This window comes from Harmonia axyridis, chromosome 5 (assembly GCF_914767665.1).
Source record: "Harmonia axyridis chromosome 5, icHarAxyr1.1, whole genome shotgun sequence".
Lineage (NCBI taxonomy): Eukaryota > Metazoa > Arthropoda > Insecta > Coleoptera > Coccinellidae > Harmonia > Harmonia axyridis.
Window position 1 is genome coordinate 13,503,374 of NC_059505.1, and position 72,089 is coordinate 13,575,462.

Genomic DNA, 72,089 nt, shown 5'->3' on the forward strand with positions numbered 1-72,089 from the left:
CCCGCCCTCGCTGGTCGAATACTGATCAACTATCAATCGATCAGTTATTCCCGCCAGGTGTCACCACTTATCCAGAGTAGGGATGAGGACGAAGCTGGTCTCCTGTCTTACTCACTATACATTTTTCAGCCATGTTTTTTTGGATTTATTTGTGTATCAATCGTAGCAGTGACTGTTATACTTATTATTTTAATTTTTCTGTACAACTCTTATGTGAATTTTACTGTCATCGTAAATTTATCATTAATTTCCAGTGCAATAATTATTTATTTACAATTTATTAATCTGACAACGACAGTTTTATCTCTCAGTTAATTAAGTGATCTTATGTAAATAAATACGTGTTGTAAGCTCCCGCCAACAATGGCCATTACCGTACCTGTATATATTGTACTTAACATTTTTTGGAAATAATTTCAAATTGAAACGAAAACGTGTACGTGGTTAATAAATATACCTGTATTATTATTGTGAAAGGTGAGTCAAATAATAAGCAAATGAATACAACACAATATTAAGTCCCCGCACACATATGGTAGATAATTATTTTTATTCACCTATAAAAATGTTTCCTAGAAATAACATACATGGCAAAACAACGTTTGCCGGGTCAGCTAGTGATATATAAGGTCCACCATATCGTACATTCTCATATCCTCATAGGAATACGATTCGTCCTTTTCCTCCCGTGTATATCCGAATTTCTAGAAGCGCTGATGTTATTCCAGGACTCAGCGGAGCTTTTTATATGCTCGATAAAAATTTTCTTATGTCCGCTTCCATTTCTATAAGTGAATCGTGGAAGGACAACGTCATCACGGTTTACTTTAACATCGAAGCCCGGATTAAGAATTCTAGCGCGCTTTTCTCTACGAAGTTCCTTGATTCTGGAAATAAGGGTAATCCTCAGCTTCGAGTCGTTCCGGCATATATCCCTAAACCTTTTGCAGGTCGCGTTAACGTTGAGTATAGAATCAGGATCCAAATATCTGAATATAGTAGACACCATTTCTGCTGGAAGAATTTTGAAAGGATTCATACCCCCAACGAAATATCTAGGCACAACAATGATTTCCATTTTATGATCAATTCGGCAGTTATTCGAAGAGATTATGACAGAAACTGGGAATTTCTGGGTTTATATACGGCCAAGCACTTCGCACGACCAATCGTAGAGAAGCGCCCCTCCATCGAACTTTCTCCTCATACGTGCGCAAGAGCAGATCTCGGAAAATAGGGAGGAATATAACTAAGTGATGAATTTGATCAATAATGATCCCTGAAACAACTTTGAATATGTTGAAAATCTGAATATGCAGAAGAAATTTTCAAGAAAATTATGGTATTGCTGAAGTCTCACTTTTATCAACACTTGTACAATTCACAATGAGAAGACGTACACAGGAGTACATAATGACGTACATTGTACGATGTTTTCATGATATAGAATATGTTTGTCCATGAAATGCATCCAATTTGAACACAATTCATTGTCACAGAGACTCAGAAGGAAATACAACAATTCATATCATTATTATAGTACCCCACACGGACCGATGTGATAATATGCAAGTAAATTGATTTTTTTTGCAGATCGAAAATAAGTGATTTAATGGAAGAGACAATATACAGGGTGTCCGGGGAATAACTGTACATACTCTTACCAGAGATAGAGTTGGACTAGCTGATTACTGATTGACTGTAAAAAATTAATTTCTGGATTTCCCTAGAAAGATACAGGGTGATTTTCCAACTTCATGGAAATACTTAGACCATCATAAAATCCAAACTTATTGACGAATAGTATTGAAACTTGGGAGATTATTGGTACATGCTAAGGTCGAGTCAGAACGATATCAATTATTTCATTATTCCAGGGCCGGACTCATTAATCTTCATTTAAAAAGTTCAGGGTAAAAAAAACACTTTGTATTTCGAATTACAAATAATTGATCCGCTTTTTAGAAAGAAGCTAAATTATGCTTCAATTTGCGGTATCGCTCAAAGTTGTCACATCAACAATTATTTTTTTATGAATTTTTGAATTTGGATGAAGTTCGAAAAATTGAATTTCTCACCATGAAGAGAACTGAAAATCTCATGTTTGAATATAAAATGCGAAAGTATTAGTATAAAATTTTCAAAAAAGTTCAGAGCTTTAAAAAGCACATTCGATAACGAAACAATAACAAATGAAACAAACTAAAATACATTGAAGAGTACCTAATAAAAACGAAAATAGGAACGAATGAATTGCAGGGTCAACGTTATTTCAGAAGTGGTTCGAAATGAAAACCATTAGCTTGTATACATTTCTCTTGCCGAATGTTCAAATTGGATACAGCCTTGCGAATCATATCGCCATTATTTCTTAAAATATCGCAACAGTTGATAATTCTGTTCATCAGTTGTTCTCTTGACTGGATTTCTTCAGAATATACCATATCCTTCAATTTTCCCCATAAAAAATAATCTAGCGGGTTGAAATCTGGAGATCGAGGAGGCCATGGAATAGGTCCTCCTCGACCTATCCACCTATTTGGATAGGTATTGTCGAGGTAACTTCTCACTTCCAAACCAAAATGAGGTCCAGCTCCATCATGCTGGAAATAAATTCCTCTAATATTTATTCCTTGTAGCATGCCGGGTAAAATATTTTGTAAAAAATCTAGATAAATCTCACTTGTGAGGCGACCGTCAAAAAGATGAGGCCTAATCAAATGTTTGTTTATCACAGCACACCAAACATTTACTGAAAATTCATGTTGTGAATTTCTCAGTCTTATACTGTGTGGATTATTTTCGGCCCAAATATGCGAGTTATGAATATTGAACCGTCTCTGTTGAATTGAGCCTCATCACTGAATATTGTTCTGTACAAAGTGACTCTGTGATTTGCTATCCAATGTGCAAAATTCAGTCTTAAGACATTATCGCCAGGTTCCAATCGTTGTACCTGTTGTATGTGGTATGGGTACATATTTTCCTCTTTGATTATTCTGCGCACCTTATGCTTCGGCAAATGTAATTGTGCACTTACTCTCCTTATACTAGTTGAAGGTTGTGCTTGAATTAATTGGAGTACTTCATCACTTCTTTCTAGATTCCTTTGGCGATCCTTCTTCCTATCTGGCACTCTACCATATTGCGCTATACAACTAAATACTGCAGAAAATGTTTGGTGATTGGGAATTCTGCGCGACGGAAATCTCAGACGATACTCTCTCACAGCAGCTCGACTATTTCCCTCACATTTACCATACACGAACATCATATCAGCATATTCTCTATTTGTGAAATTGGCCATTTTGATAATTTCACTATTTTATAATAATCAAAGCACAAGCAACAAACAACAATCTCAAATTTCAGTTGTCAAAATGTTTCGAGTTTATCACAGAATATTTTTTAGGAATTCATATTTTATCTTGTAGGAAATTTTATTTCTGTTCATTTTCGATCTTGAATCTTTGAATCTAGTAAGATGTTTTGTAACATTCTCCCAAACTGAAAATCATATATCCTCTTTCTCAGAGTACTTCTGGGGTGGCCACCCAGTATATCAATAAATTATTATAGTCTTCCTCACCTACAGTGACTTTTTAAGAAAATCTATTATTCATTTTCGAACTCCGCAAGATGAAAAATCCTGTTCAGGTAAATAAATTAAAATTTTCGAACTTTATCCAAATTCAAAAATTCATAAAAAAATAATTGTTGATGTGACAACTTTGAGCGATACCGCAAATTGAAGCATAATTTAGCTTCTTTCTAAAAAGCGAATCAATTATTTGTAATTCGAAATACAAAGTGTTTTTTTTACCCTGAACACTTTAAATGAAGATTAATGAGTCCGGCCCTGGAATAATGAAATAATTGATATCGTTCTGACTCGACCTTAGCATGTACCAATAATCTCCCAAGTTTCAATACTATTCGTCAATAAGTTTGGATTTTATGATGGTCTAAGTATTTCCATGAAGTTGGAAAATCACCCTGTATCTTTCTAGGGAAATCCAGAAATTAATTTTTTACAGTCAATCAGTAATCAGCTAGTCCAACTCTATCTCTGGTAAGAGTATGTACAGTTATTCCCCGGACACCCTGTATGTCCATTTATGATAAATACCGTCGAAACTATCGTCAAACATTCGCGCTCTGGAAATATCTTCTTCTAATATATAAAATTCTTCTGTCACGGGGTGCGTAATCGAACTCCTCCGAAACGGCTCGACCGATTTTCGTGATCGCGAGGATATTAGTCAAGGAGGAGAATCGAACAACATCTATTTTTCATCCCCCTAAATGTTAAGGGTGGTCCACCCCTTAATTTTTTTTTTTCATTTTTCAGACAAAATTTTTTGTTTTTATTTTTTTTTGATACATCATACAAAAATACATGCAACCCTGAATTTTCACTCGTCTACGATCAACCCTTATTTTTTATTTGGTAATTAAAAAGTTTTATTTTATTTGCAAGGATTTTTTTTTAATTTGTCATGACTTATAATGGAAAATCTGATATGACTCTCAATTTTTCACCCTTCTACGTTCAACCCTTATTTTTTATATGTTGATTATAAGCTCTAATTTTTTGGCAAAAATTTTTTTTTATTCTATCATGACTTTAAATGAAAAATCTCATATTACTCTCAATTTTCACCCCTCCACGATCAACCGCAATTTTTTTTTGTGAATTATAAACTTTAATTTTTTGGGAAAATTTTTTTTTTATTTTGTCGACTTAAAAAAAAAATCTGATTATACTCTTGATTTTCCATCCCTCTACGATTAACCACTTTTTTTTATTTGTTAATTCTAAACTTCATTTTTTAATTTGTCATGACAGAATAAAAAATTTCATATCTCTCTCAATTTTCACTCTTATACGATCAACTCCTATTTTAAAATCGCGATTTTTATCGTTTTTAATCTATCCCCAGATCCGCAATAAGGTTGCAAGATGGCAATCAAATATTATAATTGTAGTACGATAAATTTTTATTCAGAGTTTATAATTTCAAGTTCCTTTCATTATGATTTTTTTTTAAATTCAATTTGATCTCCCGCCCTCGCTGGTTGAATACTGATCAACTATCAATCGATCAGTTATTCCCGCCAGGTGTCACCACTTATCCAGAGTAGGGATGAGGACGAAGCTGGTCTCCTGTCTTACTCACTATACATTTTTCAGCCATGTTTTTTTGGATTTATTTGTGTATCAATCGTAGCAGTGACTGTTATACTTATTATTTTAATTTTTCTGTACAACTCTTATGTGAATTTTACTGTCATCGTAAATTTATCATTAATTTCCAGTGCAATAATTATTTATTTACAATTTATTAATCTGACAACGACAGTTTTATCTCTCAGTTAATTAAGTGATCTTATGTAAATAAATACGTGTTGTAAGCTCCCGCCAACAACGGCCATTACCGTACCTGTATATATTGTACTTAACATTTTCTGGAAATAATTTCAAATTGAAACGAAAACGTGTACGTGGTTAATAAATATACCTGTATTATTATTGTGAAAGGTAAGTCAAATAATAAGCAAATGAATACAACACAATATTAAGTCCCCGCACACATATGGTAGATAATTATTTTTATTCACCTATAAAAATGTTTCCTAGAAATAACATAATGGCAAAACAACGTTTGCCGGGTCAGCTAGTGATATATAAGGTCCACCATATCGTATATTCTCATATCCTCATAGGAATACGATTCGTCCTTTTCCTCCCGTGTATATCCGAATTTCTAGAAGCGCTGATGTTATTCCAGGACTCAGCGGAGCTTTTTATATGCTCGATAAAAATTTTCTTATGTCCGCTTCCATTTCTATAAGTGAATCGTGGAAGGACAACGTCATCACGGTTTACTTTAACATCGAAGCCCGGATTAAGAATTCTAGCGCGCTTTTCTCTACGAAGTTCCTTGATTCTGGAAATAAGGGTAATCCTCAGCTTCGAGTCGTTCCGGCATATATCCCTAAACCTTTTGCAGGTCGCGTTAACGTTGAGTATAGAATCAGGATCCAAATATCTGAATATAGTAGACACCATTTCTGGTGGAAGAATTTTGAAAGGATTCATACCCCCAACGAAATATCTAGACACAACAATGATTTCTATTTTATGATCAATTCGGCAGTTATTCGAAGAGATTATGACAGAAACTGGGAATGTCTGGGTTTATATACGGCCAAGCACTTCGCACGACCAATCGTAGAGAAGCGCCCCTCCATCGAACTTTCTCCTCAAACGTGAGCAAGAGCAGATCTCGGAAAATAGGGAGGAATATAAATAAGTGATGAATTTGATCAATACTGATCCCTGAAACAACTTTGAATATGTTAAAAATCTGAATATGCAGAAGAAATTTTCAAGAAAATTATGGTATTGCTAAAGTCTTACTTTTATCAACATTTGTACAATTCACAATGAGAAGACGTACACAGGAGTACATAATGACGTACATTGTACGATGTTTTCATGATATAGAATATGTTTGTCCATAAAATGCATCCAATTTGAACACAATTCATTGTCACAGAGACTCAGAAGGAAATACAACAATTCATATCATTATTATAGTACCCCAGACGAACCGATGTGATAATATGCAAGTAAATTGAATTTTTTTGCAGATCGAAAATAAGTGATTTAATGGAAGAGACAATATATGTCCATTTATGATAAATACCGTCGAAACTATCGTCAAACATTCGCGCTCTGGAAATATCTTCTTCTAATATATAAAATTCTTCTGTCACGGGGTGCGTAATCGAACTCCTCCGAAACGGCTCGACCGATTTTCGTGATCCTTAGCGAGGATATTAGTCAAGGGGGAGAATCGAACAACATCTATTTTTCATCCCCCTAAATGTTAAGGGTGGTCCACCCCTTAATTTTTTTTTTTTTATTTTTCAGACAAAATTTTTTGTTTTTATTTTTTTTTGATACATCATACAAAAATACATGCAACCCTGAATTTTCACTCGTCTACGATCAACCCTTATTTTTTATTTGGTAATTAAAAAGTTTTATTTTATTTGCAAGGATTTTTTTTTAATTTGTCATGACTTATAATGGAAAATCTGATATGACTGTCAATTTTTCACCCCTCTACGTTCAACCCTTATTTTTTATATGTTGATTATAAGCTCTAATTTTTTGGCAAAAAATTTTTTTTATTCTATCATGACTTTAAATGAAAAATCTCATATTACTCTCAATTTTCACCCCTCCACGATCAACCCCAATTTTTTTTGTGAATTATAAACTTTAATTTTTCGGGAAAATTTTTTTTTTATTTTGTCGACAAAAAAAAAAATCTGATTATACTCTTAATTATTCATCCCTCTACGATTAACCACTTTTTTTATTTGTTAATTCTAAACTTCATTTTTTAATTTGTCATGACAGAATAAAAAATTTCATATCTCTCTCAATTTTCACTCTTATACGATCAACTCCTATTTTAAAATCGCGATTTTTATCGTTTTTAATCTATCCACAGATCCGCAATAAGGTTGCAAGATGGCAATCAAATATTATAATTGTAGTACGATAAATTCTTATTCAGAGTTTATAATTTCAAGTTCCTTTCATTATGATTTTTTTTTAAATTCAATTTGATCTCCCGCCCTCGCTGGTCGAATACTGATCAACTATCAATCGATCAGTTATTCCCGCCAGGTGTCACCACTTATCCAGAGTAGGGATGAGGACGAAGCTGGTCTCCTGTCTTACTCACTATACATTTTTCAGCCATGTTCTTTTGGATTTATTTGTGTATCAATCGTAGCAGTGACTGTTATACTTATTATTTTAATTTTTCTGTACAACTCTTATGTGAATTTTACTGTCATCGTAAATTTATCATTAATTTCCAGTGCAATAATTATTTATTTACAATTTATTAATCTGACAACGACAGTTTTATCTCTCAGTTAATTAAGTGATCTTATGTAAATAAATACGTGTTGTAAGCTCCCGCCAACAACGGCCATTACCGTACCTGTATATATTGTACTTAACATTTTTTGGAAATAATTTCAAATTGAAACGAAAACGTGTACGTGGTTAATAAATATACCTGTATTATTATTGTGAAAGGTAAGTCAAATAATAAGCAAATGAATACAACACAATATTAAGTCCCCGCACACATATGGTAGATAATTATTTTTATTCACCTATAAAAATGTTTCCTAGAAATAACATACATGGCAAAACAACGTTTGCCGGGTCAGCTAGTGATATATAAGGTCCACCATATCGTACATTCTCATATCCTCATAGGAATACGATTCGTCCTTTTCCTCCCGTGTATATCCGAATTTCTAGAAGCGCTGATGTTATTCCAGGACTCAGCGGAGCTTTTAATATGCTCGATAAAAATTTTCTTATGTCCGCTTCCATTTCTATAAGTGAATCGTGGAAGGACAACGTCATCACGGTTTACTTTAACATCGAAGCCCGGATTAAGAATTCTAGCGCGCTTTTCTCTACGAAGTTCCTTGATTCTGGAAATAAGGGTAATCCTCAGCTTCGAGTCGTTCCGGCATATATCCCTAAACCTTTTGCAGGTCGCGTTAACGTTGAGTATAGAATCAGGATCCAAATATCTGAATATAGTAGACACCATTTCTGGTGGAAGAATTTTGAAAGGATTCATACCCCCAACGAAATATCTAGGCACAACAATGATTTCCATTTTATGATCAATTCGGCAGTTATTCGAAGAGATTATGACAGAAACTGGGAATTTCTGGGTTTATATACGGCCAAGCACTTCGCACGACCAATCGTAGAGAAGCGCCCCTCCATCGAACTTTCTCCTCATACGTGCGCAAGAGCAGATCTCGGAAAATAGGGAGGAATATAACTAAGTGATGAATTTGATCAATAATGATCCCTGAAACAACTTTGAATATGTTAAAAATCTGAATATGCAGAAGAAATTTTCAAGAAAATTATGGTATTGCTAAAGTCTCACTTTTATCAACACTTGTACAATTCACAATGAGAAGACGTACACAGGAGTACATAATGACGTACATTGTACGATGTTTTTATGATATAGAATATGTTTGTCCATGAAATGCATCCAATTTGAACACAATTCATTGTCACGACTCAGAAGGAAATACAACAATTCATATCATTATTATAGTACCCCAGACGGACCGATGTGATAATATGCAAGTAAATTGAATTTTTTTGCAGATCGAAAATAAGTGATTTAATGGAAGAGACAATATATGTCCATTTATGATAAATACCGTCGAAACTATCGTCAAACATTCGCGCTCTGGAAATATCTTCTTCTAATATATAAAATTCTTCTGTCACAGGGTGCGTAATCGAACTCCTCCGAAACGGCTCGACCGATTTTCGTGATCCTTAGCGAGGATATTAGTCACGGGGGAGAATCGAAAAACATCTAACTTCATCCCCCTAAATGTTAAGGGTGGTCCACCCCTTAATTTTTTTTTTTATTTTTCAGACAAAATTTGTTGTTTTTATTTTTTTATGATACATCATACAAAAATACATGCAACCCTAAATTTTCACTTCTTTACGATCAACCCTTATTTTTTATTTGGTAATTAAAAAGTTTTAGTTTTTTTGCAAGAATTTTTTTTTATTTTGTCATGACTTATAATGAAAAATCTTATATGACTCTCAATTTTTCACCCCTCTACGTTCAACCCTTATTTTTTATATGTTAATTATAAGCTCTAATTTTTTGGCAAAAATTTGTTTTTATTCTATCATGACTTTGAATGAAAAATCTCATATTACTCTCAATTTTCACCCCTCTACGATGAACCCCCATTTTTTTTTGTGAAATATAAACTTTAATTTTTTGGCAAAAATTTTTTTTTTATTCTGTCGACTAAAAAAAAAATCTGATTTTACTCTTGATTTTCCATCCCTCTACGATTAACCACTTTTTTTTATTTGTTAATTCTAAACTTCAATTTTCAATTTGTCATGACAGAACAAAAAATTTCATATCTCTCTCAATTTTCACTCTCATACGATCAACCCCTATTTTTAAATCGCGATTTTTATCGTTTTTAATCTATCCACAGATCCGCAATAAGGTTGCAAGATGGCAATCAAATATTATAATTGTAGTACGATAAATTCTTATTCAGAGTTTATAATTTCAAGTTCCTTTCATTATGATTTTTTTTTAATTCAATTTGATCTCCCGCCCTCGCTGGTCGAATACTGATCAACTATCAATCGATCAGTTATTCCCGCCAGGTGTCACCACTTATCCAGAGTAGGGATGAGGACGAAGCTGGTCTCCTGTCTTACTCACTATACATTTTTCAGCCATGTTGTTTTGGTTTTATTTGTGTATCAATCGTTGCAGTGACTGTTATACTTATTATTTTAATTTTTCTGTACAACTCTTATGTGAATTTTACTGTCATCGTAAATTTATCATTAATTTCCAGTGCAATAATTATTTATTTACAATTCATTAATCTGACAACGACAGTTTTATCTCTCAGTTAATTAAGTGATCTTATGTAAATAAATACGTGTTGTAAGCTCCCGCCAACAACGGCCATTACCGTACCTGTATATATTGTACTTAACATTTTTTGGAAATTATTTCAAATTGAAACGAAAACGTGTACGTGGTTAATAAATATACCTGTATTATTATTGTGAAAGGTAAGTCAAATAATAAGCAAATGAATACACCACAATATTAAGTCGCCGCACACATATGGTATATAATTATTTTTATTTACCTATAAAAATGTTTCCTAGAAATAACATACCTGGCAAAACAACGTTTGCCGGGTCAGCTAGTGATATTTATATATCACTAGCTAGATATGAGAATACGATTCGTCCTTTTCCTCCCGTGTATATCCGAATTTTTAGAATCGCTGATGATATTCCAGGACTCAGCGGAGCTTTTTATATGCTCGATAAAAATTTTCTTATGTACGCTTCCATTTCTATAAGTGAATCGTGGAAGGACAACGTCATCACGGTTTACTTTAACATCGAAGCCCGGATTAAGAATTCTAGCGCGCTGTTCTCTACGAAGTTCCTTGATTCTGGAAATAAGGGTAATCCTCAGCTTCGAGTCGTTTCGGCATATATCCCTAAACCTTTTGCAGGTCGCGTTAACGTTGAGTATAGAATCAGGATCCAAATATCTGAATATAGTAGACACCATTTCTGGTGGAAGAATTTTGAAAGGATTCATACCCCCAACGAAATATCTAGGCACAACAATGATTTCCATTTTATGATCAATTCGGCAGTTATTCGAAGAGATTATGACAGAAACTGGGAATGTCTGGGTTTATATACGGCCAAGCACTCCGCACGACCAATCGTAGAGAAGCGCCCCTCCATCGAACTTTCTCCTCATACGTGCGCAAGAGCAGATCTCGGAAAATAGGGAGGAATATAACTAAGTGATGAATTTGATCAATAATGATCCCTGGCACAACTTTGAATATGTTAAAAATCTGAATATGCAGAAGAAATTTTCAAGAAAATTATGGTATTGCTAAAGTCTCATTTTTATCAACATTTGTACAATTCACAATGAGAAGACGTACACAGGAGTACATAATGACGTACATTGTACGATGTTTTCATGATATAGAATATGTTCGTCCATAAAATGCATCCAATTTGAACACAATTCATTGTCACAGAGACTCAGAAGGAAATACAACAATTCATATCATTATTATAGTACCCCACACGGACCGATGTGATAATATGCAGGTAAATTGAATTTTTTTGCAGATCGAAAATAAGTGATTTAATGGAAGAGACAATATATGTCCTTTTATGATAAATACCGTCGAAACTATCGTCAAACATTCGCGCTCTGGAAATATCTTCTTCTTCTAATATATAAAATTCTTCTGTCACGGGGTGCGTAATCGAACTCCTCCGAAACGGCTCGACCGATTTTCGTGATCCTTAGCGAGGATATTAGTCAGGGGGGAGAATCGAACAACATCTATTTTTCATCCCCCTAAATGTTAAGGGTGGTCCACCCCTTAATTTTTTTTTTTATTTTTCAGACAAAATTTTTTGTTTTTATTTTTTTATGATACATCATACAAAAATACATGCATCTCTAAATTTTCACTCTTCTACGATCAACCCTTATTTTTTATTTAATTATTGAGCATGCGTCTGAGTTAGACGTGTATTTCCGTGCTCTTCAAAAATATATATATTTTGAATATTATTGAAGTCAAATTTGCTGTAAACTGTTTCTGTTGACCAGTTTGCTGTGAAGATTTGTGGAAATCGTGAATTTGTTGGTGAGTCTGCAGAATTGTTTGTTTGACGGCCATCAATATGACTGCTACCAGGAACAAAACACTGGCTGACCTTGAAAAGCACTTTCAAATTCAAATGAAGAATTTCGAGGAAAAACTGAAAAGTTTTCAGGAGCCGGCAGCCTCAGTTTCTACTGCCGGTGCCGATACGATTGAATCATTAAAATTGGAATTTAAGGTATTTAAATCAGAAATTACAAAAAAGTTAAAAAAATATTATAAATGAAATATCGCAGAAAAATCTTTCCAAAAATGTCCTTATTTACGGCATCAATGAAAATCCGGACGAAGATCTTTTTAAAATTGTCGTTAATTTGTTCAAGAATCACCTTAACATAGAATTAAATAAGAACCAGCTGAATAATTGTTATCGGCTAGGCAAGAAACTCGAGGACAAGGAACCAGGGATAAATAAACGTCCGATCGTTGTAGAATTTGTGTGTCAGTGGATGCGAGATGCTGTTTATTTCAGTAAATCGAAGTTTAAGGGGAAGAAAATTGTGTTGGTGGAGATGCTAGTGAAAGATAAGTTGGAACTCTTCAAAAAAGTGAGAGAAAAGTACAATCGCAGTTGTTGGACTGTCAAAGGTAACATTGAAGTGTTTGTAAACAATAAGATTTTTCAAGTTGACACTTATGATCAGTTCAATCAGCTTAAAATTAATAAAGTTAATTAAAATCATCGTCCATATATTTGATGTAAAATTTTGAGATTTACTCATATTATACTGGTTTCTTCTTTGGAATTTGTGACTTAAAATTTGTTGTTTATTTTGGGGAGATACGGGGATGTAACGTTGGTTGCCAGGCTTGGTTGATTCATTGAGATATTCATACTTTATTTATTTATTATTTATACTTTGCCGTGTATATAGTCTGTCTTAGTTGGGAGCAAATAATTTCCTTACAGCCAGGCCGAAGTTTTCTTTCTATTCTGTCCTGTTATTATCTGAATTACTGGTTATATAATTATATCATTTATATGTTTTATTATTTTTGATGATTAATGTGAAGGTAGCTCATTTCAGATAGCCCATATGTAAGGAACTCGCGTGATTTGAATGAATAAACTAAAGTTGGCTCATTTAAACATAAGAACGTTAGTTGGGAATTTTGCAGATTTTCGGAGTGTGATCTTGTCGAATTCGTTGGATTTTTGTTGCACTTAATGAAACTAGATTAGACAATACTATTGCAAATAATGCAATTGGTGTGCAGGGGTACAGGTTCATTCGCTGTGATCGTAATAGACGGGGCGGCGGTGTTGGGGCATACGTTAGGTCGGGATTAGGTTACAGTATTCTCAAGATTGGAGGACCTATAGAACAAATCTGGTTGAAGCTTGATGGTTTAGAAGGTGAATTGGTGATAGGGGTCATTTATAGACCTCCTGATTTGAATTATAAACTGTTCTGGGACTTGTTCAGCGGAGAGTATGTGAGTATTGTGACGCAGGGAAGCAAGGTGGTTTGTATGGGGGATTTTAACACTAATTTGTTGTCCTCAAACAGCGAGGGTGAACATGTAGTGAAAAATATTAATAATCTCGGGTTATATCAAATGGTGGATTCGCCAACAAGAATTACGGATCAGTCGTCGACGTTGATTGATTTCGTTCTGTGTTCTGATGTTGAAGTTGTTTCTGATGTCAAGGTTGTACCAACCGATATTAATAGTGATCATGAGTTGGTGCTTTTGAAATTGAATATTGGAATTAATAAGAGGTCTTCCAAATTCAAAACTACCAGGGATTTCAGTAACTTTGATTATGAGCAATTCCAGTCTCACTTAAAATCTATCCCTTGGAAAAATATCTTCGATGTTAACGATGTTGACCGAAAGATTGAATTCATTAATAAAAATTTAATTATTTTAATGGATTTGCACGTGCCCTTGCGAACTATGAGAATTACAAAAAAATATGCACCTTGGCTCACGGCAACCTTGAGGAAGATGATGGACTTGAGGGATGGGACGCTTAGTGTCTATAAAAAATACAAAAGAGAAAATGATTGGACTCTTTATAAACAACTTCTTAATCTAGTTTCCTTGGCTGTGAAGAGAGAAAAGAAAGCCTATTATAATACTATGCTTAATTGTAAAGATGTAAAGAAATTTTGGTCAACTGTAAAGTATCTCAATGTGAGAAATCAAATATCCAATAATATCCCGGAAAAATTGAAGGATGCTGAGAAGATGAATGAACATTTCATTGAGTCCATTCCAAAGATAGCAATGGACGATGAACTTCTTGCATTTTATTCCAACAATATTAGTAGCCTGAATGTTTCGCAGTTCTCATTTCGCGAGGTTGAAGAAGAGGAAATATCTAAAATAATCCGAAAAATCGAAACTAGGGCAGTGAGTCATGACGGTATCAATATAAAAACAATTCAACTCTGTGTTCCATTCATTTTGCCCTATTTAACACATGTCGTTAATTACTGCATCAGGCATTCCGTTTTTCCTTCCTCGTGGAAGAAGGCATTGGTGATCCCACTTCCTAAAAACTCGGATCCGAATACATTTGATGACTTACGGCCTATTAGTGTACTCCCGGTACTCTCCAAAATTGTTGAGAAGGTCGTGCAAAAGCAATTACAGGAATATACAGAAATTAATAAGATCATTCCCTCCACACAGTATGGATTCAGACCTGGCCATGGTTGCTGCACCGCCTTGCTCAACATCACTGATGACATTTTTAAGTCTGTTGATCAAGGCAATTTGACTATTTTGACCCAGCTAGACTATAGTAGGGCTTTTGATTCGATCAATCATCAGCTTTTGATCGCTATTTTGCATTATGTGGGTCTCTCTCAGCCAGCGATAAATTTATTGGCTGATTATATCGGGTCGAGATCTCAGGCTGTCAGAATTGACGGCAATTTGTCTTCGTTTTTAGGTTTAGATAGTGGAGTTCCACAAGGGTCTATATTAGGACCACTTCTTTTTATCATTTATATTTCGTGTTTCACCTCTATATGTCTTTCGGTAACTTCTTTCTTTTATGCAGACGATAGCCAACTCAAATTGTCGTTTGAGTCTTGCGAGTCATTACAGGCTGTAGTAGCCCTAAATTATGATCTGAATAATATCTACGAAATTTCAAAAAAACATTGTCTTCGTTTGAATGCCAGTAAATCAGTATGTCAACTTTTTGGTCGTAAAAATGATAGAGTATGGTTCTTGGAGATTTATAGCCAGGATGTTATCATGGATGGCAGCAAAATCAGCTTTCTGGAGTTCACAAGAAATTTGGGTTTGACGGTCGATACTGATTTGCGTTTGAGTAGGCATATATCTAACTGCTTGTTGAAAGCTTATGCCAGTTTGAGAAATTTATATCAATTTAGAAGTATTCTGAGTAAATCCAGTAAAATTCTGCTGTGTGAGTCTACAGTACTGTCATATATGAACTATTGTGATGCTGTCTACGGTCCCTGCTTGACTTCTTTTGATAAGAATAGGATTCAAGTACTACAGAATTCTTGTCTGAGGTTGATACACGGTCTGCGGAAATATGATTCAGTGAGTTACACCCTTAAAACTACCGGCTGGCTCAGTATGGAGCTCAGAAGACGTTTCCATTCATATGTTTCATTTTATAGAATCATCACCGAAAAATTACCAATAAATCTTTACAATAGGATTACTTTCCGTTCTGCTGTGCACTCCATCAATATTCGCTCCAAACGCACCATCTCAATACCAAAACACCGAACCGACGTATTCACTAGATCGTACTCCTATCAAGTACCCAATTGCATGAATATCCTAGACTTTGAATATAGAAACATTACACTTGATAAGTTTAAATTACACATTATGAATAATTTTCGGAACGACCCGCTTTATGCCTAGGTTAAAGACCGAATGGCTTTCCGGAAATGCTTGTGACTGTTTATTTTGGCGTTTTCCTTTCATCTGCTTGTTGTTGAATTTTGATCTATGTGCTGTCTGAAATGGGATATTTCAAGTTTTATTTCGATTATACGGCGGAGTTTGGATTATATTGTTGTTTTAGTGCTCATGGTAAAGAGTTTTGTTTTGTTTTGTGAGCTAGGTTTAGGAGGGTTAGATGGAAGAATAGACGCATGGATAAGGTTTAAGGTAGATTGTACGGTACTAGATAATATTCTCCACCTTGTTTATGCGAGCTAAATCTCGCCCCCAATAGTGTAGTTCAATGTGCTTTCTAATTTTTTCTGAATAAAGACCTTTATTATTATTATTATTATTATCTCCCGCCCTCGCTGGTCGAATACTGATCAACTATCAATCGATCAGTTATTCCCGCCAGGTGTCACCACTTATCCAGAGTAGGGATGAGGACGAAGCTGGTCTCCTGTCTTACTCACTATACATTTTTCAGCCATGTTTTTTTGGTTATATTTGTGTATCAATCGTTGCAGTGACTGTTATACTTATTATTTTAATTTTTCTGTACAACTCCTATGTGAATTTTACTGTCATCGTAAATTTATCATTAATTTCCAGTGCAATAATTATTTATTTACAATTTATTAATCTGACAACGACAGTTTTATCTCTCAGTTAATTAAGTGATCTTATGTAAATAAATACGTGTTCTAAGCTCCCGCCAACAACGGCCATTACCGTACCTGTATATATTGTACTTAACATTTTTTGGAAATAATTTCAAATTGAAACGAAAACGTGTACGTGGTTAATGAATATACCTGTATTATTATTGTGAAAGGTAAGTCAAATTATAAGCAAATGAATACAACACAATATTAAGTCCCCGCACACATATGGTAGATAATTATTTTTATTTACCTATAAAAATGTTTCCTAGAAATAACATACATGGCAAAACAACGTTTGCCGGGTCAGCTAGTGATATATTAGGTCCACCATATCGTATATTCTCATATCCTCATAGGAATACGATTCGTCCTTTTCCTCCCGTGTATATCCGAATTTCTAGAATCGCTGATGTTATTCCAGGACTCAGCGGAGCTTTTTATATGCTCGATAAAAATTTTCTTATGTCCGCTTCCATTTCTATAAGTGAATCGTGGAAGGACAACGTCATCACGGTTTACTTTAACATCGAAGCCCGGATTAAGAATTCTAGCGCGCTTTTCTCTACGAAGTTCCTTGATTCTGGAAATAAGGGTAATCCTCAGCTTCGAGTCGTTCCGGCATATATCCCTAAACCTTTTGCAGGTCGCGTTAACGTTGAGTATAGAATCAGGATCCAAATATCTGAATATAGTAGACACCATTTCTGGTGGAAGAATTTTGAAAGGATTCATACCCCCAACGAAATATCTAGGCACAACAATGATTTCCATTTTATGATCAATTCGGCAGTTATTCGAAGAGATTATGACAGAAACTGGGAATTTCTGGGTTTATATACGGCCAAGCACTTCGCACGACCAATCGTAGAGAAGCGCCCCTCCATCGAACTTTCTCCTCATACGTGCGCAAGAGCAGATCTCGGAAAATAGGGAGGAATATAACTAAGTGATGAATTTGATCAATAATGATCCCTGAAACAACTTTGAATATGTTAAAAATCTGAATATGCAGAAGAAATTTTCAAGAAAATTATGGTATTGCTAAAGTCTCACTTTTATCAACACTTGTACAATTCACAATGAGAAGACGTACACAGGAGTACATAATGACGTACATTGTACGATGTTTTCATGATATAGAATATGTTTGTCCATGAAATGCATCCAATTTGAACACAATTCATTGTCACAGAGACTCAGAAGGAAATACAACAATTCATATCATTATTATAGTACCTCACTGTTAGAATATTACTTCATCCGAACAGATTACGAGAGAGACAACCAACCCTACACTTGATAGTGTTAGTGCATGTCGTGCGGTGGCGCTACGATTCTGCGCGTGGCGAGGCCATCGAGGGCCATCGAGAGAGAAAACAAGAATGAACCTTCGATGGTCGAGAGCGAAGGTCAGGCACAAGACTTTAGAGTGACACTCTCTTCAGTCTCTTCTAACCTGCCTTCTGTCAGGTCCTCTTGCCTTGTGAACTGTACTTGCTTTTGAGATAGAGTTAAGACTTACTGAGTGTCTTGAGAATAAACGATAAATATCATCATCTGTGTATTAGTGAATACTCTGTATTTATATAACCCAAATATAAAATCCAATAGGTTATAGGCTCAGTGCACGCTTTAAACTGCGCAACAAGGTAAACACTTATTCTGAAAATATGTTGTGTAAACAACAAGAAAAACATTGAGGTAAGTTGAATTTCAACTTAATTATGAGGCTAGAGATATTTTAGTTAGTTCAGTGAATGGAAATGATTTATTTCATATTCATTCCTGAAATAGAGAATTCCTGTTATACAGTATATACTATATTTGGTTAATGTGTTTCCTATCTATTAGACAAGGAATCAACTTTGATTCTTAACGGTTATTGACAGTTGATGTTTAGAGAAACGAGATATTTTGCTATACACAAGTTTTATAGATTTAAATGATAGATTCAGATTAGAGAAATGAGATATTTTTGCTATACACATGTTTTATAGATTTAGATGATAGATATTCAGATTAGTGAAATGAGATATTCTACTATACACATGTTTTATAGATTCAGATGATAAAAGATTCAGATTAGAGAAATGAGATATTTTAATATACACATGTTTTATAGATTTAGATTATGCAGATGTAGATTCTGCATACTCATTGTATCAAATTGATTTAGATGTTTGTAAATTTAGAGATTTCACATTCATCATTTGAGAAAGTTATATTATGTGAATTTAGAGTATTTTTCAGAGTCATAATTTGAGAGATGTACATACATCATTCGAGAGGTTTACATGAGGAAATTTTAGAGTGTTTATTTAAACCTTTCAGAGCCTGAGATTATGTAAACTTTAGGAATTGTGCTAACATACTTTCTGTTTTAGATTGGATAATTTTATAAAATTTACATACCACACCTAGAGTATTGGAGTATGTAGATTTGAAGATTCTACATACATTGCTTGGAGCATGTAAAATTGGATGTTTCACATTACATAAACATAATCCAGAGATGGAGATATTTTGAGACTATATATATTGATGAAAAATTTGGGGAATTATTTATTTCACTAAACTACAAAAACTGCAGTATGGTAAGATTAGTGATAACTATATTTCAGGGCTTCTTTCATACAATGCTTGCTGTGCTGTGTTGTTTGTTTGTAAGCTAGGGATATTATAGGATTCAAGTATTCATCCCGTATTTGTAAAATGGCCATACCTAACTCAACAGGTTTTCATTGCAGTGCGTGATACCGCTTTTGTAGTAAGGTTTACAAATATGAGGTGGTGATATTTGAAAACTCGATAGCCCGTTTCGGATTGTATCAGATTGCTGTGCGTCTGAGGCAATTCAGAAGCACGAAACAAAATTTTATATCTTATACCTGGTAGTAGATGTACTAAGAGAGCATATAACGCACAAAAATCTTAGAATACATAATATAAATATTTTGTTTCATAAATCCTGAAATAGATGGCAGCCAAAGGAAATCAAGGAAAACCATTGGTGGATTATCATAGCGATTCCACCATTTCCGTAAGTGCAGAAGATATAGGTTTCATGCATTACGAGGAAAGACAGAATTGTCAGAACCAATGTAAGGTTTTCATGCAATTAATAATTGCCCATTTCCTTGATTTTAGCTGACTAGAGCAGTATCAACGAGTGATACGTAAGATGAGAGATGCTAAAGAAATTTTGGAGTCATTACACAAAACCCCTTTTGAGATATTAGAGATTTAGAGATTTGAGAGAGTAGAAATTGTCGACAATAGAATAGAGTAAAGTAGAGAATATTAGAGATTAGAGTGCGAGAAAACCCAGGTATATAAAAATTATTCATGTTACAGAGGTAATGAGAGTTATGAGAATATTTTTGAGATTAAATCTTAGAGAGGTGAGTTTGAGAAAACCCAGCTGTATTTAATAAAAATTAATTCATTTCACAGAGGTGATTAGAATTGAGAGAATAATTTTTGGGGTTAAAATTCTAGAGTACGAGAAAACCCAGGTGTATAAAAATTTATTCATGTTACAGAGGTAACTAGAGTTATGAGAATATTCTTGATTAAATTTTTGGGGTTAAAATTTTAGAGTACGAGAAAACCCAGGTGTATAAAAATTTATTCATGTTACAGAGGTAATTAGAGTTATGAGAATATTCTTGATTAAATTTTTGGGGTTAAAATTCTAAAGTACAAGAAAACCCAGGTGTATAAAAATTTATTCATGTTACAGAGGTAACTAGAGTTATGAGAATATTTTTGATTAAATTTTTGGGGTTAAAATTCTAGAGTACGAGAAAACCCAGGTATATAAAAATTTATTCATGTTACAGAGGTAACTAGAGTTATGAGAATATTTTTGATTAAATTTTTGGGGTTAAAATTCTAGAGTACTGGAAAACCCAGGTATATAAAAATTTATTCATGTTACAAAGGTAACTAGAGTTATGAGAATATTTTTGATTAAATTTTTGGGGTTAAAATTCTAGAGTACTAGAAAACCCAGGTATTTAAAATTAATCCATGTTACAGAGCAGAATTCAAATTTTAAGATCTGGATGGACAGTCTATGATCAGAGCTTTTTGACAAACGATTTGTTGGACGTCATAGAGCCAAGTACGACTAACCAAACTTTTTCAAAGGCCAACAAATCCAAGAGAAGTAGTTGAGTATGAGATATTATCATAAACAGAATTGAGGAGAATTATTAAAAGAAAACTTTCAATATCCGAGACCCTGTTGAAGTAAGTAGAGGTTTGAGGTTCTCCAGGAAGTGCAAGTCAAATGCGACACTCACACTTCAGATGATTTCTGTGAAAGATTCGACTCGATAGTATGAGAGTATGAAGCTTTCGAGGTGTGATTAAGCTAACTGCTCAAAAAAAAAAGATCTGCACTTTATCAGGCTGTATTACCAGTCATATCTGAGTTACGAGATGCAGATCTGACCAGGAGACAGACCCCAAACCAAGAAGGTAATTTAGACGAGATCAGAGAGATAAGAGGTTGAGAAGAGGTCTGAAATTGAAGAGGAGGCTCCAAAATTTCAACGGGTACATAAATTAAAATGCTTCCGGTGTAACAAAGAGAGACACTGGTCAACTGATTCAAATTTGTGCAACAGAGTAAGTAAGTGATTCTGTTTCGGTTGTGGGACAATCAAGTAAGAGGATTGAATTAACAATGGTGGCACGAACGAAACGTTCAATTTAGAGGATCGAGTAGAGGTAGGATGAACAAGCCACGTCTCAACACTAAGAGAGGGAGTCATGTAAACCAGAGGAGAATGAGAGAGAGTAAGAGATTCAACAAAGAGGGTCGCTCCAAGGCAAGAAGGGTTGGAAGTATAAAGCATAGAGAAACTAAAACAGGTAAACTTGATCCAATCATTAACTTCTTTGCTGATTCTGTAGCAACAGACCATATCGTAAATGATTGTTTGACTTGAGAAACTTTGAGAGATGTCAAAATATGAGTATAGAGAGCGAATAAAACGAGATAGCAGTCATTGTAATCGATAGTAAGGGTGAGTTAATCTTATATTTAGATTCTAGAAATGAGAATACTAAGAAATTGCAAAACGTATTTGCAGAGAAAGAGATTTCTGAGAATTTACTTCCCTTACGTAAACTCGCAGACTCTGGGTTCAATATTTACTTAGATGTCCAAGTCCTAAGAGTTTACAATAAGATTAATAATGAATTTGTTTTAGAGAACAGGTCCTAAGAGTTTATAATGAGGTTAATAATGAAATTGTTTTAGAGGACAATTCCAAATCCTAAGTGTTTACAATAAGATTAATCATGAGATTGTTTTAGAGAGTCGAGCAACGATAAGCGAAGAAGATGAGATGAGCTTGCAATCGCAGACACATTCCAATAACGAGTTATTAGGTTCGGAGGGAGAACCAGAATCTGCGATTGGGAGGGAGAAGTAATATAATCTCATCGTTTCAACTAAAGAGAAAGTTCACAAGTTTCAACTGACAAAACAGATGAAACACAATCTGAGCAACAAGAAAAATTGGGATTGCAGTCATATCAGTAGAGAGGCAATTTAGATTGATAACTTGGAATCAATCCAAAACTTAGAACGTGAAGTATGTATCATATCTACAATGGAGAAATTACACTTTAAAGAGACAGAATGAGAGCTGAGAAACAACCAGTTGACACACACTGACACGATGGGACTTATTAAACCACCATCTCATTCAGGTCAGTAAAGATTCATTAATGTCTACATAGAAGACTATTGGAGACTTGCTAAAGCATATCCATTAAAACAGAAGATGAGTTGGCTGAAGCATTAAAGAAATTCTTAATATCAACAAGAAACTTGTTGGAGAAAAATGAGAAGGTATATTATATCAGGTCAGATTAAGGTACAGATTTACCGAAAGGAAATTCCCAGAAGTACTGAGTAGAGAAAATATAGAGAATGAGAGAGCGGAGAGGTTTAACTTGACGATCCAAAAGAAGGTTCGTACATACATTTTTGATTCCAGACTACCTAAGAGTATGTGGGAGATTGGTATTGATGCATCTATAGATGTGTACAACAGAACACACAAGTCTATCAGATATCAAACACCGTTGACAAAGTTTGCACCAAATGCAAAATGCCACTTTGATCAAATTGAGAGATTTTGGGTGTATTGGATGTATTTGTAAGTATTATTATGTATTGTGATGTTCGCATACATTAAGATTCCAAAACCCAGCTTGAAATTTGAATAATGTGCCCTGAAAGCTGTCCTAGTGGGTTATACCGCTACAGGATACTTGACGTGGCATTCAAGCTCGAGCTACATGTGAGATTTAACAAGAAACTTGCCAACAAAGATGTTTATAGAAATAAACAACTTGATGACACTAAAGAAAAATTACAGACCCAGGAAAATATAATCGACTGGGATTGGATGAAAAACTCGAAAGAGCCAAAATAAGGGAACTGCCGATCAAAAGGCCAATACCCTGCTACACTTAAAGAAAATCGTAAAGGACGTAAGCTATGCAAGGTTTCTTAATTACTCAGAGAATAATATTTTAGAAATTGGGCTGAACGACCTCGGTCGATTGCCTTTGGATAATTAATTATCAATAAAGATCAGCTATTAATATTATTATTTTAGGTAAATATGAGAAAACCGATAGAGAAGAAGATATGAGGTTTTGTCTTATTTCTTCATTAAATCGAGAACCGATTAAATTCGAGGAAGCTATAAATTCTAGAGAAGGCCACTTATGGAAGAAAGCTATAAAAGAAGAAATTGATTCCATGATACAAAATAAGGTTTGGATATTGGTAGATAAAGAGTATCTTCAAATATCTGTAAAACAGGCAAACATTATAGACTCGAAATGGTATTCGAAAAAAAAAAGAGAAAATTAGAGGCAAATGGTCTTATACGATACAAAGTAAGATTAGTCATACGAGGCTTTAAGGTCAAAAATATCTATGACATTAGACTTCCTGTAATTAGAGCTACATTTGCAATAATAAATAAGTATGATTTACATGCTTGTCAATCAGAAGTAAAAACCTGCCTTTTTAAATGGCACTATAGAGGAGTTCTATATGGAGATTCTTGATGGAGTAGACATTGACAATGAGATCAAACGATCTTATGTATATAAACTCCGGAAAGCCCTATATGGACTGAAGATAAGTCCAAAGAGATGTAATAAGAGATTCACTGAAGAGATCTAGAAACTTGGTTCAGAGAATGATACACATGGACCTTGTTTATATACATGGAGGAGAAATGATATAAATATAAAGAGAAACCGAGAAGAGAGGTATATAAATCAATCAATCAAATTATACCATGAATATATTAGATAGAAAAATATGAATGATTGCAATGCTCAAAATACTCCTATGGTAACCAGACAGATTGAAAATAGGATTAGGAGAAATCAATCAGAGAAGTTACAAGATGACTCAGATAAACTAGAGATGAAAAGAGTTCCTTATAGAGATGAAAAGAGTTCCTTATAGAGATGAAAAGAGTTCCTTATAGAGAAGCGATTGGTAGCTTAAATGTATCCATCAAATGGTAGACACTACGTTTGCTGTTAACTATTTAACGAGAAAACAAATGAAGCCGACCGAAGCTGATTGGAAAGGTGTAAAGAGAATCGTCAGGTATATGAAAGGTACTGTGAATTTAAGTCTTAAATTCACCGCTCAAACTGAATACTAAGAGGCATTTACCGATGCAACATTTAGAGACCATACCGACTTGTCATCAACTGAAAGGTATGTTATTAGATTGTTTGAAGATGTAATAGCTTGGAGGAGCCATAATCAAACCTATGTCACATTGTCCACTTGTAGAGCCGAATACCTAGCCATGAATAATGCCTATCAAGAATTAATAACTCTTGACAAGGTACTTAGATTTGTGATAGGAAAACTGATGTTTCCTATAACAGTCTGGTGTGATAACAAATCCGCTGGAGACTGCACCAAGAGAGATGGTGATCACAAACTACAGGTATTTGATGATCGTTTAGATGACGACCTAATACATAGAGAGAAATCTGGACTTAAAAGACTTATGGCTGAAACACATGGTGATTTCATAAAACAATGTGTTGAAGAAAAGAAAATCACAGTGAGATGGATTCCAACCAAGGAGAATGTGGCTGACATAATGACAAAACCTTTAACCATCAGACGGTCATAAGGGATTAACTCAAAAACTAATGATTTAATACTAACTCATTGAATTTTTGTTTTCAGAGTATTTCTAGGGACTAGAGTATAAACTAATTGAGTTCTGTTTATAGATTAGACTTGGAGTGGAGAATGCTGGTTGTAGTTCGATGAAGGGAGGGAGTGTTAGAATATTACTTCATCCGAACAGATTACGAGAGAGACAACCAACCCTACACTTGATAGTGTTAGTGCATGTCTTGCGGTGGCGCTACGATTCTGCGCGTGGCGAGGCCATCGAGGGCCATCGAGAGAGAAAACAAGAATGAACCTTCGATGGTCGAGAGCGAAGGTCAGGCACAAGACTTTAGAGTGACACTCTCTTCTAACCTGCCTTCTGTCAGGTCCTCTTGCCTTGTGAACTGTACTTGCTTTTGAGATAGAGTTAAGACTTACTGAGTGTCTTGAGAATAAACGATAAATATCATCATCTGTGTATTAGTGAATACTCTGTATTTATATAACCCAAATATAAAATCCAATACTCACACGGACCGATGTGATAATATGCAAGTAAATTGAATTTTTTTGCAGATCGAAAATAAGTGATTTAATGGAAGAGACAATATATGTCCATTTATGATAAATACCGTCGAAACTATCGTCAAACATTCGCGCTCTGGAAATATCTTCTTCTAATATATAAAATTCTTCTGTCACGGGGTGCGTAATCGAACTCCTCCGAAACGGCTCGACCGATTTTCGTGATCCTTAGCGAGGATATTAGTCAAGGGAGAGAATCGAACAACATCTATTTTTCATCCCCCTAAATGTTAAGGGTGGTCCACCCCTTAATTTTTTTTTTTTATTTTTCAGACAAAATTTTTTGTTTTTATTTTTTTTTTATACATCATACAAAAATACATGCAACCCTGAATTTTCACTCGTCTACGATCAACCCTTATTTTTTATTTGGTAATTCAAAAGTTTTATTTTATTTGCAAGGATTTTTTTAATTTGTCATGACTTATAATGGAAAATCTGATATGACTCTCAATTTTTCACCCCTCTACGTTCAACCCTTATTTTTTATATGTTGATTATAAGCTCTAATTTTTTGGCAAAATTTTTTTTTTATTCTATCATGACTTTAAATGAAAAATCTCATATTACTCTCAATTTTCACCCCTCCACGATCAACCCCAATTTTTTTTTGTGAATTATAAACTTTAATTTTTTGGGAAAATTTTTTTTTTATTTTGTCGACTTAAAAAAAAAATCTGATTATACTCTTAATTTTTCATCCCTCTACGATTAACCACTTTTTTTTATTTGTTAATTCTAAACTTCATTTTTTGATTTGTCATGACAGAATAAAAAATTTCATATCTCTCTCAATTTTCACTCTTATACGATCAACTCCTATTTTAAAATCGCGATTTTTATCGTTTTTAATCTATCCACAGATCCGCAATAAGGTTGCAAGATGGCAATCAAATATTATAATTGTAGTACGATAAATTCTTATTCAGAATTTATAATTTCAAGTTCCTTTCATTATGATTTTTTTTTAAATTCAATTTGATCTCCCGCCCTCGCTGGTCGAATACTGATCAACTATCAATCGATCAGTTATTCCCGCCAGGTGTCACCACTTATCCAGAGTAGGGATGAGGACGAAGCTGGTCTCCTGTCTTACTCACTATACATTTTTCAGCCATGTTTTTTTGGATTTATTTGTGTATCAATCGTAGCAGTGACTGTTATACTTATTATTTTAATTTTTCTGTACAACACACATGTGAATTTTACTGTCATCGTAAATTTATCATTAATTTCCAGTGCAATAATTATTTATTTACAATTTATTAATCTGACAACGACAGTTTTATCTCTCAGTTAATTAAGTGATCTTATGTAAATAAATACGTGTTGTAAGCTCCCGCCAACAACGGCCATTACCGTACCTGTATATATTGTACTTAACATTTTTTGGAAATAATTTCAAATTGAAACGAAAACGTGTACGTGGTTAATAAATATACCTGTATTATTATTGTGAAAGGTAAGTCAAATAATAAGCAAATGAATACAACACAATATCAAGTCCCCGCACACATATGGTAGATAATTATTTTTATTCACCTATAAAAATGTTTCCTAGAAATAACATACATGGCAAAACAACGTTTGCCGGGTCAGCTAGTGATATATAAGGTCCACCATATCGTATATTCTCATATCCTCATAGGAATACGATTCGTCCTTTTCCTCCCGTGTATATCCGAATTTCTAGAAGCGCTGATGTTATTCCAGGACTCAGCGGAGCTTTTTATATGCTCGATAAAAATTTTCTTATGTCCGCTTCCATTTCTATAAGTGAATCGTGGAAGGACAACGTCATCACGGTTTACTTTAACATCGAAGCCCGGATTAAGAATTCTAGCGCGCTTTTCTCTACGAAGTTCCTTGATTCTGGAAATAAGGGTAATCCTCAGCTTCGAGTCGTTCCGGCATATATCCCTAAACCTTTTGCAGGTCGCGTTAACGTTGAGTATAGAATCAGGATCCAAATATCTGAATATAGTAGACACCATTTCTGGTGGAAGAATTTTGAAAGGATTCATACCCCCAACGAAATATCTAGACACAACAATGATTTCCATTTTATGATCAATTCGGCAGTTATTCGAAGAGATTATGACAGAAACTGGGAATGTCTGGGTTTATATACGGCCAAGCACTTCGCACGACCAATCGTAGAGAAGCGCCCCTCCATCGAACTTTCTCCTCAAACGTGAGCAAGAGCAGATCTCGGAAAATAGGGAGGAATATAACTAAGTGATGAATTTGATCAATAATGATCCCTGAAACAACTTTGAATATGTTAAAAATCTGAATATGCAGAAGAAATTTTCAAGAAAATTATGGTATTGCTAAAGTCTCACTTTTATCAACATTTGTACAATTCACAATGAGAAGACGTACACAGGAGTACATAATGACGTACATTGTACGATGTTTTCATGATATAGAATATGTTTGTCCATAAAATGCATCCAATTTGAACACAATTCATTGTCACAGAGACTCAGAAGGAAATACAACAATTCATATCATTATTATAGACCCCAGACGGACCGATGTGATAATATGCAAGTAAATTGAATTTTTTTGCAGATCGAAAATAAGTGATTTAATGGAAGAGACAATATATGTCCATTTATGATAAATACCGTCGAAACTATCGTCAAACATTCGCGCTCTGGAAATATCTTCTTCTAATATATAAAATTCTTCTGTCACAGGGTGCGTAATCGAACTCCTCCGAAACGGCTCGACCGATTTTCGTGATCCTTAGCGAGGATATTAGTCACGGGGGAGAATCGAAAAACATCTAACTTCATCCCCCTAAATGTTAAGGGTGGTCCACCCCTTAATTTTTTTTTTTATTTTTCAGACAAAATTTGTTGTTTTTATTTTTTTATGATACATCATACAAAAATACATGCAACCCTAAATTTTCACTTCTTTACGATCAACCCTTATTTTTTATTTGGTAATTAAAAAGTTTTAGTTTTTTTGCAAGAATTTTTTTTTATTTTGTCATGACTTATAATGAAAAATCTTATATGACTCTCAATTTTTCACCCCTCTACGTTCAACCCTTATTTTTTATATGTTAATTATAAGCTATAATTTTTTGGCAAAAATTTGTTTTTATTCTATCATGACTTTGAATGAAAAATCTCATATTACTCTCAATTTTCACCCCTCTACGATGAACCCCCATTTTTTTTTGTGAATAAACTTTAATTTTTTGGCAAAAATTTTTTTTTTATTCTGTCGACTAAAAAAAAAATCTGATTTTACTCTTGATTTTCCATCCCTCTACGATTAACCACTTTTTTTTATTTGTTAATTCTAAACTTCAATTTTCAATTTGTCATGACAGAACAAAAAATTTCATATCTCTCTCAATTTTCACTCTCATACGATCAACCCCTATTTTTAAATCGCGATTTTTATCGTTTTTAATCTATCCACAGATCCGCAATAAGGTTGCAAGATGGCAATCAAATATTATAATTGTAGTACGATAAATTCTTATTCAGAGTTTATAATTTCAAGTTCCTTTCATTATGATTTTTTTTTAATTCAATTTGATCTCCCGCCCTCGCTGGTCGAATACTGATCAACTATCAATCGATCAGTTATTCCCGCCAGGTGTCACCACTTATCCAGAGTAGGGATGAGGACGAAGCTGGTCTCCTGTCTTACTCACTATACATTTTTCAGCCATGTTGTTTTGGTTTTATTTGTGTATCAATCGTTGCAGTGACTGTTATACTTATTATTTTAATTTTTCTGTACAACTCTTATGTGAATTTTACTGTCATCGTAAATTTATCATTAATTTCCAGTGCAATAATTATTTATTTACAATTCATTAATCTGACAACGACAGTTTTATCTCTCAGTTAATTAAGTGATCTTATGTAAATAAATACGTGTTGTAAGCTCCCGCCAACAACGGCCATTACCGTACCTGTATATATTGTACTTAACATTTTTTGGAAATTATTTCAAATTGAAACGAAAACGTGTACGTGGTTAATAAATATACCTGTATTATTATTGTGAAAGGTAAGTCAAATAATAAGCAAATGAATACAACACAATATCAAGTCCCCGCACACATATGGTAGATAATTATTTTTATTCACCTATAAAAATGTTTCCTAGAAATAACATACATGGCAAAACAACGTTTGCCGGGTCAGCTAGTGATATACAGGGTGTTTCCTAAACATACGGCAAAAATTCAGGGGGTTGTTCCTTGGACTATTCTAAGAATATTTTGTCCTTTGATGATTTTTGAAAAACCTCTTTGTTTCGAAGATACAGGGCGAACAACATTTTTCATATTTTTAAAATTAATAATAGTTTAAATAAAAATGCGTACCGCACTGTGTTTACTAAGTAGGTACAATTTATTTTTAAATTTGTTTAACAACATTCCAATTACCAAAAACGGCCAGTTTTTTGACTAAAAATTGCTAATACATCACAAAACGAATTCAAATGAAAACCGTGTTTAATCTGTATTCCTTTACCATCTGCACTTATCAATTTTTAGTCAAAAAACAGGCCGTTTTTAGTAATTGGAATGTTGTTAAACAAATTTAAAAATAAATTGTACCTACTTAGTAAACACAGTGCGGTACGCATTTTTATTTGAACTATTATTAATTTTAAAAATATGAAAAATGTTGTTCGCCCTGTATCTTCGAAACAAAGAGGTTTTTCAAAAATCATCGAAGAACAAAATATTCTTAGAATAGTCCAAGGAACAATCCCCTGAATTTTTGCCGCATGTTTAGGAAACACCCTGTATAAGGTCCACCATATCGTATATTCTCATATCCTCATAGGAATACGATTCGTCCTTTTCCTCCCGTGTATATCCGAATTTCTAGAAGCGCTGATGTTATTCCAGGACTCAGCGGAGCTTTTTATATGCTCGATAAAAATTTTCTTATGTCCGCTTCCATTTCTATAAGTGAATCGTGGAAGGACAACGTCATCACGGTTTACTTTAACATCGAAGCCCGGATTAAGAGTTCTAGCGCGCTTTTCTCTACGAAGTTCCTTGATTCTGGAAATAAGGGTAATCCTCAGCTTCGAGTCGTTCCGGCATATATCCCTAAACCTTTTGCAGGTCGCGTTAACGTTGAGTATAGAATCAGGATCCAAATATCTGAATATAGTAGACACCATTTCTGGTGGAAGAATTTTGAAAGGATTCATACCCCCAACGAAATATCTAGACACAACAATGATTTCCGTTTTATGATCAATTCGGCAGTTATTCGAAGAGATTATGACAGAAACTGGGAATGTCTGGGTTTATATACGGCCAAGCACTTCGCACGACCAATCGTAGAGAAGCGCCCCTCCATCGAACTTTCTCCTCAAACGTGAGCAAGAGCAGATCTCGGAAAATAGGGAGGAATATAACTAAGTGATGAATTTGATCAATAATGATCCCTGAAACAACTTTGAATATGTTAAAAATCTGAATATGCAGAAGAAATTTTCAAGAAAATTATGGTATTGCTAAAGTCTCACTTTTATCAACATTTGTACAATTCACAATGAGAAGACGTACACAGGAGTACATAATGACGTACATTGTACGATGTTTTCATGATATAGAATATGTTTGTCCATAAAATGCATCCAATTTGAACACAATTCATTGTCACAGAGACTCAGAAGGAAATACAACAATTCATATCATTATTATAGACCCCAGACGGACCGATGTGATAATATGCAAGTAAATTGAATTTTTTTGCAGATCGAAAATAAGTGATTTAATGGAAGAGACAATATATGTCCATTTATGATAAATACCGTCGAAACTATCGTCAAACATTCGCGCTCTGGAAATATCTTCTTCTAATATATAAAATTCTTCTGTCACAGGGTGCGTAATCGAACTCCTCCGAAACGGCTCGACCGATTTTCGTGATCCTTAGCGAGGATATTAGTCACGGGGGAGAATCGAAAAACATCTAACTTCATCCCCCTAAATGTTAAGGGTGGTCCACCCCTTAATTTTTTTTTTTATTTTTCAGACAAAATTTGTTGTTTTTATTTTTTTATGATACATCATACAAAAATACATGCAACCCTAAATTTTCACTTCTTTACGATCAACCCTTATTTTTTATTTGGTAATTAAAAAGTTTTAGTTTTTTTGCAAGAATTTTTTTTTATTCTATCATGACTTTGAATGAAAAATCTCATATTACTCTCAATTTTCACCCCTCTACGATGAACCCCCATTTTTTTTTGTGAAATATAAACTTTAATTTTTTGGCAAAAATTTTTTTTTTATTCTGTCGACTAAAAAAAAAATCTGATTTTACTCTTGATTTTCCATCCCTCTACGATTAACCACTTTTTTTTATTTGTTAATTCTAAACTTCAATTTTCAATTTGTCATGACAGAACAAAAAATTTCATATCTCTCTCAATTTTCACTCTCATACGATCAACCCCTATTTTTAAATCGCGATTTTTATCGTTTTTAATCTATCCACAGATCCGCAATAAGGTTGAAAGATCGCAATCAAATATTATAATTGTAGTACGATAAATTCTTATTCAGAGTTTATAATTTCAAGTTCCTTTCATTATGATTTTTTTTTAATTCAATTTGATCTCCCGCCCTCGCTGGTCGAATACTGATCAACTATCAATCGATCAGTTATTCCCGCCAGGTGTCACCACTTATCCAGAGTAGGGATGAGGACGAAGCTGGTCTCCTGTCTTACTCACTATACATTTTTCAGCCATGTTGTTTTGGTTTTATTTGTGTATCAATCGTTGCAGTGACTGTTATACTTATTATTTTAATTTTTCTGTACAACTCTTATGTGAATTTTACTGTCATCGTAAATTTATCATTAATTTCCAGTGCAATAATTATTTATTTACAATTCATTAATCTGACAACGACAGTTTTATCTCTCAGTTAATTAAGTGATCTTATGTAAATAAATACGTGTTGTAAGCTCCCGCCAACAACGGCCATTACCGTACCTGTATATATTGTACTTAACATTTTTTGGAAATTATTTCAAATTGAAACGAAAACGTGTACGTGGTTAATAAATATACCTGTATTATTATTGTGAAAGGTAAGTCAAATAATAAGCAAATGAATACACCACAATATTAAGTCGCCGCACACATATGGTATATAATTATTTTTATTTACCTATAAAAATGTTTCCTAGAAATAACATACCTGGCAAAACAACGTTTGCCGGGTCAGCTAGTGATATTTATATATCACTAGCTAGATATGAGAATACGATTCGTCCTTTTCCTCCCGTGTATATCCGAATTTCTAGAATCGCTGATGATATTCCAGGACTCAGCGGAGCTTTTTATATGCTCGATAAAAATTTTCTTATGTACGCTTCCATTTCTATAAGTGAATCGTGGAAGGACAACGTCATCACGGTTTACTTTAACATCGAAGCCCGGATTAAGAATTCTAGCGCGCTGTTCTCTACGAAGTTCCTTGATTCTGGAAATAAGGGTAATCCTCAGCTTCGAGTCGTTTCGGCATATATCCCTAAACCTTTTGTAGGTCGCGTTAACGTTGAGTATAGAATCAGGATCCAAATATCTGAATATAGTAGACACCATTTCTGGTGGAAGAATTTTGAAAGGATTCATACCCCCAACGAAATATCTAGGCACAACAATGATTTCCATTTTATGATCAATTCGGCAGTTATTCGAAGAGATTATGACAGAAACTGGGAATGTCTGGGTTTATATACGGCCAAGCACTCCGCACGACCAATCGTAGAGAAGCGCCCCTCCATCGAACTTTCTCCTCATACGTGCGCAAGAGCAGATCTCGGAAAATAGGGAGGAATATAACTAAGTGATGAATTTGATCAATAATGATCCCTGGCACAACTTTGAATATGTTAAAAATCTGAATATGCAGAAGAAATTTTCAAGAAAATTATGGTATTGCTAAAGTCTCACTTTTATCAACATTTGTACAATTCACAATGAGAAGACGTACACAGGAGTACATAATGACGTACATTGTACGATGTTTTCATGATATAGAATATGTTCGTCCATAAAATGCATCCAATTTGAACACAATTCATTGTCACAGAGACTCAGAAGGAAATACAACAATTCATATCATTATTATAGTACCCCACACGGACCGATGTGATAATATGCAAGTAAATTGAATTTTTTTGCAGATCGAAAATAAGTGATTTAATGGAAGAGACAATATATGTCCTTTTATGATAAATACCGTCGAAACTATCGTCAAACATTCGCGCTCTGGAAATATCTTCTTCTTCTAATATATAAAATTCTTCTGTCACGGGGTGCGTAATCGAACTCCTCCGAAACGGCTCGACCGATTTTCGTGATCCTTAGCGAGGATATTAGTCAGGGGGGAGAATCGAACAACATCTATTTTTCATCCCCCTAAATGTTAAGGGTGGTCCACCCCTTAATTTTTTTTTTTTATTTTTCAGACAAAATTTTTTGTTTTTATTTTTTTATGATACATCATACAAAAATACATGCATCTCTAAATTTTCACTCTTCTACGATCAACCCTTATTTTTTATTTAATTATTGAGCATGCGTCTGAGTTAGACGTGTATTTCCGTGCTCTTCAAAAATATATATATTTTGAATATTATTGAAGTCAAATTTGCTGTAAACTGTTTCTGTTGACCAGTTTGCTGTGAAGATTTGTGGAAATCGTGAATTTGTTGGTGAGTCTGCAGAATTGTTTGTTTGACGGCCATCAATATGACTGCTACCAGGAACAAAACACTGGCTGACCTTGAAAAGCATTTTCAAATTCAAATGAAGAATTTTGAGGAAAAACTGAAAAGTTTTCAGGAGCCGGCAGCCTCAGTTTCTACTGCCGGTGCCGATACGATTGAATCATTAAAATTGGAATTTAAGGTATTTGTCATGTCCATAAGAAAACTACGTTTGGTTTTTATAACTTTATTCGATATGCAACTCCTCAATCTCGACTACTACTATAAAATCTTTCCGAATACTGAACTTATAAACGCATGTGGAAACCTAGATGCTTAATCAAGCATGCGCACACAATATTACAATACAATATATTACAATCTCCCCCATTTAAATAAGTACAATTTGATTTAATCAGAAATTACAATTATATCATAATCTAAGAATTCATATATTTTAATTTTTTTAAATTTTATAATTTTTTTTTTTTTTTTTTTTTGTTTTTCTGTTATTTTTCAAAATTCACAAATACGATCAAAATCAATTTAACAATATGATTCCAATATAATAATTTACAATCATAAATTTTATTTTTATTTTTTATTATGTAATATAGAAACAATTAATTAATAGAGTTATTATTATACATTATATAATCAATTATCATTACTATACAATTATTATGCAATATAGAACTAGTTACAATATACATATAAACAGAAATTCTGGATCTTAATTTCATTTATTTAAATTTTTCAAGCGTTCAGATCTCCTTATACTTATATCATCTTTCAAGTCTTTATTTATATCATTGTCATTATTTAAAAATTTCAACATTTGATTAACATGTCTTTTTATAATCCGTCCTCCATCACATAACAAGTTAAATGTAACTGGTGATAATTTTTCAACGATTTTTGCTTGTACTCGGTGCCTCTTATTATTGTTGTAAACATCTACTAAAACCACATCTCCCAACTTGAAATCAATTTTACTTATTTTATTTTTATCTGACATATTGAATTGTTTAAAAGATGTTTCACTAACTAAATTTTCTCTTAAAAGATGAAACCTCGTTTTAATCTCCCTTTTGAAAATAATATCTGATGGTGATTTTCCCGTTGTCGAATGCTTCATTGTACGATAATCAAACAAAAATGAATTCACAGCAAAATTTAATGACTTACCCTCTCCTGTAATTTTCAAAACCTTATTTTTAAATGTACCCACAAAATTTTCTGCTGCTCCATTAGTTGCTGGGTGATAGGGTGGAGAATATGTGTGCCGTATACCTAACGATTTCAAAAATTCATTAAACTCTTCACTTGCAAATTGTGGACCATTGTCTGAGACTAAATGATCACATAATCCAAACCTCGAAAAAATAGAATCAAAAACTTCAATCAATTTACTAGCTGAGGTGTTATTTTTCATATTTATAGCTTCAGGCCATTTACTGTGTGCATCAACTATGACTAAAAACATATTTCCTTGAATAGGTCCTAAAAAATCAGTGTGTAACCTGGACCATGGGTTAGATGGAAATGGCCATTGAAAAGTACTGATTTTGTTATTTTGTTTTCTATTTTCCACACATAACTCACAACTATTTGCTAATTTTTCTATATCATTGTCCAAACCTGGCCACCAAAAAAACGAACGAGCTACTTGTTTCATTCTAACAATACCAAAATGAGACTGGTGAAGTGATTTCAATAAAGTTTTTCGTAATGCTTTTGGTATTATTAGTCTAGAACCTCGAACAAGACATTCATTCTCAATACTTAATTCTGTTTTCTTATCAAAATACATTTTCTCTTCCAAAGAAATATCATTTGAATTTTCTACCCATCCAAACATTAACTTTCTTTTCACATCACATAAAACCTTATCTTTTTTTGTTTCTTGCTTAATCAAATTTAAATCAATCAAATTACTTTCATTTTCAATAAAGTTTATAACATCTAATTCAGAATCAAACACAGCCATCTTATCTCGCACTGCTAACCTGGAAAGCGCATCACAATTACTGTTTTTAGATGATGAAATCAATTCAATCTTGTATTTGAAACCCGATAAAAAATATATCCATCTTAACAACCTATTCTGAATTGTAACATTCAATTTCTTCGAATTACCAAATATATACTTTAAAGGTTGATTATTAGTTTTAAGAATAATTTCATTACCAACAATATAATGATAAAATTTTCTAAACCCAAAAATTATAGCTGCTGCCTCTTTATCTAGAATAGATCGATGTAACTCATTATGAGGTATTAATTTAGAAGCAAAGGCAATTGGTCTCTCTGTACCGTCTGAAAATCTGTGAGACAAAATAGCTGACAACCCTGAGTAACTTGCGTCTGTAGCCAATACTAAAGTAATATCTTGCTGATATGGAACCAAAACTTTATCCGATGCTAATTCCTTCTTTACCCAATTAACTGCTTGATCACAATTAGAATTCCAATAAAATTTGCTCTCTTTCAAAACATCGTACAATACCTTTAGTTGATCAGCTCGCTTATACAAAAATGACTCGTAAAAATTTACTAACCCTAAAAATGCTTGAAGTTCTTTTTTTGTTTTTGGAGAAGGCATATTCACAATTGAATGAATTCTACTAGGAGATGGTGATAAACCCTTTTTGTCCAATTTGAATCCTAATATCTCTATTTCAGACCTGAAAAATTCACATTTTGATTCGTTTACTTTAAGTCCTGCTTCATTTAACCTATAAAATATTTTTTCTAAATTATCGAGATGCTCTGAATCATTCTTTCCTGTGCAATAAATATTATCTATGTAAATTTCAATATTCGGAATACCTTTCAAAATATCAGTAACAATATCTTGACATTCTGCTGGGCTGGAGGCTACACCCTCTGGCAATTTTTTGTACCTAAACAAACCTTTCTGTGTGATTATTGTCAATGGATCTCTACAATCTTCAGCAACTTCAAATTGCATAAATGCATGTTTTAAATCAATTTGGGACCATTTGGTTCCAACCTGTAACGTCTGAAACACTTTTTCTTTTAAGGGTAATGGATATCTTTTAACAATTATTTGAGGATTCACTGTTAATTTAAAATTTCCGCATAAACGAACTCCTTCCCCTTTCACCACAGGAACTACTGGAGTAGCCCATTCACTCACCTCAACTTGTTCCAAATTACCTATTCTTACCAGACGATCGATTTCTGCATCTACTTTGTCTTTCAAAGCGAAAGGGACATGATAAGGTTTACATTGAATTGGCTGATAATCTTTTTTGAAAGTTAGTTTAATAGATTTACCTTTATATTTACCTGGGCTGTTGTCGAACAATTGGGGATATTTTGATTTAAAATGTGAAATAATACTGTTATGATCATTCAAGCAATTCAACGCAAACTGAGGTTTAAAAGTTATCGGCCACATACCTAAGGCTTGAAGCCATTGCCTTCCTATTAAATTTTTCCCGTTACCTGCCAAAACGTAAGCTTTCAAATTTGCTTCAACCCCTTCGAAATGCACCTTAAGATCAGTCAACATACCCATTACATTCAATTTTGTTCTGTCATAGCTGGACAATGAAATATCTGCCTTGTGAATTTTCTTAGCTGCAAAATAATTAGCTACAGTTTTTTCTGAAAACACAGTCACATGTGAACCTGTATCAACTTCCAATTCTACCTGATTATTATCAATAATTAATTTCATACTATGAGGTTCTACCACAATATTGTTTACCTGAAATTCAGTAAAATTGTTTTGCTGCATATAATAAAAATCTAAATCAGAACTATCCAAATCTTCATTTTCTAATAAGTTGTCATTGACTAAATTAATTCCGTTTTGTTTTTTTAGACATGCTCTATCAATATGACCTTTTACATTACAATAATTACAAGTTTTCCACCCAAGTTTACAGTCTCTTGCGAAATGATTAAATCCACCACAACAATAACATTCATTATTATTACGCGTTTTTGAGGTTATATGTACCTGAGAATTGTTTGACACATTCGACCTACGGCTGCCGTTTCTGTCTTCTCGTCTGTAGCTGCTCCTGTTATCGTGTTGTCTTTGTCTATTGTCGCTGATGAGTTTCTGGCTCTGGTCTTTGGAAGTGGAAGCCGCGGCTGCGTTGTTTGGATGCGAAGATTTGAATTTTCCTTCTGCGTTTCCGCTTCCCCTTCCTCTGTATTGTTGATGATTGGAATATTTTGAACCAGCCTTATTCATGTAAAAAATTGTATCTTCAGACACAGCATATGCGGGCTTCATTGATAAGGAATTTTTTATAGCTGCTTCTCGATCCTCCGCTATCTTCACTGCACTTTGAAATGTTAGATTTTCTTGACGAAATAATTCCACTTTTGTTTCGTGATTTATAAGTCCAAATACAAATTGATCACGAAGAGCAATATCAAGGTCCTTGAAATTATAATAAAAAGATCTTTCTTTCAATTTTGTAAGGAATGCGTGTATTGATTCCGAAGGTAATTGTTTCGTGGCGTAGAATTTATTTCTTTCGGAAATTTCTGAAGGCTTTGGATGAAGATGAGAGTTCATGATATTAACTAAATCAGAGTAGGAAAGATCTTTGGCCTTTTTTGGTGAAGTTAAATTGCGAAACAACATGAAAGTCTCTTGACAAACCCTTGTTAACAGTTCTGCACTTTGTCTTTCCGGCGGAATACACTGACACTCGAAAATTAATTCTAGTCTTTCGACAAAAACTTCCCAATTGTCTTTGTTTAGGGTAAAACTTATTTTATTAAAGTCGAACATGTCGTACCTGTATAGTTCCTTCTTTGTGAAAGTTTCGTTTTTTCCACGAAGTTTTTTGACGAGCGTTTTTCGTAGGTTATCAACACTATCAGTTTCACTCACAGTAACGTTATACGTTTTTAGTTTTTCAATTAGTTCTTGTTTATTAAGTTCGTACACCCAGCTCACTCTCACTTCACTGGATGGACTTCTTCCTCTGGAACTAGGCTGAGAACTTGCAGCACCATCTGCGTCCGACATACTCTTTAAAATTCATAAGCCGGAATAAGCAATCCAATAATTTTTACCATAATCCTCGTCGCCAGATTATTGTCATGTCCATAAGAAAACTACGTTTGGTTTTTATAACTTTATTCGATATGCAACTCCTCAATCTCGACTACTACTATAAAATCTTTCCGAATACTGAACTTATAAACGCATGTGGAAACCTAGATGCTTAATCAAGCATGCGCACACAATATTACAATACAATATATTACAGTATTTAAATCAGAAATTACAAAAAAGTTAAAAAAATATTATAAATGAAATATCGCAGAAAAATCTTTCCAAAAATGTCCTTATTTACGGCATCAATGAAAATCCGGACGAAGATCTTTTTAAAATTGTCGTTAATTTGTTCAAGAATCACCTTAACATAGAATTAAATAAGAACCAGCTGAATAATTGTTATCGGCTAGGCAAGAAACTCGAGGACAAGGAACCAGGGATAAATAAACGTCCGATCGTTGTAGAATTTGTGTGTCAGTGGATGCGAGATGCTGTTTATTTCAGTAAATCGAAGTTTAAGGGGAAGAAAATTGTGTTGGTGGAGATGCTAGTGAAAGATAAGTTGGAACTCTTCAAAAAAGTGAGAGAAAAGTACAATCGCAGTTGTTGGACTGTCAAAGGTAACATTGAAGTGTTTGTAAACAATAAGATTTTTCAAGTTGACACTTATGATCAGTTCAATCAGCTTAAAATTAATAAAGTTAATTAAAATCATCGTCCATATATTTGATGTAAAATTTTGAGATTTACTCATATTATACTGGTTTCTTCTTTGGAATTTGTGACTTAAAATTTGTTGTTTATTTTGGGGAGATACGGGGATGTAACGTTGGTTGCCAGGCTTGGTTGATTTATTGAGATATTCATACTTTATTTATTTATTATTTATACTTTGCCGTGTATATAGTCTGTCTTAGTTGGGAGCAAATAATTTCCTTACAGCCAGGCCGAAGTTTTCTTTCTATTCTGTCCTGTTATTATCTGAATTACTGGTTATATAATTATATCATTTATATGTTTTATTATTTTTGATGATTAATGTGAAGGTAGCTCATTTCAGATAGCCCATATGTAAGGAACTCGCGTGATTTGAATGAATAAACTAAAGTTGGCTCATTTAAACATAAGAACGTTAGTTGGGAATTTTGCAGATTTTCGGAGTGTGATCTTGTCGAATTCGTTGGATTTTTGTTGCACTTAATGAAACTAGATTAGACAATACTATTGCAAATAATGCAATTGGTGTGCAGGGGTACAGGTTCATTCGCTGTGATCGTAATAGACGGGGCGGCGGTGTTGGGGCATACGTTAGGTCGGGATTAGGTTACAGTATTCTCAAGATTGGAGGACCTATAGAACAAATCTGGTTGAAGCTTGATGGTTTTGAAGGTGAATTGGTGATAGGGGTCATTTATAGACCTCCTGATTTGAATTATAAACTGTTCTGGGACTTGTTTAGCGGAGAGTATGCGAGTATTGTGACGCAGGGAAGCAAGGTGGTTTTTATGGGGGATTTTAACACTAATTGTGGTGGATTCGCCAACAAGAATTACGGATCAGTCGTCGACGTTGATTGATTTCGTTCTGTGTTCTGATGTTGAAGTTGTTTCTGATGTCAAGGTTGTACCAACCGATATTAATAGTGATCATGAGTTGGTGCTTTTGAAATTGAATATTGGAATTAATAAGAGGTCTTCCAAATTCAAAACTACCAGGGATTTCAGTAACTTTGATTATGAGCAATTCCAGTCTCACTTAAAATCTATCCCTTGGAAAAATATCTTCGATGTTAACGATGTTGACCGAAAGATTGAATTCATTAATAAAAATTTAATTATTTTAATGGATTTGCACATGCCCTTGCGAACTATGAGAATTACAAAAAAATATGCACCTTGGCTCACGGCAACCTTGAGGAAGATGATGGACTTGAGGGATGGGACGCTTAGTGTCTATAAAAAATACAAAAGAGAAAATGATTGGACTCTTTATAAACAACTTCTTAATCTAGTTTCCTTGGCTGTGAAGAGAGAAAAGAAAGCCTATTATAATACTATGCTTAATTGTAAAGATGTTAAGAAATTTTGGTCAACTGTAAAGTATCTCAATGTGAGAAATCAAATATCCAATAATATCCCGGAAAAATTGAAGGATGCTGAGAAGATGAATAAACATTTCATTGAGTCCATTCCAAAGATAGCAATGGACGATGAACTTCTTGCATTTTATTCCAACAATATTAGTAGCCTGAATGTTTCGCAGTTCTCATTTCGCGAGGTTGAAGAAGAGGAAATATCTAAAATAATCCGAAAAATCGAAACTAGGGCAGTGAGTCATGACGGTATCAATATAAAAACAATTCAACTCTGTGTTCCATTCATTTTGCCCTATTTAACACATGTCGTTAATTACTGCATCAGGCATTCCGTTTTTCCTTCCTCGTGGAAGAAGGCATTGGTGATCCCACTTCCTAAAAACTCGGATCCGAATACATTTGATGACTTACGGCCTATTAGTGTACTCCCGGTACTCTCCAAAATTGTTGAGAAGGTCGTGCAAAAGCAATTACAGGAATATACAGAAATTAATAAGATCATTCCCTCCACACAGTATGGATTCAGACCTGGCCATGGTTGCTGCACCGCCTTGCTCAACATCACTGATGACATTTTTAAGTCTGTTGATCAAGGCAATTTGACTATTTTGACCCAGCTAGACTATAGTAGGGCTTTTGATTCGATCAATCATCAGCTTTTGATCGCTATTTTGCATTATGTGGGTCTCTCTCAGCCAGCGATAAATTTATTGGCTGATTATATCGGGTCGAGATCTCAGGCTGTCAGAATTGATGGCAATTTGTCTTCGTTTTTAGGTTTAGATAGTGGAGTTCCACAAGGGTCTATATTAGGACCACTTCTTTTTATCATTTATATTTCGTGTTTCACCTCTATATGTGTTTCGGTAACTTCTTTCTTTTATGCAGACGATAGCCAACTCAAATTGTCGTTTGAGTCTTGCGAGTCATTACAGGCTGTAGTAGCCCTAAATTATGATCTGAATAATATCTACGAAATTTCAAAAAAACATCCCAGCAAACCATGTTGTTATATGCGCCTTCCCGTTACATAACATCCCTAAGAAATGAGGTATATACCTGATACATCTCAAAACTAATGTATCTGATACATAACATTTCATATATCCATGAAATTATTTCACTTATTCATATATCATATATGTAACATTGTTATATTACTGAAGTTACGTATATGATACATCTTCCAGCATCCCTAAAAACAATATTACTCTGATATCTACTAGTGTGTAATATAGTTACATATCATATATGTAACATTCGCAATATATATTTTACATTGCTGATATTATGTAAAAGCTATGTAAATATAGCATATTCATGATATATTACTCAGATCTATACAAGTACTCTTATAATACATAACCTTTATTAAAGTTGAACTGTTTAGAGATTTTTGCCAGGACTAGTGCAGTGAAAAGTGATATGCATTTTCTAACTTTTGATTGTTAGTTAGAAGTGATGAATTATAATAATAATAATATTCAATATTCTTTGATTTTTCATCAATTCCGGATTACTTTCATCGTGGAAATATGTGAGATAAGAAGTGAAAAACTGTAATAATAATATTCAACATTCGATGATTTTTCACCAATTCCAGATTAGTTTCATAGTGAAAATATGTGAGGTAAGTGAATATAAGTATACTTCGACAACGTAACTACATTTAGATATATGAATGCTGTTGTATGTGCCTTTCATTTTGCTTTTGTACTTGCATGCCTGTTAATAGCATAGGTATATTTGCTGCATGTTTTTGTGGATCGTTAATGGAATGTGTGCATGGTTTCTGTCTTCTTCATTCAAATTATATGCATTTTGATATTTTTCCTTTTTATGGTAATTTGCATTTGGGTGTATATAGTTCTGAAGTAATACCACAATTGTTTTATCATCTAAATAAGAAGTATCTGAATAGTGCGCTAGTTTTTACTACTTAGACTATTTTTCTGCTATACTTTATTTATGTTTGTGATGTATATACCTATGTTATTCTCTGCTATTCGTGAAATTAAAACATCTAGATTTCATATATGCACAATACACTTTTCTTCCATCATTATTAATGACCATCAATGTCAGATCACATAAGGATGCTTTTTGAGAAATAGATTCTGATAAGTTTAATCAAATGTTTTAATATGATATAAATAATTTTGCTGTTTCAGAGTGAGGAATCACCTCCTGAAGTTTACTCATGTATTCAAAACTTTCATAACTTTATATTATGTAAGAAATTTGTTATTTATCCAATCAGGAAACCTCGTTACTGAGAATTTTAATTGTAAATACCATTTTTTTTTAAAATTCCAATATGTTTAGGTTTTGCATCTCAATCTTTTATCCAATGTGCAGACTTTGAGAAGATAGATATCAGCCGAGTGGATAAGGCTGGCCACATTGAGGATCAAGAGACAAAAATAAGTTTTGGTTGATGTAGGTACTTTGATTACATTAAAAATTTTCAATAATTCTATGATCTTTCATTTAACAAACACCCAATTTTTAAATTATCAAATCCTGTTTTACTATTCATAAATTATTTGTAATATTTCAAATGTGGTGCATACCAAACGTAGTAATCTGGTTTTTGTTGAATTTTCTAGGTTCAAAATAATAATATTGTTGACTAAAAAATATCTTTCTAGCAAAAAATGAAAGATGGAGTTTAAATATATATTTTTGGAATGCACCTTAATTCATAAGTATCTCTTTTCATGTAATTTATAAGTGATATATCATTTATTAATTGATGTTGGCTAGATACCAGCAGTTTTAGTTTCAATTGGTATTGTGTATCATTTGTTATATTTTTGTTTGGAAGGTATTGAAAAAAATTCCAACAAATTCACTAAAACATAATTTGTGTGGTGTCGGCATATTTAGATTTTTTATATGTAGTTTGATTAGTTTTTCCTCCAGAAAGAATTGTACAGGTATGTATTGTTTTTGAATTGCATAGAGAATTTACTTCTGAGTACCTATATGTAATATAAACATTCAGATAACTATTACATTCTTCTTATGTCTCTTGTTTGTAGCAGATATATTTCTTTTGGTTATATCACATAGAACGGATAAATTTTTTTATATTGCATGGTGAACTTTTTACTGAGTATATATTATGTAATATAACCATATATAGGTTGGCCCAGTTCTTGTAGAGTAACTTGGTGTATTCACTTTTAGGATGAAAGCGTCATAGTCACTTTATAGGTCAATAAATTCACAAAAACATAAGGAGGTTATTGACATCAGGTTGTTCAAAATTAAAGATTTTATTGATAAATCTGGTAACTTGAACAACCTCGATATAACTTCCTTATTATGAAATTACGACCCATATTCATATTATGTTTTCATCTTAAAAACTGAAAACTCTCACAACTGTTATTCTACAAAAAACTGAGCCAGCCTGTATATATTTATATTACATAAAAAGGATGTACCATAAATATTACAAATGTAATATACCAGCGATGTATCATGTATGTTACATGAAATGTAACAGCTACGTATATGATACATAAAGGATGTACCATAAATATTACAGATGTAATATACCAGCGATGTATCATGTATGTTACATGATCTGTACATGATACATGGCAATTTTGTTACATGTTATGTAACGGAAGGCGGACATAGAGCGGTCGTTGAGCGGTACTAGAAAGGCGCGTGTATGTTACATTGTTATGTAACATAGATCGTTGTAATATATATGTTATGTCTATGATACGTATTTGTGTTTGCTGGGATTGTCTTCCTTTGAATGCCAGTAAATCAGTATGTCAACTTTTTGGTCGTAAAAATGATAGAGTATGGTTCTTGGAGATTTATAGCCAGGATGTTATCATGGATGGCAGCAAAATCAGCTTTCTGGAGTTCACAAGAAATTTGGGTTTGACGGTCGATACTGATTTGCGTTTCAGTAGGCATATATCTAACTGCTTGTTGAAAGCTTATGCCAGTTTGAGGAATGTATATCAATTTAGAAGTATTCTGAGTAAATCCAGTAAAATTCTGCTGTGTGAGTCTACAGTACTGTCATATATGAACTATTGTGATGCTGTCTACGGTCCCTGCTTGACTTCTTTTGATAAGAATAGGATTCAAGTACTACAGAATTCTTGTCTGAGGTTGATACACGGTCTGCGGAAATATGATTCAGTGAGTTACACCCTTAAAACTACCGGCTGGCTCAGTATGGAGCTCAGAAGACGTTTCCATTCATATGTTTCATTTTATAGAATCATCACCGAAAAATTACCAATAAATCTTTACAATAGGATTACTTTCCGTTCTGCTGTGCACTCCATCAATATTCGCTCCAAACGCACCATCTCAATACCAAAACACCGAACCGACGTATTCACTAGATCGTACTCCTATCAAGTACCCAATTGCATGAATAGCCTAGACTTTGAATATAGAAACATTACACTTGATAAGTTTAAATTACACATTATGAATAATTTTCGGAACGACCCGCTTTATGCCTAGGTTAAAGACCGAATGGCTTTCCGGAAATGCTTGTGACTGTTTATTTTGGCGTTTTCCTTTCATCTGCTTGTTGTTGAATTTTGATCTATGTGCTGTCTGAGATGGGATATTTCAAGTTTTATTTCGATTATACGGCGGAGTTTGGATTAAATTGTTGTTTTAGTGCTCATGGTAAAGAGTTTTGTTTTGTTTTGTGAGCTAGGTTTAGGAGGGTTAGATGGAAGAATAGACGCATGGATAAGGTTTAAGGTAGATTGTACGGTACTAGATAATATTCTCCACCTTGTTTATGCGAGCTAAATCTCGCCCCCAATAGTGTAGTTCAATGTGCTTTCTAATTTTTTCTGAATAAAGACCTTTATTATTATTATTATTATTATTATCTCCCGCCCTCGCTGGTCGAATACTGATCAACTATCAATCGATCAGTTATTCCCGCCAGGTGTCACCACTTATCCAGAGTAGGGATGAGGACGAAGCTGGTCCCCTGTCTTACTCACTATACATTTTTCAGCCATGTTTTTTTGGTTTTATTTGTGTATCAATCGTTGCAGTGACTGTTATACTTATTATTTTAATTTTTCTGTACAACTCTTATGTGAATTTTACTGTCATCGTAAATTTATCATTAATTTCCAGTGCAATAATTATTTATTTACAATTTATTAATCTGACAACGACAGTTTTATCTCTCAGTTAATTAAGTGATCTTATGGAAATAAATACGTGTTGTAAGCTCCCGCCAACAACGGCCATTACCGTACCTGTATATATTGTACTTAACATTTTTTGGAAATAATTTCAAATTGAAACGAAAACGTGTACGTGGTTAATAAATATACCTGTATTATTATTGTGAAAGGTAAGTCCAATTATAAGCAAATGAATACAACACAATATTAAGTCCCCGCACACATATGGTAGATAATTATTTTTATTTACCTATAAAAATGTTTCCTAGAAATAACATACATGGCAAAACAACGTTTGCCGGGTCAGCTAGTGATATATAAGGTCCACCATATCGTATATTCTCATATCCTCATAGGAATACGATTCGTCCTTTTCCTCCCGTGTATATCCGAATTTCTAGAATCGCTGATGTTATTCCAGGACTCAGCGGAGCTTTTTATATGCTCGATAAAAATTTTCTTATGTCCGCTTCCATTTCTATAAGTGAATCGTGGAAGGACAACGTCATCACGGTTTACTTTAACATCGAAGCCCGGATTAAGAATTCTAGCGCGCTTTTCTCTACGAAGTTCCTTGATTCTGGAAATAAGGGTAATCCTCAGCTTCGAGTCGTTCCGGCATATATCCCTAAACCTTTTGCAGGTCGCGTTAACGTTGAGTATAGAATCAGGATCCAAATATCTGAATATAGTAGACACCATTTCTGGTGGAAGAATTTTGAAAGGATTCATACCCCCAACGAAATATCTAGGCACAACAATGATTTCCATTTTATGATCAATTCGGCAGTTATTCGAAGAGATTATGACAGAAACTGGGAATTTCTGGGTTTATATACGGCCAAGCACTTCGCACGACCAATCGTAGAGAAGCGCCCCTCCATCGAACTTTCTCCTCATACGTGCGCAAGAGCAGATCTCGGAAAATAGGGAGGAATATAACTAAGTGATGAATTTGATCAAAGGCCAAAGCACGATGAATGAAATGAGTTATGCTGGTAAAGTGCAAGCAGGCAAAAGTGGAGAAAAATCGTTTAAAAGAAGAAATCTAACTTCACAACCACAATATCAAGCAAAGCCAGGTGATTCTGCTCTTGGAGATCACCAGCAACATGCTAAAAACGGTTTAAATAAACCGAAAAGTGAATTAATTTCTACATTGGATGGTAACAGTCGTGGTTCAACCTCGACATTTAGTGGTCCTCAACAGCAAAATGGGGAATATGAATGGAGACAACAACAACAACAAAAACAGCGAAATAAAAGAATATTGAACAAAAATAAAAGCTTAATTGGTCAGAAAAATATCAATGACGGTAAGCTTGTTATAGCACCTAAGAAGGCATTCCTGCATGTGTCCCGTTTTTCTCCAGAAACAACAATTGATGATATCACAAATTATCTACAGGGCGATTTTCCTGAGGTGAAGTGCGAAAAACTGTCATCTAAATATCCGGATTACCACAGTTCATTCAAAATAATGATTGATTTAGTTAACCTAGAAAAAGCTAAGGATCCTACCATTTGGCCAAGGGGAATATATGTGTCGAGGTTTTTTCAGAAACGCCAGAGACTCGACAACGTGAAGACTTAGCCCAAACAAAAAGGAGTGAAGTGTTAAGTGTCGTGCATTTTAACGCTCAAGGTGTTCGAAACAAATCGAACCATATAGAATCGGTTATACTGAATAATTGTGACATTTTGTGTGTGAGTGAGCACTGGCTTAATGAGATGGAGTCATCTGTTTACAAACTGGAAGACTGGAACACAGTGGCTTATTTTTCCAGAAAGAATTTCAAAAATGGCGGCGTCATATTGTTGTGTAAGAATATTTTATATAAAAATTGTATTCCTATACAGAATTTAGTTTGTGTAGAAAAGGATATAGAAATAACCGCTTGTTGTTTTCCGGTGATTGATGTGAGGGTGGCTGTCATTTATCGTTCTCCATCAGGAAATATATCTGTTTTTCTTGACCAACTTGAGAAAAATTTAAATGTTCTTACCAACTTAGGAAAAAAATGTATTATAACCGGGGATTTCAATGTAAACTTCGATGATCCGTAAGAGTCGGAGGCTCTTTTGTGTTTATTTGCCAGTTTTGGTTTCGAACGAACGATATTTAAACCAACAAGGTTGAAAAGAAATATTGATAATATATTCATAAACTTCAATTTTGGAAACTTTGAGGCAGATACAGTGGACATTGACTTTTCGGATCATAGAGGTCAACGAATAAAAGTAGAGTTTCCAAATTCAGACCAAAGTACCCTATCGAGGATCAGTAGACCTCTTACACATATTGGATTCTGTAGAATGCATAATATCTCATCTGATATGAGTTGGGATTTTGTAAATCATATAAACGACTCAAATGAATGTTTTCATATGTTCCACCAATGCTTCGTTAATGTGTTCAATGCTTCATTTCCTGAGAAAACAATGAAACATTGTGTAAGGAGTGAGTTAGGCATCAATTGGTTTACGAATGATCTTAAGAAAATGAGGGGCCACCTGCAATTTCTTCAAGAATTATACCGAGATTTTAGATTAAATGAAATAAAAAATTTAAGGAATGAATTGAAAAAACAATATCATATTGCTTTGGTATCTGCGAAAAAGAGAGCTGCAGAAAATTACATCAAAAATTCCAATAATAAAATTAGAGCTAGCTGGAAGCTCATCAATAATTACAGAAAAACAAAATTATCAACTACGTCCTCTATTTCACCTAATGACTTTAACATTTACTTTTCCAGTATAGCTTCGAAAATTGTGAAAGATATTCCAGATTTTGCTGACGTTGATCCTGAATATAAAAAATTCGGTAGCACGTTCGAGTTTGAGGAGGTCACTTACACGGGAATCAGGGATATTGTCAGATCTCTTAAAAATTCAAAATCCAGAGATATTTACGGACTTTCTGTTCAGATATTGAAGCGTAATATTAACACGTTATGTATACCTCTCACAAAAATGTTGAACAAATGTATCAAAGCTGGAATGTTTCCTTCAGACTTGAAGGTGGCAAAAGTATTGCCCCTTTTCAAGGATGGTGATAGGAATAATGTTTCAAGTTACAGGCCAATCTCAGTTTTACCGATTTTTTCTAAGGTATTTGAGAAAGTTTTGAACCGTTGTGGAATCGGGTATGCCACTGTTGAAGAATTGGCTTGAACATCACCTATTAACCGTTAACCTGAGGAAGACATCCTACCTGCCATTCAGTTGTAATAAATCTAGGACTCCTACATTCGACTCCATTGAGGTTCATACGATGGGGGAGCAGCATACTATACTACCAGAGAAAAAAGTTAAATATTTGGGTGTTATGATGGATTCTAACCTGAAATGGAGTGAACATATAAAATTTGTTTGTAAAAAATTGAGGACGATTCTTTATGTGTTCAAATATCTGAAGAGCATACTTTCATTCCGTCAGGCGAAGGTCCTATATCATACCCTGGTCGAGAGCCTTTTGAGATATGCTGTTTCTGTTTGGGGTGGCGCATTGAAGACACACATTCGTCCACTTGAGGTTTTGCAGAGAAGATTTCTGAGGATTATGCTTTCCCGGGATTTGCTGTACCCGTCTGATGGCTTGTACTTGGAGGCGAGTGTTTTCGATGTCTGCCAACTTTACTATTTCAATGTCACCATAAAGTACCACTGTGGCGAAAAATTCTCATTCTTGCCCTCTCACTCTTATGGAACTCGGAGAAGACTATTCGCCCTGCCGAGAGTGCAGAAGAGTGTTGGACAGCGCTCATTCATGTACATTGCCCCGAGGCTGTACAATTCTATCCCTCGGGAGATTCAGCTTGTCACTGGGTTGCCACGGTTCCGAAAGCAGTTGAGGTCTTTTATTATAGGTCTGAATCGTGAAGCGGTTGCTGATCTGGTTCAAATGCGGAGCTGAGGTGTGACCAGGTGTGTGCGTGTGTGTAATCGGAAAAATCGGTTATTCTCGACGATGCTGCAGTTTTGGTGGACTGTGAACTGCTTTTGATGGTTGTGGGTCTTGTTGTTCCGGATTGTCATTGTTGTTATTAATTTTGGACTGATTACTTGCCATGCTTAATACATGTATCTATATTTTATATACTATATTTTATTTCCTTTTTCATTATCTCGAAACAAGTGTTTCTACACTTATCGAGACACTAATGTTTGTTCTTTGATATTGTTTGTGTATTGTTCATACTGTGGATTTCTGAATAAACATGATTATTATACAAATAGTGAATTACTTTGAACGAAATGAATTATTTAGCGATCATCAATTTGGCTATAGGAAGGATAGGAGCACTGGTTCGGCTATTTTGAGACTTGTTACTCATATAATGCAGGGGTTTGAAGAGGGTGATTATACTGTAATATCATTTTTAGATTTGAGCAAGGCCTTCGACTGCGTCTCGCCGCGAATTCTTCTGGTCAAACTCAGAAACTATGGATTTTCAGATAACAGCATCAAACTACTCCAATCGTATCTTTCTGATAGGTGTCAAAAGGTCGTTAAAGATGATAAGGAATCGCATATAGAAAATATAAAACTGGGCGTACCTCAAGGTTCTATTCTTGGACCGATCTTATTTTTGATATATATAAATGACTTTCCAACTAGTCTTCCAGACACAATTGAGTCTATTTTATTTGCGGATGATGCTTCACTTCTTTTAAGGGGTAGCGATTTTGATCAGGTTATGGAGGGTTCGCGCGATGCGCAGTCGACGGCGAAGGATTGGTTCGGTAAGAACGGTCTAATGCTTAATCAGAACAAAACAAATGTTTTAGTGTGTACCTTGAAACCACTGGACGCTGAATTGAAACATAGTTTTAAGTTTTTGGGCTTATATTTGGATCATAAACTTACTTGGGATGTTCACTGTGAAGAACTTTCTAAGAGGTTGAGCAAGAATATTTTTGTAATTCGTACACTGTCCTTTAAGGTTTCAGTAGAGACATTGCTGACGTCCTACCATGCTCTATGCCACGCTCTAATAAAGTATGGAATTTTAGTGTGGGGTCACACTCCACACGCCGCTAAGATTTTCTCACTTCAGAGAAAAGTAGTCAGAATCTTAGACAATCTGGATTACAGAGCAGATTGCAGAAGCTCTTTCCAAAAGTTTGGAATTCTCACTCTACCGAGTATTTTCATTTTTGAATGCTTGAAGTTCATGCATGACAAGCACTCACGTGCCCTAAATGCAGATATTCACCATCACTATACAAGAGCAAGGCTGGATGTCAGAAATGACTTCTGTAGGTTATCTAAGACTCAAAATGGTCCAAATTTTTGGGCTTATAAATTATATAATAGGATTCCTCATTCAATTAGGAACATAAAGAATCAATTCAACAGTGTTGTTAAAAAATATCTTTCTGAAAATGCCTTCTATTCTATAGAAGAATTTCTTGTAAAGAAAATTATGTAAATTCCGAATTTTTGTGACGAATGTAAGTCGAAAGATAATAGCATGAATAAAAATTATTATTATTATTATTATTATTATCAATAATGATCCCTGAAACAACTTTGAATATGTTAAAAATCTGAATATGCAGAAGAAATTTTCAAGAAAATTATGGTATTGCTAAAGTCTCACTTTTATCAACACTTGTACAATTCACAATGAGAAGACGTACACAGGAGTACATAATGACGTACATTGTACGATGTTTTCATGATATAGAATATGTTTGTCCATGAAATGCATCCAATTTGAACACAATTCATTGTCACAGAGACTCAGAAGGAAATACAACAATTCATATCATTATTATAGTACCCCACACGGACCGATGTGATAATATGCAAGTAAATTGAATTTTTTTGCAGATCGAAAATAAGTGATTTAATGGAAGAGACAATATATGTCCATTTATGATAAATACCGTCGAAACTATCGTCAAACATTCGCGCTCTGGAAATATCTTCTTCTAATATATAAAATTCTTCTGTCACGGGGTGCGTAATCGAACTCCTCCGAAACGGCTCGACCGATTTTCGTGATCCTTAGCGAGGATATTAGTCAAGGGGGAGAATCGAACAACATCTATTTTTCATCCCCCTAAATGTTAAGGGTGGTCCACCCCTTAATTTTTTTTTTTTATTTTTCAGACAAAATTTTTTGTTTTTATTTTTTTTTTGATACATCATACAAAAATACATGCAACCCTGAATTTTCACTCGTCTACGATCAACCCTTATTTTTTATTTGGTAATTAAAAAGTTTTATTTTATTTGCAAGGATTTTTTTTTAATTTGTCATGACTTATAATGGTAAATCTCATATGACTCTCAATTTTTCACCCCTCTACGTTCAACCCTTATTTTTTATATGTTGATTATAAGCTCTAATTTTTTGGCAAAAATTTTTTTTTATTCTATCATAACTTTAAATGAAAAATCTCATATTACTCTCAATTTTCACCCCTCCACGATCAACCCCAATTTTTGTTTGTGAATTATAAACTTTAATTTTTTGGGAAAAATTTTTTTTTATTTTGTCGACTTAAAAAAAAAATCTGATTATACTCTTAATTTTTCATCCCTCTACGATTAACCACTTTTTTTCATTTGTTAATTCTAAACTTCAATTTTTAATTTGTCATGACAGAATAAAAAAATTCATATCTCTCTCAATTTTCACTCTTATACGATCAACTCCTATTTTAAAATCGCGATTTTTATCGTTTTTAATCTATCCACAGATCCGCAATAAGGTTGCAAGATGGCAATCAAATATTATAATTGTAGTACGATAAATTCTTATTCAGAGTTTATAATTTCAAGTTCCTTTCATTATGATTTTTTTTTTAATTCAATTTGATCTCCCGCCCTCGCTGGTCGAATACTGATCAACTATCAATCGATCAGTTATTCCCGCCAGGTGTCACCACTTATCCAGAGTAGGGATGAGGACGAAGCTGGTCTCCTGTCTTACTCACTATACATTTTTCAGCCATGTTTTTTTGGATTTATTTGTGTATCAATCGTAGCAGTGACTGTTATACTTATTATTTTAATTTTTCTGTACAACTCTTATGTGAATTTTACTGTCATCGTAAATTTATCATTAATTTCCAGTGCAATAATTATTTATTTACAATTTATTAATCTGACAACGACAGTTTTATCTCTCAGTTAATTAAGTGATCTTATGTAAATAAATACGTGTTGTAAGCTCCCGCCAACAACGGCCATTACCGTACCTGTATATATTGTACTTAACATTTTTTGGAAATAATTTCAAATTGAAACGAAAACGTGTACGTGGTTAATAAATATACCTGTATTATTATTGTGAAAGGTAAGTCAAATTATAAGCAAATGAATACAACACAATATTTATTAAGTCCCCGCACACATATGGTAGATAATTATTTTTATTTACCTATAAAAATGTTTCCTAGAAATAACATACATGGCAAAACAACGTTTGCCGGGTCAGCTAGTGATATATAAGGTCCACCATATCGTATATTCTCATATCCTCATAGGAATACGATTCGTCCTTTTCCTCCCGTGTATATCCGAATTTCTAGAATCGCTGATGTTATTCCAGGACTCAGCGGAGCTTTTTATATGCTCGATAAAAATTTTCTTATGTCCGCTTCCATTTCAATAAGTGAATAGTGGAAGGACAACGTCATCACGGTTTACTTTAACATCGAAGCCCGGATTAAGAATTCTAGCGCCCTTTTCTCTACGAAGTTCCTTGAATCTGGAAATAAGGGTAATCCTCAGCTTCGAGTCGTTCCGGCATATATCCCTAAACCTTTTGCAGGTCGCGTTAACGTTGAGTATAGAATCAGGATCCAAATATCTGAATATAGTAGACACCATTTCTGGTGGAAGAATTTTGAAAGGATTCATACCCCCAACGAAATATCTAGGCACAACAATGTTTTCCATTTTATGATCAACTCGGCAGTTATTCGAAGAGATTATGACAGAAACTGGGAATGTCTGGGTTTATATACGGCCAAGCACTTCGCACGACCAATCGTAGAGAAGCGCCCCTCCATCGAACTTTCTCCTCATACGTGCGCAAGAGCAGAACTCGGAAAATAGAGAGGAATCAGTGACGGCTCGTGCCCTCGAGATGTGGGTCGGCCACACACACACATATACAGGGTGAGTCTTTGACTTGTACATATATTTTAACCCAAGATTCCTGAGGTCAAAAGAAACACTTTTTTCCTTTACCATTTTTTCCGATTCGGCCCGGTTAAAAAGATACAGGCTGTTGAAAATCGTTAAAAAAATGTGATTTTCGGCTATATCTCGTAAATGGTTGTATCGAAGGAAATGATTTTTGAAATATAGCTTTTTTTTGATGTGATACATCTTCTCCGAACACCAGATTCCATACACATTCTTCTGTTTCTTTGTTATGAACATAACATACCATAAAAATACCAGAAATTCGAAGAAACCAACTCTTAATAGTAATTTGAACGTTCATTGAAGAATATTTGGCTAATTTGAAAAATAAAAGTATTCTTCATATTTTCTCGTACAAAGCGCCGTTTTCGAATAACTTGATCTTAAAAAAAAAAATTATCTGTGAAATTCAAATAATTGGGTACTTTGGCTGAATGCAACTCTGTTCTATTGTGGAAAAAAAACCACAGAAATGAATATTTACTATGAAGTCATGTCTCAGATTTAAGAATTGAAGTACTAGCCAACTTAGTTTGAAAATGAAGTTATTTGAATAAGCTCACCTCAACTCCTCGATTTGATTAAAAATCACTGAGCTTTGGCACAGCTCTGATAATAAGAAGATACTTCACTAAAATCAACATTCTTTTTGAAAAGTCCAGATTATTCATAAAACCCATGTTTAAAAAAGTTTTCACAAAATAGTCCCATTATAATGACAACAATCAATATCCCACTAAAGACTGCTGCTATCGAACAATACTGTATTCTTCTTCGGCTCATTCAAACTCACATCGAAACATACTACTAGGCCTAGGTAGGTACATACTAGACAAATTTTCATGTGATTGAGATTGAATACTTTTATTCTTTTGCTATTCCATAAATTCATCCTAAGAGCTTATGATTGACATACTTCCAAGAGGGCCATAATTGTTTTAATGTGAAAACAAATTAGGTGAGTTGAAAGAAACTAAATATTCTATTGTGGATATTTACATTGAATACTTCTCATTTATTTTAATGCCAAAATCGAGATGAATTAAGTAGTAAAGTTGGCTATAATGTAGGTACACATCAACAACAAATTTGATTACAAGTGGAGTCTAACATTTTCCATTGATTACAGAGCCAGAACATTTTACATATTTCCATATTTTCATACTGATGGTTTCAAAAATATTGATGCATTTGAATATTTTTATGAGATAGTTGGAACAAATCAAATGCTTCATTTCATAACAAATATCTTATAACAATAATAGTGTAAACTGTAAATTAAATTTTAGGTTAGAACATAGATTATTCGAACCGAACTGCTGTGTTTATATTTGGCATCACTCGAAATTTGAAATTCAAACTTAAAACCACAGATTACTATAGTCTGTGTTAAATCTTTCATAGATGAATATTATTTATTTGAGATTTTAAGGTTAATTCTTGCACGAAAAATAAACAACGATATCATATAAATGAAATATAATGAATGAATGGATATGAGTATCAGAGCTAATATGGGTGGTAGCGAGCTCATTGCTCAATTCGTTATAATTATCGAAAATGAAATAGAAATCAAGAGAAGAATATTTAATCTTTAGCGTCAACGAAATTGGAATAACTCATTTATTTGATTATAAACACTACTTTGTTCAACAAATGGAATGTTAAACGTGAGTTTATGATGGTTTTTCTAATTTAGTAGCTTATTTCCAAGGTTCAAGAGGTATATCTTATGCTTGAGAAAACTTCAGTGTTCCGGTTTTCAGGGGTGAATTAGCTCATTTTGAAAATTTAAAATGGCTATATCTTTTTAACAGGGCCGAATCGGAAAAAATGGTAAATGAAAAAAGTGTTTCTTTTGACCTCAAGAACCTTCGGTTAAAATATATGTACAAGTCAAAGACTCACCCTGTATATATATATATATATATATATATATATATATATATATATATATATATATATATATATATATATATATATATATATATATATATATATATATTTTTTAAATTCACACTAGCGTGGTTATTTATATATATATATATATATATATATATATATATATATATATATATATATATATATATATATATATATATATATATATATATATATATATATATATATATATATATATATATATATATATATATATATATATATATATATATATATATATATATATATATATATATATATATATATATATATATATATATATATATTAGTAGAAAACATTCCACCTATGAGGTGGAAAAAAAAAAAATATATATATATACCTATATATATATATATATATATATATATATATATATATATATATATATATATATATATATATATATATATAGGTATATATATATATTTTTTTTTTTTCCACCTCATAGGTGGAATGTTTTCTACTAATCCGTTCGTCGAAATTATCAGCGGTAGTATGGCTGTTGACTTTAGGTTGTATATAGTCTTAACTTCGAAGGCCAGGTCATGGTACTTGGTTGTCTTCTCAACATACGCCTTATATACATTGTCGTCGGCAGGGATTGTTATATCTACAATTTCAACTGTTCGTTCTTTTTTGTTGAAAAGCATGATATCTGGCCTGTTGTGTTTAATGGGCCTGTCTGTGTGGATGAACGTATCCCAATAGAGCTTGAAGTTATCATTCTCCAGAACACCGATCGGATGGTATTCAAATGGTTTTTTCAAATTTCTTATCAACCCACATCTCTTGGCAATTGCCTGGTGATATACCCTTGCCATCGCGTTATGCCGCTGTGTATAGTCCGTTGGTGCTAGTATGGGACAGGAGGAAGTTATGTGTTGCACGGACTCGGTCGCTTGTAGGCATTTTCGGCATTTGTCGGTTGGTATGTTCCGTCCCGTTATGTTTTTAATGTAGGATCTTGTGGGGATCACTTGATCTTGGATAGCGACCATTCTACCTTCTGTTTCGGGAAACAAGTATCCAGCTCTCAGGTAAGTAAGAGAAGTAAGAGAAAATGAATTCCGTAATACCATTCAGCATATTTGAATTGCCGAAGATAGCATTGTCCCAGTACATGATCAGAAAATCAATACCTAACTACTATCGAACGGCATAAATAAGTTTTTTTCTGATTAAGACATAATCAACCATTCATTTGAATATATTTATTATATTTTCATGATCTGAAAATCAATAGCTACTATCGAACGGCATAAATAAGTTCTTTTCTGATTAGGACATAATGTCTCATAATTAACCATTCATTTAATTATCAAATATTTGAAATAAACTGTAAAAAGTTGCTGCTTGACGCTCTGCAATAGGATAACCGGCCAGCAGACCCTGTGTATTGGGAAGCGACCTTACATCGAGTTGTTGTGCCGTTCTACTGAGTGGTCGTATTCTGGGCGTATGTCGTAGTATCTTTTCCTTTACGTAGCGCTCTCGGTAGCGCTGGTTCCGCCATCGGCTCTCGGCCGACCTAACGTGATGAGATGCTTTCAGTGATATTCCAGGAGTTGCAATTGTATAATTGTAACATTTGTGTTACATTTCAGACCTAATGTTACGGTGTTACGTACAATTCTGGAATAACTTGTTTGGGGTGATGTTACGAAAAGTAACCATTTACGATTGTGGTTTGTTACAATTTATGAAAGGGAATAACAACGCTGGATGCTTTGGAAATCGAATATTAGGTGGGTCCGAAAAAAAATATTGGCCGGTATAAGTTATATTTTCCTGTTCTGAGTGGAAATATTCATTACCGAGGGAATTTGGATATCGAAATCGATAACTCCGATTGAGTTTGAATGAATTGAATATCTAGAACTATTTTCTATTTCCTGATAATTTTTGGGTCGGCCCGGCCGACCCTGCCGACCCTGACGAGCCGTCACTGAGAGGAATATAACTAAGTGATGAATTTGATCAATAATGATCCCTGAAACAACTTTGAATATGTTAAAATCTGAATATGCAGAAGAAATTTTCAAGAAAATTATGGTATTGCTAAAGTCTCACTTTTATCAACACTTGTACAGTTCACAATGAGAAGACGTACACAGGAGTACATAATGACGTACATTGTACGATGTTTTCATGATATAGAATATGTTTGTCCATAAAATGCATCCAATTTGAACACAATTCATTGTCACAGAGACTCAGAAGGAAATACAACAATTCATATCATTATTATAGTACCCCACACGGACCGATGTGATAATATGCAAGTAAATTGAATTTTTTTGCAGATCGAAAATAGGTGATTTAATGAAAGAGAAAAAAATATGTCCATTTATGATAAATACCGTCGAAACTATCGTCAAACATTCGCGCTCTGGAAAAATGATATATAAGGTCCACCATATCGTATATTCTCATATCCTCATAGGTATACGAATCGTCCTTTTCCTCCTGTGTATATCCGAATTTCTAGAATCGCTAATGTTATTCCAGAACTCAGCGGAGCTTTTTATATGCTCGATAAAAATTTTCTTATGTCCGCTTCCACTTCTATAAGTGAATAGTGGAAGGACAACGTCATCACAGTTTACTATAACATCGAAGCCCGGATTAAGAATTCTAGCGCGCTTTTCTCTACGAAGTTCCTTGATTCTGGTAATGAGGATAATCCTCAGCTTCGAGTCGTTCCGGCATATATCCCTGAACCTTTTGCAGGTCGCGTTAACGTTGAGTATAGAATCAGGATCCAAATATCTGAATATAGTAGACACCATTTCTGGTGGAAGAATTTTGAAAGGATTCATACCCCCAACGAAATATCTAGGCACAACAATGATTTCCATTTTATGATCAATTCGGCAGTTATTCGAAGAGATTATGACAGAAACTGCTTAGATCTTCTTTTTGTCTAAGGACCGGAATTTATATTCCCTTCCCCTCTACTTTCTTTTCACCTATTTTCTTCTTTTGTCTGGTCAGGAGGCTTTCCTCCCTACTTCATGTCACTTTTTTCTTCTATCTAGTTCTTTGGAAGAGGTATTTCCTCTTATCGGTCGTTCTTACTTCAATTTGTATTATCTTTCTTAATTCCTTATTCTCGTGCTCTTTCAGCGTCTCTATTATCTTCTTTTTATGCTTATTGACTATTTCTTCAATAGTTTCAATTTTCAGTTCTTCTCTAATTTGTTGGTTAGTTATATACCATGGGGCGCCAACCGCTGTTCTTATTACTGAATTTAGTGTACTTTGCAACTGGTCATTATTGTTGTCCTTCGTATTGTACCAGGTAACTCCTGCATACGTAATGCTTGGTATTAGCACTATTTTTATTATCTTCAGCTTGTTTTCTAAAGAAAGTTTACTTCTAGGGTTGAGCAATGGGTACAATCTACCGTGCAATTGCCTTGTCTTTTTTCTGTTTTCTGCTATCTGTTTGTTAAAATTCATTCTTTCATCCAGTATAACTCCCAGATATTTTGCTTCCTTTTTCCATTCTATCGTCTGGTTATCTATTCTGACGTTTCCTGCTCTTTCTTTCTTTACTGTTGTTCCTCCGAAGTAGATTGCAACTGTTTTCGATGTGTTTATTTTGAATCTCCATTTCTTGAAGTATTCCATCAGTGTATCTAGGTCTATCTGTAGCTGCTTAGTGATTGTTTTCCGCATTCTACTGTGGAAGTATATGGCAGTGTCATCTGCAAACTGGGCTATCTTGCATCTATTCATTTTCGGTATGTCTGCCATATATATGTTAAACAGCAGCGGTCCTATCACCGATCCTTGAGGAACTCCGGCTTCTATTTCTCTAATCGTTGACCTGGTACTGTCGATATTCACCCTAAATTTTCTATTTGCCAGGTACGATTGTATCAATTTCGTCAGTTTGATTGGAAATTTCATCAACTTCATTTTGTAGATCAGTCCCTGATGCCACATTTTATCGAATGCCTTTTCTATATCCAAGAAAATGGCACCGGTATCTGTTGAGAGGTTCAATTGCTCCTTAATATTTTCCGTTATTCTTACCAGTTGATGGATCGTTGAATGATCTTTACGAAATCCAAACTGGTGATCAGGAATTATTTTCTTTTCTTCTACGAAATCTGTCAGTCTTCTGTGTATTAATTTCTCTACCACTTTACTGATTGCCGATAATAGGCTTATGGGCCGATAATTCGTTGGATCTTTTTTGTTCTTTCCTTTTTTCCAAATTAATATTGTATCCGCCGTTTTCCATTTGTTTGGATAATATCCTGTTTTTAGTATGAATCTGGCTATTTCAACGATTTCATCTCGAGCTTCTCCTGGTAAGTTTTTAATTGCTTGATTGTGTATTCCGTCTATTCCAGGTGCTTTTCTATTTTTTAAAGTTTTGATAACTTCTTCGACTTCTTCTTTAGTAACTTCTGTTGAATCTTCTCCCATTTCATTGTGATCTTCGTCTGTAATATTTCCATGTAATTCGACTGAGAGGTTGAATTGGTCGTCGCTGATTTTTTGATTTGGCTTGAATTGATGTTCCAGAGATTCCGCAAAAATTTCTGCCTTTTCTTCATTTGTGACAGCTACTTGATTTCCCTTCTTGAGTGCTGGAATCTTCACTTTCGTTTTCCTTCCAGTTAGTGCTGTCGTCATTTTCCACAGTGATTGGTCTTCTGTATCTAATTCTTCTAACTTCTTGTCCCAGTCTTCGTTGAACACTTATCCGACTCTGTTTTTCACATCGTTCGTCAGTTTATTGAGTATAGTTTTGTCACTAGGGTTTAATGTGCGTCTATACTGTTTCTTCGCCTTTTTCTTCTCCTCTAACAAAATTCTCACGTCTAGAGGTAGCGGTCTCTTCTTCGGTATTTTTCTGATTTTAGTGGACTGTACTTCAGCTTCGATTACCCTTTTTTCTAGATCCTCGATTGCTTCGTCTAGCTGTTCTTTGCTTTCTATATTCACACGTTTTGTTTGAATTATTTCGTTAAATTTTGCCCAATTAATTGTTTTTCGGTCTGTGGGTAATCTATCTGTTCTGATTTCTAATGTCAAGATCACTGGGCTGTGATCCGATGAGAGATCCATCTTTGTTTCTATATCGTAATTCGCTGATACATTTTTCATTAGTGCTATATCCAGTACGTCCATTGTACCTGTGGTTTCGTGGATATGAGTGGGATCTTCTGGGCCGAATACTAGCAGATTGTATTTGTCTGCTATGGCTCTCAGTTTGGTTCCTTGGGGATTTGTCTTCCTGCTGTTCCAATCAGGATGCTTCGCATTTAAATCTCCCGCAATTATCGTAGGTTTTTTAGTTCGGAAGAAGTTTTTTACATCGGCTTCTTCTAATCCATTGTTCGGGGAACGGTACACAGAGTAAATGTTTATTTCACCTGCCTTCGTTTTAACACTCACCCCTGTTTCTTCGATATTTGCAGTTTGGACCTCTGGTAGTTCGTGGTGTACAATTCCTCTTTTCACTAAGACGGCTGTACCTCCTCCTCTACCTTGTTCTCTGTCTTTTCTGTATACTTCATAATTTCTTATTTTGAATACTTTGGTTGGCTTCAAATAGGTTTCACCCAAGAGAAGTATATCAATTTTATTTTCTTCCAAGAAAAGGGTTAATTCCTGTCTTTTTTGGAAGACTGAGTTTGCGTTCCAAAACGCAATGGTAAGATTTTTATTATTTGTGAGGTTCATTTCTTCTCGAAAAGCTTAATCAGTTTTTCCTGCTCTTCTAAGAAGGCGATCTTTTGCTTCATTGTCGCGTTGGTAGCGCAAAATTGTAGAGTCATTCTTCCTAGAATAGCAGCTAGATTGTCATCGTTTTTAATAGATTTTTTCCCTTCTTTAGGTTGCTTTTCCTCTTTGTTTTCTGGGATTGTTTCTCCATCCTTTTTAGCTTCATCCTTTTTAGATTCTTCCTATTTGGCATCCATAGTTTTTCTATTTTCCAATAACTTGGTCCACGGATTTTCTTTGGGTAGTGGAGCATCTCGATATTTGGGTTTTTGGTTGTTTGGATTGTTGGGATTTTTCGTGCATTTGATGAATGTCGAAAGATGGTCTCCTCCACAATTCGCAATTTTGGTTGTGTTGTGATCGGTTTGGGGCACTCCGCTGTCACGTGTCTTTCTCCGCACTTCATACATTTGTATGCTGCATGGCAGAATCTTTGCGAATGTCCGTATAACTGGCATCGGTAACATTGAATGACTTCAGACCTTACCCTGAGACTTTCTACCTGTATAGAAATTCCACAGCACTCTTTTAATTTCGAGAATATCCCTTTGTAAGCCTTGTCGATTTCGACAAGCACTAGGGGGATAGGATATCCCTTCTTCCCTTTCATCCTTGTTATTTTTGTAACAGGATAACCCTGATTATCTAGGTCAGCCTTTATTTCCTCGTCGGTGGACTCTAATAGTACTCCACGGAGGACTACTTTTAGTTTCTTTTCACTCTTCAAACCGAACGTGTGAAATTCTTCGTCACTTTCTTTTAAAATCTTGTACAGTGCCCTGTAATCGTCTTCGCTTTTGGGTTCGATTTGAACCCCTTGCGCCACTAATTTCACTTTTTTGCACTTCACATTTTGTTTCTGTATCTCCTTGTTCACTTTATTCCATCTACTTTTGTTTCGTAATATCAATTGGGCGATTCTTTCGCTTTTCGTGTTTTTTATTGATCTCCCGTTTTCGCTCATGTTTTTATTACTTGCCTGTGTGACATTTTCTTTGTTAGTCTTTTCTTCCGTGTCCATCTTCTTTATTTCCTCATTAATTTCTGATTCTCCTTCGATTTCCATTTCCATTTTATTCTCGCTCAGTAATTCGAACGAGTTCGAAGTTTTCACAGCTTCTACTTTCTGTTCTTGGGGGGGCTTTGGGGTCGTTTTCTTAGGTTTTTTGTAGACTGGTTCGCCTACTGCTTCGTCGATTTCGTTTCCATTTTTCCTCTCATTGTTCTCCTCTTTCCTCACACGTCTGTGCAATTGCTCGCAGATATCTTCAATGTCTACTTTGTTCTTGAGCAAATAATTGCCCAAGGTCACAAAATCTTGTATGGTTTTATCCATTTCGATTAACTTCAACAAGTCAATCACTTACTACAGTACTGAAAAGTACTAAAACACTTCTTGAGTCGTAACTGAACACAAGATTCACTTAAGGTTGTAGACTACTTTGCGCTGAAACTGCAATTCCGCTAGATGGAGCTACCCAAAAATTTTTGGTAGATTTGTACCTGACACACCCATTCAATTTGAAGAACCGCCTGTTTGGTATTTATTGCCCCTAATAAAATCTCAACTCTCGATGAAGCCCAGCAAAGAGTAAATTTGTGTTTCTGTAAACTTTAGAAATTCAGTTCAGTTTAGATACAGTGGCGTATCCTAGGGGGGAATAAGGGGGATATATACCCCCAGGAGGAATATCCATTATATGTAACAACCTTATATATCACAATCTTATTATGAGTAAGCAAAATTCTTTGGAAAACTTCTTCAAAAGAAGGAAAATTTGATTTTTTTTCCTTTATCCCCCCTCCAAGGCTTATGTCTGGGTACGCCACTGTTTAGGTATATAATACTAAATAAGAAAATCACTGAAAATATTGTGAAGTTAGAAATGACAATGAACCACTGTCATGGACTTATTTTGAGTATGGATAATAGAAATAGCAATTTATTCGAATTGAGAAAAAATATATGATCATCTCTGGTTGTATGATTTCACAGAGAAAATCAGAAAAATTTGGATATTGAGATTTCTAGAATGTAAAATTCGAAAAGCTTTTGAGTTCTCATTTTATGCGCCTTTGGAGGCCACAACACTGTGTATAGGAATATAAGATATGCGATTTATTAGGTTATTGTTGTCGGTCTCTTTATCTAGATGAGAATTTTTGATATTCTCCTGAAATTCAGAATGATTATTCAAATGATTATTTGACATTTGACACGTATTATAAGTCGTGAAAAAAAATTAGTGAGGGCAATAAGAAACGAGTAACAGAATAGGAATGAAAAGTTGTATTTTGTTCTGTCTATCGGGTGTCACTTTGGGTTTTTACAGATATATTCAGCTCATCTAAGTTCAATATTCAAGCTTTGTTTCATCGAAATCGGATGAAAAGGGTTATTGCCAAATAAAATTCACACAATAATTTGTTTTACTAGGCGACAAAGTAGTGATTGACTACCTTAGCTGAATTCCCAGCCACGCTACGCTCAGCCATGTACAGTATAACTTCAGTAGTCCGGGCAGATTTCGTTCCGGTACCTGCCCGGAATATGGAGGCGTCCGGATTACTGGAGTGATTTTAATTTATGAAATGAAGCAACTTATAAATTATCAAAATAAGGCTTATTAATCAAGTCACAAAAAAAATATTATTTTCTCATAAAATCAAACAAAACTGAACAAAACACTCAAGTACATGTAACACGTTATGTAAATATGTACATGTAGGTATTTATAATATTGTATACATACATATTATGTATACAATAGCGACTATCCGAACTATCAAAGTTGTACTGTATTAGTATTTTTTATAATATGACTCGGCTTTGAACTATCAGCCGCGGCAATCTACTACTTTGCTACCTATAGTAAAATAAATAACTATTGAAAGTATTTTTTATTTGACAATAATTATTTTCATCCGATTTCTATGAAACGAAGCTTCATTTATTTTGTAGTGATAAATTAAAATAAAATTAGATACAAATTGCAATTGTTGGTATGGTTGGTTGCTATGGAAATGTATATGTCCATAATAATTATAGTTTGACAACTTTTTGGAATGTTTTATTTCCATTAATCATTTCTGATGATGCCTATTCATGAAACTACTTACTTTGCTGCCTAGGCAGGAAAAGTAATACTCTACTGATTGATATGGGTCTGCAAAATTAATATTTGTTGTCAATAATAATATAAAAAATACCACAAATAAATGCACTGTTATTCACACATTTTCCGAATAGCTTAAACTAATATTTTTTGTATCATCCATTCGAATATATAGGTACTCATCATATAGAAAATATACTAATTACACAGTTCCTTTTCATAAATGGAATAAGTTATGCCTTCAAAATTGAATTATCTACAAATATCTTTTCTTATATATTCTAAGAAATAACGATTCATAAAGTTCTAGTTTGATTTATAAATTCATTGAAATTGAATATATAGATAGAGAGAAAGGGCTGCATATCATATATTTGTCACGTATAGGACGGCCTGACCAGAATCGAATTTGAGGACGGATTCGTCATCGGTGAGTCAAACACTATCGTTGGAGACCATTCCCGTCACAAAATTCGAAAAATACGGCCATTGTGGCGAAGTGATATCTCGGAAACTATCAACATTTAAGAAATCTAAAGAAACGAAAAATGTAATGTGTGAATTTTTTCAATTCAATATGTTATGATCCTTCCTTCATCAACGAAGGCATCTATTAACTCGAGAAAAAAAATGGAATATTTCAATACTGTTAGAATTTCATATTATTGAAATTCAATTACACAAATGGCGGATTTTTTTTGGATTAAAAGATGTCATTCGCTGATGGAGAAACGGTATATGATGATGAAAAAGAAAAAACGCACATCACTTTAAATTGCATTACATAAATTTTTCATTTTTTGTTAACGAAAAAAATTATTTATAAAAAAATTTTGCAATTTTTTAAACTTTTATGACATGAAATTTTCAAGGAGGTATGTATACAAGAATGGCTTCACGAAGCGAAAAATGTTTACTATAAATTTTTTCAAGTTTCAAAGTTCAATTTTCGGAATACTATCGATTTTTTTTTGAAAATCGAGACAAGATCTTCAAGTTCACTATCACGTCATTGTTCACTCAAAAAATGAAATGAATCCGACCTGTACTTTGGAATTGGAATGCACTGAAATTAGCACTGAAATAGCAGTGGTATGAACAAGGTATTGAACACCCTTAACGTCTCAATTGCCACGTGTTTCACCACGTGTTCACTAACTCACTCTTTGCGCACCTCGATGCGCAACCTTCACTCTATAACGTTCACTACTCGAATGAAAACTGATACTGACAGAAACTGGGAATGTCTGGGTTTATACAGGGTGTCCGGGGAATAACTGTACATACTCTTACCAGAGATAGAGTTGGACTAGCTGATTACTGATTGACTGTAAAAAATTAATTTCTGGATTGCCCTAGAAAGATACAGGGTGATTTTCCAACTTCATGGAAATACTTAGACCATCATAAAATCCAAACTTATTGACGAATAGTATTGAAACTTGGGAGATTATTGGTACATGCTAAGGTCGAGTCAGAACGATATCAATTATTTCATTATTCCAGGGCCGGACTCATTAATCTTCATTTAAATTGTTCAGGGTGAAAAAAACACTTTGTATTTCGAATTACAAATAATTGATTTGCTTTTTAGAAAGAAGCTAAATTAAGCTTCAATTTGCGGTATCGCTTAAAGTTGTCACATCAACAATTATTTTTTTATGAATTTTTGAATTTGGATAAAGTTCGAAAAATTGAATTTTTCAACATGAAGAGAACTGAAAATCTCATGTTTGAATATAAAATGCGAAAGTATTAGTAGAAAATTTTCAAAAAAGTTCAGAGCTTTAATAAGCACATTCGATAACGAAACAATAACAAATGAATCAAACTAAAATACATTGAAGAGTACCTAATAAAAACGAAAATAGGAACGAATGAATTGCAGAGTCAACGTTATTTCAGAAGTGGTTCGAAATGAAAACCATTAGCTTGTATGTTCAAATTGAATACAGCCTTGCGAAGCATATCGCCATTATTCCTTAAAATATCGCAACAGTTGATAATTCTGTTCATCAGTTGTTCTCTTGACTGGATTTCTTCAGAATATACCATATCCTTCAATTTTTCCCATGAAAAATAATCTAGCGGGCTGAAATCGGAGATTGAGGAGGCCATGGAATAGGTCCTCCTCGACCTATCCACCTATTTGGATAGGTATTGTCGAGGTAACTTCTCACTTCCAAACCAAATTGAGGTCCAGCTCCATCATGCTGGAAATAAATTCCTCTAATGTTTATTCCTTGTAGCATGCCAGGTAAAATATTTTGTAGGAAATCTAGATAAATCGCACTTGTAAGGCGACCGTCAAAAAAAAGAGGCCCAATCAAATGTTTGTTTATCACATTGGATAGCAAATCACAGAGTCACTACAGTACAGAACAATATTCAGTGATGAGGCTCAATTCACCAGAGACGGTGTTCAATATTCATAACTCGCATATTTGGGCCGAAAATAATCCACACAGTATAAGACTGAGAAATTCACAACATAAATTTTCAGTAAATGTTTGGTGTGCTGTGATAAACAAACATTCGATTGGGCCTCATTTTTTTGACGGTCGCCTTACAAGTGCGATTTATCTAGATTTCTTACAAAATATTTTACCCGGCATGCTACAAGGAATAAATATTAGAGGAATTTATTTCCAGCATGATGGAGCTGGACCTCATTTTGGTTTGGAAGTGAGAAGTTACCTCGACAATACCTATCCAAATAGGTGGATAGGTCGAGGAGGACCCATTCCATGGCCTCCTCGATCTCCAGATTTCAACCCGCTAGATTATTTCTTATGGGGAAAATTGAAGGATATGGTATATTCTGAAGAAATCCAGTCAAGAGAACAACTGATGAACAGAATTATCAACTGTTGCGATATTTTAAGAAATAATGGCGATATGATTCGCAAGGCTGTATCCAATTTGAACATTCGGCAAGAGAAATGTATACAAGCTAATGGTTTTCATTTCGAACCACTTCTGAAATAACGTTGACTCTGCAATTCATTCGTTCCTATTTTCGTTTTTATTAGGTACTCTTCAATGTATTTTAGTTTGTTTCATTTGTTATTGTTTCGTTATCGAATGTGCTTATTAAAGCTCTGAACTTTTTTGAAAATTTTCTACTAATACTTTCGCATTTTATATTCAAACATGAGATTTTCAGTTCTCTTCATGGTGAAAAATTCAATTTTTCGAACTTTATCCAAATTCAAAAATTCATAAAAAAGTAATTGTTGATGTGACAACTTTAAGCGATACCGCAAATTGAAGCTTAATTTAGCTTCTTTCTAAAAAGCGAATCAATTATTTGTAATTCGAAATACAAAGTGTTTTTTTTACCCTGAACAATTTTAATGAAGATTAATGAGTCCGGCCCTGGAATAATGAAATAATTGATATCGTTCTGACTCGACCTTAGCATGTACCAATAATCTCCCAAGTTTCAATACTATTCGTCAATAAGTTTGGATTTTATGATGGTCTAAGTATTTCCATGAAGTTGGAAAATCACCCTGTATCTTTCTAGGGCAATCCAGAAATTAATTTTTTACAGTCAATCAGTAATCAGCTAGTCCAACTCTATCTCTGGTAAGAGTATGTACAGTTATTCCCCGGACACCCTGTATACAGCCAAGCACTTCGCAGGACCAATCGTAGAGAAGCGCCTCTTTATCGAAATTTCTCCTCATACGTGCGCAAGAGCAGAACTCGGAAAATAGAGAGAAATATAAGTAAGTGATGAATTTGATCAATAATGATCCCTGGAATAACTTTGAATATGTTAAAAATCTGTTTCTATAAAAATCTGAATATGCAGAAGAAATTTTCAAGAAAATTATGGTATTGCTAAAGTCTCACTTTTATCAACATTTGTACAATTCACAATGAGAAGACATACACAGGAGTACATAATGACGTACATTGTACGATGTATTCATGATATAGAATATGTTTGTCCATAAAATGCATCCAATTTGATGAACACAATTCATTGTCACAGAGACTCAGAAGGAAATACAACAATTCATATCATTATTATAGTACCCCACACTGACCGATGTGATAATATGCAAGTAAATTGATTTTTTGCAGATCGAAAATGATAAATAAATAAATACCGCCGAAACTATCGTCAAACATTCGCGCTCTGGAAAAATGTTATAAAAGGTCCACCATATCGTATATTCTCATATCTTCATAGGAATACGAATCGTCCTTTTCCTTTCGTGTATATCCGAATTTCTAGAATCGCTAATGTTATTCCAGGACACAGCGGAGCTTTTTATATGCTCGATAAAAATTTTCTTATGTCCGCTTCCATTTCTATAAGTGAATCGTGGAAGGACAACGTCATCACGGTTTACTTTAACATCGAAGCCCGGATTGAGAATTCTAGCGCGCTTTTATCTACGAAGTATTGATTCTGGAATTGAGGATAATCCTCAGCTTCGAGTCGTTCCGACATATATTCCTAAACCTTTTGCAGGTCGCGTTAACGTTGAGTATAGAATCAGGATCCAAATATCTGAATATAGTCGACTCCATTTCTGGTGGAAGAATTTTGAAAGGATTCATACCCCCAACGAAATATCTAGGCACAACAATGATTTCCATTTAATGATCAATTCGGCAGTTATTCGAAGAGATTATGACAGAAACTGGGAATGTCTGTGTTTCTATACGGCCAAGCACTTCGCACGACCAATCGTAGAGAAGCGCCCCTCCATCGAACTTTCTCCTCATACGTGCGCAAGAGCAGAACTCCCTGGAACAACTTTGAATGAATTAAAAATCTGTTTTTATAAAAATCTGAATATGCAGAAGAAATTTTCCAGAAAATTATGGTATTGCTAAAGTCTCACTTTTATCAACACTTGTACAATTCACAATGAGAAGACATACACAGGAGTACATAATGACGTGCATTATACGATGTTTTCATGATATAGAATATGTTTGTCCATAAAATGCATCCAATTTGAACACAATTCATTGTCACAGAGACTCAGAAGGAAATACAACAATTCATATCATTATTATAGTACCTCACACTGACCGATGTGATAAAATGCAAGTAAATTGAATTTTTTTGCAGATCGAAAATAAGTGATTTAATGAGAAAGAAAAAATATGTCCATTTATGATAAATACCGTCGAAACTATCGTCAATTCGCGCTCTGGAAAAATGATAAATAAGGACCACCATATCGTATAATCTCATATCCTCATAGGAATACGATTCGTCCTTTTCCTCTCTTTTATATCCGAATTTCAAGAATCGCTGATGTTATTCCAGGACTCAGCGGAGCTTTTTATATGCTCGATAAAAATTTTCTTATGTCCGCTTCCATTTCTATAAGTGAATCATAGAAGGACAACGTCATCACGGTTTACTATAACATCGAAACCCGGATTAAGAATTCTAGCGCGCTTTTCTCTACGAAGTTCCTTGATTCTGGAAATAAGGGTAATCCTCAGCTTCGAGTCGTTCCAGCATATATCCCTAAACCTTTTGCAGGTCGCGTTAACGTTGAGTATAGAATCAGGATCCAAATATCTGAATATAGTAGACACCATTTCTGGTGGAAGAATTTTGAAAGGATATGCTCGATAAAAATTCTCTTATGTCCGCTTCCATTTCTATAAGTGAATCGTGGAAGGACAACGTCATCACGGTTTACTTTAACATCGAAGCCCGGATTCAGAATTCTAGCGCGCTTTTCTCTACGAAGTTCCTTGATTCTGGAAATAAGGGTAATCCTCAGCTTCGAGTCGTTCCGGAATATATCCCTCAACCTTTTGCAGGTCGCGTTAACGTTGAGTAAAGAATCAGGATCCAAATATCTGAATATAGTAGACACCATTTCTGGTGGAAGAATTTTGAAAGGATTCATACCCCAAACGAAATATCTAGGCACAACAATGATTTCCATTTTATGATCAATTCGGCAGTTATTCGAAGAGATTATGACATAAACTGGGAATGTCTGGGTTTATATACGGCCAAGCACTTCGCACGACCAATCGTAGAGAAGCGCCCTTCCATCGAACTTTCTCCTCATACGTGCGCAAGAGCAGATCTCGGAAAATAGGGAGGAATATAACTAAGTGATGAATTTGATCAATATTGATCCCTGAAACAACTTTGAATATGTTAAAAATCTGAATATGCAGAAGAAATTTTCAAGAAAATTATGGTATTGCTAAAGTCTCACTTTTATCAACACTTGTACAATTCATAATGAGAAGACGTACACAGGAGTACATAATGACGTACATTGTACAATGTTTTCATGATATAGAATATGTTTGTCCATGAAATGCATCCAATTTGAAC

General features: G+C 34.1%; 1 protein-coding gene and 1 long non-coding RNA gene across 2 annotated transcripts; one reads left to right on the forward strand and one right to left on the reverse strand.

Moving 5' to 3' along the window:
• Window positions 1-37,976: 37,976 nt before the first annotated feature.
• LOC123680253 lies at window positions 37,977-39,683 on the reverse strand. The gene is made up of 2 exons (XM_045618048.1): window positions 38,164-39,683; window positions 37,977-38,033 (listed from the first exon to the last, which is right to left on the reverse strand). Exons 1-2 carry the CDS (start codon window positions 39,445-39,447, stop codon window positions 37,977-37,979), a joined length of 1,341 nt encoding a protein of 446 aa, XP_045474004.1. The 5' UTR covers window positions 39,448-39,683.
• Window positions 39,684-42,632: 2,949 nt separating this feature from the next.
• Window positions 42,633-44,050, forward strand: LOC123680123. The gene is made up of 2 exons (XR_006747488.1): window positions 42,633-43,807; window positions 43,901-44,050. It is a non-coding gene; the product is annotated as an uncharacterized LOC123680123 (long non-coding RNA).
• The last annotated feature ends 28,039 nt before the right edge of the window (window positions 44,051-72,089 follow it).

Bases quoted from the DNA above. Each gene is read 5' to 3' on its own strand.
- LOC123680253 (XM_045618048.1), bottom strand. From the start codon at position 39,447: ATGTCGGACGCAGATGGTGCTGCAAGTTCTCAGCCTAGTTCCAGAGGA. The intron at 38,034-38,163 runs GTAAACAATATT...ATTATTTTGCAG, and splicing joins ACAATTTTACTGAATTTCAG to CTAAGAAAATTCACAAGGCA.